Source organism: Mesocricetus auratus, unplaced genomic scaffold (assembly GCF_017639785.1).
Source record: "Mesocricetus auratus isolate SY011 unplaced genomic scaffold, BCM_Maur_2.0 Super-Scaffold_100004, whole genome shotgun sequence".
NCBI lineage: Eukaryota > Metazoa > Chordata > Mammalia > Rodentia > Cricetidae > Mesocricetus > Mesocricetus auratus.
In genome coordinates, this window is record NW_024429189.1 from 56239441 (window position 1) to 56301080 (window position 61640).

The 61640-nt window shown below is 37.2% G+C and overlaps 1 protein-coding gene and 1 pseudogene across 1 annotated transcript; one reads left to right on the plus strand and one right to left on the minus strand.

The window, feature by feature from the left end:
* Window positions 1–14016: 14016 nt before the first annotated feature.
* On the minus strand, window positions 14017–14927 carry LOC101834858 (annotated as a pseudogene).
* Window positions 14928–26830: 11903 nt separating this feature from the next.
* On the plus strand, window positions 26831–27687 carry LOC101834593 (olfactory receptor 4C13-like). The gene is given in 2 exon segments (XM_013120689.2): window positions 26831–27635; window positions 27638–27687. Coding segments are annotated over 2 exon segments (855 nt in total).
* Window positions 27688–61640: the final 33953 nt, after the last annotated feature.

The following is a 61640-nucleotide window of genomic DNA, read 5'->3' on the forward strand; positions in this document are numbered from 1 at the left end:
GTATAAATTATGTTAGCAATTTTTGTCATTATTGTGAAAGGATATTGACATCTTTAAGAAGGATCTTTAAGAAGGATAGGGTAATTTTAACTCACAGCTTCAGAAAGCCATGGCAAGGAACATATAGCAGTAGAAGCAACTCTATCTTTGGTGTCTGGAGCATGAGCCTGCATTGTCACATGGTATAAGGTAGAGGTAGAAGATTTTGAAACTGGAACCAGGAATGGCTACAAACTCAAAGTCCTTAACCTAATAACAAACTTCTATTAGGTTCCACAGAACACAGGGCTAAAGTCTTCAATGCAGCACTGAAGCCTGATCCAGAGCATTCACAACATGATCCTATAAGATACATTTAATTTTTTGCATGAGTGTTACATCTTCGACTCACTGCCAGTGGCCTCAGTGGTGCCCATTCTATACAGAGAGAAAATCTTGCTCAGCCAAGACACAGGGGTGGGGCAGGGAATAGAGAGGTTCCTTGGTCTTGCCTCAAGTAGGTGATGGAACAAACATAGTAGACTTTCTAGGGTATGCCTTACCATCTCTGAGGAGCAGATGAGAGGAGACGAGGAGTGGAGGTAGTGGGAGAAAAGGAGGGAGGGAGAAGTGGGATTGGCATGTAAAATATGAATTAATAATAAAATGAAAAATGTCTATGTATATATTTAGAAAAATACATTTCACATTCTAAGGGTGGTTGAACTGAAATGACAGTTCAGCTCTGTTATAAGCACATTGATTTTATAAAAAGCCAAGGTGTGATTCTCAGAAGTCACATGATGGTTCACAGACAGATTTCATTCATAATTAAAGCACAATATCCCATAGTAACAGTAATTTTCCACTAGAAAAAGGTGATTGTGATGATTATGATTAAAGATGAAATGTTTCACAAAAGTTCAAAAGTGTCCAATTATTATTTTAGAAATATAATGTTAGTAAACCATCAATCAGGAATCTTCCTAAATTTGAGGGACTCTGCCAATGGGAGAGTTCTATCTACTTGTGCTAACATTATTAAAGGCTACATGTAATGACTCACACATACATACATCAAAATCCTATAAAGAATAATCTCAAAACTGAATGGTAAATTGCCTAGTATACATATATAAATGCACACATCTATATGTATTTATCATTACAGATAGGTAGATATTTAGATAGAGAGAGAGCACATATATGTATTTATCATTACAAATAGATAGATAGACTAGATAGACAGGAATATTTACACATATATTCTACCCATAGCATCAATCATAACAGCAATTAGATTAAAGATCTTCCCTAGTTAGGTTTTAACAATAAGATATATTTGAAGACGAAGAGTATGATCACACAAGTGCCCTCAATAACACTTTTATACACTCACACTTTCTCACACAATACACTAACTCTGTACTTTGGAACAAAACTTCTGTAAATTTGTGAACATATTACATTCATTTTATTGAAAAAGACATTAACGAAAGCATCATGAGCATCATGAGGAAACAAAATAATATTCCAAAAGAAAAAATCAATAAGAAAATTAGTTGAGAGAAGGTAAGCATTCATTGCTCTAAATGTAAGATGTTTGATCTGAACATGGAAATAATATGGTTCAATATCTATGACAATATGACTGAGATAAATACTCACATTTCTTTTCTGTTACATATTCTTTTCCAAAAGAATAATTTGATATTTACTTTTAGAATGAATCCATTTTGCCCATTCTCTATAAGAAACCAAAACTCCATTCCCAGGATAGTCATATTCTAAACCTATAACTGAAAGCTAATATTTTTCATCATTAGTATAAACACATCTTTTGTTTTCTTTTTTTTTAATTTCAAATAAAATAGACTTTAAGTAAAATACTGTGGCACATCACAAAGAAGTACATTGTATGTCTTTTAGATAGCCAATTTATCAAGGAGCCATAATGGTTTCAAAATACATGTACCAAAGCACAGAAGATTAACAAAGATGAAGCAAAGCAGAAGAAGTGAGCTCAGTCCTGCAGTAATATTTGTAGATCAATACACCACCTTTAATGATGGGTACGACATGCAGTCTGAAGATAAAGAAAGACATAGAGGATGTTAGCCATACTACAGATCAATTATACGTGACAGGTACTTATAAAACACCGGACCTAAAAGCATTGGAAGACACATTTTCAAGTGTTCATTGAACATGCTCCAGAATAGATACACTGCGTTTGTTCTCAAACAAGATGAACTGAATTAAAAATTATTGTCACCACAACAGAATAGATAAAAGCTAGTAAGTATTGGGCAGCTTGTATTTTAAAAATCACAAATGGATGGAAATTACAACACACCCCTAAGCAAATAGTAGGTAAAAGAAGTCAATGAAAGATGATGAGAATGGCATTTTCTCCATAGCACTCTTAACACACAAATTACTGGCATTAACATGGATCTGAATAATCTTGCTGTTTTATAAATGTAAAATGAAATGTATACTTTCCTTTATTTCTTAACTTATTGTTTCATGGGCAAATATTCAGGAAGCAATGACTTATGTAATTTTTTCTCTACCTGGAAAATTTTGAGTATCCTTGGAAGTGGTCATGTAAATTTGACTAGACCACATATCCAATAAAATTATTATTCATCATTTACATTACCCATTAATAACATGCATTAATAAGAAATACAACACTCATTTAGAGGTAATGATCTTTGAAAGAAAGAAGACATTCAGGAACCTACAAATAATATGATAGTATCTCAAAACATTCATCAAGATATTTTTTAAATAGTGTTTATAGACAGAAAGGACTGTTCCTTGATAGTAACTATTAAATATCACAGTCTCTTTTTCTTCTATTACCGAAAATCATACCTTAAATTATTCATATGCTCTGAGAATACTTTAAAATGATGGGTTATATTATATTATCTAAAGGTAAATATTTGCAAACTAAATATCCTAATACATAAGATACTTTAGTGGTCATTGCAAGGAATTTGTTGTATGATAAGATCACAATTGTCGTCTCCAGGAAATTACTTTAATATTCAGGTATCTAAAATTGCACATTCTCAAACAACTGGAAAGTTTCAAAAGATGAAAGCAAGTATGGTTTAGGGAAGGGGATGGATTGTAATCTATATTTGACTGTTTTGTTCAACCTGTTTTCAGATTTGGAAATTATGATCATGTCTATGTATGGAATATCACTTCTTTAAATAAAACCTATTTTTATAGTGTAGGAAATTTTATAACAGACTTTCAAATTCATAACATTTCTAGCTTTTGCTTATCAAAATATCATTGTCTTCATACAAACTGATATGTAATGTATTTAATATATTATGGAAGACTCACTTATTCACAGTGCTCTTCCAATCCCTGCTACACACCTGCAGTACACTGTGGTGAGAACTGTGAAGTGATCTTAGGCAGAATCTGATAACTAAGACAGATACAAGATTATCTGTATACGTATGTTTCACTGCATCCTTGGAATTTGGATTAATTCACTAAATTTTAAAGATATCTTTCTGGCACTATTTTAAATGAATAAAAATTTATTTCATTTTGTGTGTATGAGCATTTAGCCTGCATATTTTTCTGAACACCATTTGTGTGCCTGGTACCTGAAAAGTATGAATGCTTTGCTTGCATGTGTGTGCTGAGTTCCAGAGAGTTTTAAATGTGGGAATTGATTCCATGGAAATAGGCTTAGTGATGGTTGTAAGACACAGTGTGAGTGCTGGGTTTCAAAATCAGGTCCTCTGCAAGAGCAATAATTGCTCATAACTTCTAAGGTAACTCTCCAGAACCGCATTCCAGTATTCAAAAGAATTACAAAACATGTTTAATTGAGTTACATTTGTATTTCAATAATAAAAGCATAGCAAATTTTAGTCGCAGTACATTACCTCTGTCAATAATTAAAACCACAAAGGAAACTGTATTTATAACTGACTTTCTAAAATACAATTAATGCCTTCCTTATTTGAAAATGTTGTTTGGAATGAATAACTAACATGAGTATCTTATGTTATTTCAAGACCAATTTAGTGAAAAATCTCACTCCCATCAAATAGTCCATGATTTTAAACATTTCATTTAATGTATAACTTTTGGTTTGTTTACCATAAATCTATAAATTGTCAGTTGATACAATAATTTTTCCACATTCAGGAAAAATTTTAAAAATAAATTAATATCATAAATTTATATTTATATTTCATTAACATAAAAATAATTGTATGTCTTCATTAAGCATTTAATGACTAATATAATCAATGTTCTCCACCTTCCTTGATCATTTTTCTATCCATGCTAAATTTATCTTAAAGCGTCAATCAAGAAACTTCCCATAAGAAGACAGAAATTATTACCTTTTGACCAATAAAAATTCCTTTGCATTTGATTGGAAAATCTTTTCCCAACCCTTAACTCTCAGATAATGTCTGTTTTGAGGGTGAGGTATGTTTCTTGTATGCAGCAGGAGGATGTGTTCGGCCTTCGAAACAACCTTGTTCTAATTTAAATTTAAATTTAAAAAGAAAAAAATATATAAAAAATTCCTTTGCAGATCTCTAAATATCTTGCTTACATGAGTTTGTGGATGATAAGTTGAGAATGTAAAATAATTCATTTGTAAGAAAAAATTAAATTTCATGTGGTATAAAGAAATATTTAAAGCAAAATATATTTCTAGCAAGAAACATTATACTTATAGTTCATTTAAAGTATTAGTCATAAGCTTTATACTTTTTCATCATTTTATTCATTTTTGGTGAAATAATGTGTGCTTTTCATGTAGCTTCCTTTGTGCAATTAAAGACTTGGAAATCTATGCATCTTCACTATTCATTGCTGTCAGTGTCTTTTGCTATGTAGAATGTTCTTGATGCTTCAAATGAAATATTGTCTCTATATTTTGAAATGCAATGATATTTATCTAGCAGTATTAATGCCATCCAGATTATACAGACATTCAGATGATTTAATGTATTGACAATTTTTATCTCCCATCTACAGTAGGTAGCAACTACATTAATAATACATAAAGTCAACAAAAAGGCCAAATTGAAGCAGAATCAAAAGTGAGAGTCATCAAAATTCTTCGTGAGCTACAAAAATGACTCAAAATGGAAGATTCCATGCTCTGTACAGCTTAACTCAGATAGAGATACTAAATTCTGTAAGAGTGGCTGTCGTAACATTACCAACTAAAACATGAATCCCTTATCTTTAAAGCATGCAAGTATAATCTTAAAAAAACACATTCTCCTTTGAATATTCTATGAATATTTTTGTTTATTTTGGTTTTGGATTTGTGGTTGTTATTGTTTTATTTTATTTTTTTAATTATTTTTAGTTTTTATTTATACTTTGGTTTTATGTCTGTAATCCATATCTGTTCCAATACCTCTCCAAAAATAGTAATAAGTTAAAAATTTAATGTTTTCACTGGGCATTCAAATGTACTGCAAAGTCCTCAAGACTAACGGTACCAAACAGAGCATAACTTCCAGAAACAACTGCACTTACCTCACCTTTACAAAGTAGATGAAGCAAATTTAGATTGACACATTGGTTGAAAATAATAGTAAACACACAGTTCATAGATGGTAGAGGTGATGTAGAAGATCTGAAATAACAGCAAACCAGAAAGGGCAGAGAATACAGTTGGAAATCAGTGTCTGTGACTCCTTCCATGGGTCTGCATTGCATGGAAGAGCCTGCAGTGGGAAGAATCTGCTTCTCCAGGATGCTATAGTAAGAATAACCTATACTGAATTCAATGACACTGGCTTTGTGTGTTTTAGAGACTCACACATTTAACCTTACTTCTATGGATAGATTATCATATTTTGGGCAGACTGACTGACTGTCCCAATTTCTTTAACCTGTAAGAGCTTGAATTGAACAGTTAAATGAGTACTGTACTCATGTCTCTCAAACTATGTTTCTTAATCACATGATTCATGTTATATCATCACTGGAAGCACTGCCTTAGCAGAGGAACAGAAACTCACACAATTCAATACATCTAAGGCACACTTTCTGTACCTGGTTTGCTCAATTGTCAATGAATTACTATGGAATTCTTTCTGAGTCTTGCTAGAGAGAAAGCACCTGCACTGTGAAGGAGTTACAGTTGACAATATGATTCCTGGCATTTGTGAAGAAGCAGCAACTTTAGTGAGGTTCACGAACACCCCTTTGCATGATTATTTTTTATTCTTCATTACATATATATTAACTGTCCTCACTGTTTTGGTTTGTCTGAACTTTATTTGAGAAATAATTATTCATCTTCCTAAATTATTTCTCAGTTGTATGTCCAATTTAAATATAAAATTGTGCTATTTTAGAAAGGTATAAAATATTCATAATACACTATAATATACTGTACTCCAATTAACTATTGCACTTGCTCATGAAAAATAGCTGCTACTTACAAAAATTCATTTAAGGTCAATATTTTGTATCTAACTTTTCTACAAATTTTACTTAGGAATACCCTCTCGGTTTTTAGTGGACATAAATAGTTCTTGTTCAATCTAGTTTTATCTGGTGATTTTTTCATTAAAACATTTGGAGATGTTTCTATAATTTAGCATCTCAAGAATCACCCATAAAATTTAATATATCAAAACCATCATTTTCTTCCCTCACATTAACTATCATCTTTCATGTACCTGTTTCTTATAAGGAAATCATTGACTTTAGAGACCTGCTTTATTCCAAATATAGTATTTCATATTTATCTTGACAGTATACTGGGCTATTAAATTTAATCATTCCTTTCCAAAGGCTAGTAGAGTACACAGATCATATATCCATAAAACATTTTTAAACATCAAAATATACAGATTTATAATATGTCTCTGAACTCACAATGTGGAAATATCTTTCTCACCTGTTAGAAGACTGGCTATGTGTGTCTCACCTGCCCAACACCTTTAATAGAAGCCTTCCCACAGGATGTCAGAAGAAAAATGTTACTTCTGCACTCCAAAGGGAATATATTAACTCATAATGGTACAAGACATTGATGTTGTTGCTGGCAGCATTATTACCTAAAATTTCGCTTCTTCAGCTAGTCAAAAGCATTGCAGAGGCTATAATGCATCTAATTTGGATAGTGAGTTCAGACTATAGCAATAGTAAATGAGTCATCCTGAGTTCTCTGGAAAACAGCAATTAGGTTACAGAGGTATTTCCATTTGCATTAAAACTTCCAGAGGAGAAAAAAGGAAATATATGAATAGGGACTAAAGTTGACAATGTCAGGAACAAAATGTGTAAATATTATTGGTACAAGAGAATTGGAATAATGAATTCCCACTCCCATGTACTGCCCTAAATTACCCTTACACCACTGGGCATCAGAGGTTGAGAAATTCTAGGTCACACAGTGAACTTTCAAGAATTTCATAAATATTATCAGGGATTGAATTGTTTAATTGTGATACCTGAAGTCTGTTTTTTGGCCTGTCAAAGACACCTTTCAAGATTCCTAAAATCTTAACAATTTCTCTGATAATTTATATGACTACAGAATACTGGAACTCACTTTAAGCAAAAAGCCTTTCCAATTGTTTTACAAACCCATGTCACTAGAAAAGGTTCTATTTTCAAGGTCTTATTCTTATAGATAAAATAAATTAAATATTACTCAGAAACTTGGAGCAAATTGTATCAGAGTATTTGAGAGGAAAGTAAATAAAACAAACATTAACAATAGAATAGGCAATCTAGAGATATCCCAGCTTTTTGAGGAAGAAGTCGAGAAAATCAGTCTTTCTGAGTTATAATTGAAGAAAGCAGGCAAACTCAGTAAAGGAATCTCTAAACAGCCTCATGGGAAATGACAGAAGTTCTAGTGAAGCATGTAGCTTAGAATTTGGGCCATTGTGCAGAAATACGAATAGGAAAGGGAAAAAAACAGTTTCTGAGTTGGTAGTCATAAAGCAGGCAGACTTAGCAGTGAGAGTCTATGAGCTGCTACTTTACTCAGAGAGGCTTCTGGGGAATGTGAGTTCCTGTCTCATCCAGGAGACATTCAGTCCTCCCATCTCCCTAGGTTTCACATGTATCCTGTTTGCTTTCTCCTGGAGTCATGCTGTTCTTATCAGGATGTAAAATAGGATTTTCTCCTACTGGCAGGCTTCTTCAAACTCAACTGTCTACTGAAGCTCCCTGGAGTACTTGTCAAAATGTATCCTCATCTGAATGATCTATTTGCATAATAAATTACTCTTAATTGACTGTGATATTTTTATTTCATGGAAAGATAATTTGATGCATTTACTTTCATTAAAATGAAGGTGTTAACAAGTAAACATGTAATTACCTCTAAAGACTTGGTAAGGCTCAAGTCTCCTATAACTTTAAAAATCTGCTGATTTTTAACTAACTAACTAGCAATATCAGTAAAAAGATATAATGAAGAACATACTTATATATATATTTTTAAATTTAAATTTAAATTAGATACAAGGTTGCTTCACATGTCAATTCCAGGTCCCTCTCCGCTTCCCTCCCATCCTCCCGTGCTTTCCCACAACCCCCCCAATATCCTCTCATTTTCCCAATGAAGGTGAGGCCCTCCATGTGGGTGTCCATAGTCTGTCATTTCATCCAGGTAAGAGCCTAGACTGTACACCAAGAGTTCAAGGTGAGAGTGCATCTCTCATTGTTGGATGGCAGTCCAAAGTCCATTTGTATTCCTGAGATAAATACTGATCTACTACCCAAGGCTCAATAGATTACCTAGGCCTCCTCACTGACACCCACATTCAGGGGGTCTTGATCAGTCCCATGCTGGATTCCCAGGCATCAGTATGGGATTCAAGAGCTAACCCTTGTCAGGTCAGCTGTTTCTGGGGGTTACGAGCCCAGTCTTAATGCCTTTGCTCATCAATCCTCCCTCTCTGTCACTGGATTTCTTGAGTTCAACTCAGTGCTTAGCCATGGGAGTCAGCCTCTGCTTCCATCAGCCACTGAATAAAAAAGGTTCTGTTTCCCAGACTCTCTGGCCATGGGAATGTAGGCTAGCACTCACCAGTTCTATGTCTAAAATCCATACATGAGAGAGTACATGCCATGTTTCTCTTTTTGTGACTGGGCTACCTCGAACAGGATGGTTTCTCCTAGTGCCATCCATTTGCTTGCAAATCTCAGGATTCCATTGTATTTTTCTGCTGAATAGTACTCCATTGTGTAAATGTACCACATTTTCTCTATCCACTCTTTGGTTGAGGGGAATCTAGGTTGCTTCCAAGTTCTGGCTATTAACAATACTGCTGTTATGAACATAGTGGAACAGACATCCTTGTTGGATGAATAGTCATCTTTTGGATATATGCCTAAGAGTGAAGTTGCTGGGTCTTGTGGTAGGTTTATTCCCATTTTTCTGGGGAATCTCCATAATGATTTCCAAAGTGGCTGTACAAGTTGACACTCCCACCAGCAGTGGAGGAGTGTTCCCCATTCACCACATCCTCTCCAGCATAAATTGTCTTTGGTGTTTTTGATTTTAGCCATTCTGACAGGAGTGAGATAGTATCTAAGATTTGTTTTGATTTGCATTTCCCTGATGGCTAACGATATTGAGCACTTTCTGAAGTGTCTCACAGACATTTTAGACTCCTCTGATGAAAATTCTCTATTTAGTTCTGTAGCCTACTTTTTAGTTGGATCCTTTGGTGTTTTGGAGACTTGCATCTTGAGTTCTTTGTAAATTTTGGAGATCAGCCCTTTGTCAGATGTGGGGTTAGTGATGCTTTCTTTTTTCCATTGTATATTTTTAGCTTCTTTGTCAAAGTTCAGATGTTCATAAGTGTGTCAGTTAATATCAGGATTTTCAATTGGATTCAATTGGTCTACCTGTCTATTTTTCTGCCAATACCAAGCTGTTTTCAGGACTATAGCTCTATAATAGAGCTTGAAGTCAGGGATGGTGATGCCTCTGGACATTGCTTTGTTGAACAGAGTAGTTTTGGCTACCCTGGGTCTTTTGTTTTTCTATACAAAATTGATTATTTTTTTTCAAAATCTGTGAAGAATTGTGCTGGTATTTTAATGGGGATTGAATTGTATCTGTAGATTTCTTGTGGCAGGATTGCCATTTTTGCTACATTGATCTTACCTATCCAAGAGCATGGGAGATCCTTCCATTTTCTGAGGACTTCTTTAATTCCTTTCTTTAAAGATTCAAAGTTCTTGCGACACAGGTCTTTCACTAGTTTGGTAAGCGTTAACCCATGGTATTTTATGTTGTTTTTGGCAATTGTAAAGGGTAATGTTCCTCTGATTTCTTTCTCAGCCTTTTTATCATCTGTATATAGCAGGGCTACTGATTTTCTTTAGTTGATCTTTAGCCTGCCACTTTTCTGAAGGTGTTAATCAGCTGCAAGCGTACCTTGGTAGAGTTCTTTGGGTCATTTATGTAAACTACGATATCATCTGTAAATATTGAAAGTTTGACCTCTTCCTTTCCAATTTGTATCCCCTTGATCTCCTTTTGTTGTCATATGGCTCTGGCTAGAACTTCAAGTACAATAATGAAAAGGTGTGGAGAGAGTGGACAGCCTTCTCTTGTTTCTGATTCTAGAACAATTGCCTTGAGTTTCTGTCCATTTATTTTGATGTTGGCTGTTGGTTTGCTGTATACAGCTTTTATTATATTTTGGTATGATCCTGTTATACAAGATCTCTCCAAGACCTTTATCATGAAGGGGTGTTGGATTTTTCAAAGGCTTTTTCAGCATCTAGTGAAATGATTATTTGATTTTTGTTTTTCAACTTGTTTATATAGTGGATTACATTGATGGATTTTCATATGTTGAACCATCCCTGCATCCCTGGGATGAAACCTACTTGATCGTGTGAATGATTGTTTTGATGTGTTCTTGGATCTGATTTGCCAGTATTTTATTGAGTATTTTTGCATCAGTATTCATGAGGGATATTGGTCTGAAGTTCACTTTCTTAGTTTTGTCTTTGTGTGGCTTGGGGATTCAAGGTTATTGAAGCCTCATAGAAAGAATTGGCAAAGACCCTTCTGCTTCTATTTCATGGAATAATTTGAGAAGAATTGGTATAAGCTGTTTTTTTAAATTTCTTGTAGAATTCTGCACTGAGGCCATCTGGACCTGGCCTTTTTTTTGGTTGGGATATGTTTGAAGGCTGTTTGTATTTCCATAAGGGTTATAGGTCTATTTAAATTGCCCCTCTGTTCTTGATTTAATTTTGGCAAGTGATAGGTATACAGGAAGTCATCCATTTCTTTAAATTTTCACATTTTGTGCAGTTACAGGTTTTCAAAGTATGACCTGATGATTCTATGAATTTCCTCAGAGTCTGTTGTTATGTCTCCCCCCTTTTCATTTCTGTATATATGCCTAATTGACGTATACAGAGGACTTCCCCATCATCTCCTATTTTCTTTCCAACAAAAAGAAATGTCTTAACTTTAACATTGCCAAATAATATATAACAGAACAGTTATCAAGTAAGAACACAGTTACAATATTCTGTCTATCAACATTTAGCAAGATTTAAAGAAAATATCATCCATCCCATCCTTGTGAGTCCAAAGTTTTGTATGGAGCTTATCTTTTATCATAACTAAGGAAAACTATAACTATAACTATCTGTCTTCAAGTCCATCAAAGACGACAGAAGGATAATATATAAATGTTAGAATTGACAGAGACATCTTGCTACCTGGACTGTCACCCGAAATTCCTCTGTAATATTGGGGCATCCATCTTCAGCCCATAGGCCACAGTGTGTCTGGAAGCCTGCTCAGCTATGCAGGAAATTTCAAACTGTCCATCTGCATCAGCAGTCTGTCAATCATTTTTCTGTGTCCTGCAGAAAGACTGGCAGACTCTTCCATGAAGCAGGAACCCTGTAGTACTGTTGATTTCAGCAGTCACTTTCCTATGTGTCCTGCATGTCCAGTTCATACAGCAACAGTCATGCAGTCCAGGTAAGAGCAGTTTCTTTCCCAAATGGCTAATCTTGCCACATTGAAAGCAAACTCCATAATGAGTTTCTTCGATGCCCATCTTCCTCTCATATGTAATTGGTGCTGCAAGGTTCAGATATTTCTCATTGTCAAGAAAAACCCTAAGCCATATTAAAATCCATTTTCTGAAGATCTTTGAAAGGGTTGAATACTGTTTGTCTATCTTAAATATATCTCTGTATATCTAGAATGCCTAATTTACCTAACTATAACTTCTGACTATTATAAGTAACTATCTATAGTCTGTATTTAATTATGCATTATGTTTTAAAAGATCAGTATATGCACAACACTTAATGAAGAGGAGAAATATACACATCACAAAATTGACCTTGAATTTGTATCAATAAATGAAAAAACATAGCAATACAAAGTACTCATTCCCATATCATAATCCCCTTTTTCCTTTAAAAAGAGATTGGCTGTGATCATTAACCAATTATAAGCAACCCCATTCAAATGAAAACTAAGATTTATAAACAAGATGGGAATTGGGACATCACTCATTCCAAACTACTTTGTGCTGGATTGGGGTGTTTTCATACCATGGGGATCATGACAAAAATCAGAAACCTGAATAAGTCCTTATTTTCAGGGTCTGAAAGGATGCATAATCTTAGCTGTCTCAACTGTTGGAACACCTGGCCCCCTGCTTCTGGGGGTCATGGATCATCAAACCTCCCAAGCCTGGAAGGAATCCACAGCTTTCCATTTTCTAAGGAAACATAACCAAAAACTCTTTTCCAAAGTAACATATCCTTATACTTAAATTTTGAAGTCAAGGTATTTTCAAAAGATATAAGTTGAATTCATTCAGCAGCATTTATAATCAAGTGTACTTTAGTAGTTGTTCCTTCCTTAGCAATCAAAAAACTGAAAAACACAATAGCATACAGTATCCAGACTCTCTGTGTACTTTCCAACTTTACATGGCTTATTTATTTATCTATTATTATGACTTCATTTCTTTTACTTTTATTTATCTATATATTTCTCTGAGACAGGCTTTCTCTGGAAATCTGCCTGCCTCTGCCTCTAGAGCAAATACTACCAGCATGTCCCACCATGGATGGCTTCTCTATTTAACACTATGCTGTTTCTTTTTCTCTCAGTCCTACATATATTTTTATGCACACTGTAAACCTTTAGAGGGTTTTCTTCATCCAAGTTTGACTTTACTGTAAATCTTTATGTTTTTCTGGCCACGTCTCTTAGCTGTTAAAACCACGGCTGTTTAAACTGCAGTTTTTCCAAGTTGGCGGGCGTGTTACTCCAGCTCACTGTATCAGTCTACGCTGACATCCAGCAAAATTTGCCAGCTTGGAGACGTGGTCACTGCCATTTCTAGCTGTGTGTACACACTTTTCAATTGTTAGTAGATCCTCTTAAAAGAACCTTGTTGTTTTTTGTTTTTATTTTGTTTTGTTTTTGCTTATGCTGAGTCAGGAAGACTCCCTTAAAAAAGCCACCTAAGTCTCTGCCTGTCGCAAGCAAAACAGAGCCAACCTGAGAAAAATGCTGCTGCTAAGAAGCCATACTTTTCTCCATTCTTTTGTTTCTAAAATTCCTTTAAAGCTTTTGTTGTTCTACATGGAAATTCAATCCCATATGCTGACACCATTATGTTGAGTAAAGGCTTTTCTTTGTCAGTCGCTTTGGTTTTTCCCCACCAGGCACCTGGGCTCTGCCACATTGTAGTCCCCAAATAACACACAAGATGCTGTATTAATTATGAAGATGTTGGCTATTTGTATGTTCCTTGCAGGCTAGCTCTGACTTAAGTGTTTACCCCATCTAATTATTTTTCTTATCGGTGAAAGGGTCCGGACCTCTTACTTCTATGGCAGCTACACAACAAATCCCTGTGTTTCTCCTTCACAGAGTCCTTCACGACTTCTAGTCCCACCTATCTTGCTTCCCTCTTGGCCAACAGTTATTTATTGACATATACACAGGACTTCCCTATCACTAAAATCACAACAATGTTCCCTTCATTTCAACTCTGAATGTGACATTCGAGACCACACCTTGTGCACAGCCCTTTTCATCTCAGTGTTCCTCAGAGTATAGAAGAGGGGATTCGTCATGGGGGCAATCACAGTGTAAAGACAGAAATCTCCTTCTCCTTATTCTCACTTCCTGCAGGTAGAACGCAGGTACAAATAAAGGGCACAAAAAATAAAACTACCACCATCACGTGAGTACTACAGGTTGAGAGAGCTTTGCGTTGCCCTGCAGATGATCTTGTCCTCAGATTGTACAGAATGAGCATGTAAGAAGCAACTAGTACAAGAAAAATTGCAACTACCACCATCCCAGAGTTGGCAATTACTTAAATACTGACAACATGAATATCTTTGCAGACCAGTTTCAAAAGAGGGTTGACATCACACAGGTAGTGATTGATGTGGTTGGGACCACAGAAAGGCAGCTGAGCACCATGAGCAGTAAAGCAATGGCGTGCCAGAACTCCATGACAATCAACATACTACATCTCTTCTTATTCATGATAGCCATGTAGTACAGGGACTTGACAATGGCAACATAGCGGTCCAGGACCATGGACACCAGGATGAAGATTTCCATACCCGCCAGTAAGTAGGCAGTGAAGAGCTGTGTCATGCATTCATTATGGGAAATGTTTTTTGTTGCTGCCGCCAAGTCCTTGATGAGTCTGGGAACCATAGTGAAGGTGTAGCAGAGGTCCATGAGAGAAAGGTGACATAGGAAGCAATACATTGTTTGCTCGATTAAGTGACTGTAGGTGACAGTGAGGAGTATGTCAGAGTTCCCCAGTAACACAGCCAGGTAACAAAGCAGTAACAAGAGAAAGCAAACAAGCTCTAATTGTCTGTTTTCCCAAAGATCCTTAAAAAAAACTGACATTTTTATGATTATCCATGAGCTCTATGTGATAAAACAATGCACATCTGAAACTTAGTTCACCTGAAATTAAGCAAAATGAATGCCACAATTTTCATAGATCTTTTAGCTTTATAGAGATTTTAAATTGAATGTAATCATCATATTAGATATTTTAATAAACATTAATTTAAAATGCATAATTATACTCCTAATGCTTAATTAAATACCATTAATAATTACTCTATGCCATTAAATTATGTATATATGTATGTATATATTACATATATTTAACTCATATAGAGCCAATTATGTTCTATTCTGCTTTTCATATTACACGGGAAAAATATATAAGTGGCAGGTGTAGGCAAATTACAGATATCCTTAAATTTGAAGAGATCTAAGTGCTGCATAGATTTCCTGGAACCATTCTATTATTTCCATAGTATTATTGTCCAATAGCATGGAGTATTCTACTCATTTTTCTTCCTTGTGAATGAAAAAGGCTTATATCACATTTTATCTAGCATTCAGGAAATATAAAATATTTGAGACTTCTTTCTTCTGAAATTTCACATATGGTTTATCTGTAAAAACCCCAAGTCACATTTAGCATTTCATACATCTTACGAAGTTGATAATCATTTTCAAAAAGGTGCAAGTTCTAAATCACAACAACAAAATAGCATGAATTAAATGAAAAGACTTTAAGTACTCCTTGGAAAATTACAAAAAAGCTGAAGACACAGAAGATCTAGGAATAAAGAATTTGAGGTAACTACATGTCCTTTAAACAGAAAGGACAATTATTTGTATTTCTGTACAAATATAACAGCATGTGTTAGAACTAAAGGCTTACATATTAGAGTCACTCCAGAGACATGTTCATTTCCTAGTGTCATGACCTTTTTATTTTTTATTTTTTTAGATTTTTGAGACACAGTTTCTCTGTATTGTTTTGGAGCCTGTCCTGGAACACACTCGGTAGACCAGGTGGTCTCCAACTCACAGTGATCCACCTGTCTCTGCCTCCCGAGTCCTGGGATTAAAGGCCTGTGCCACCAACGCCCAGCTAGGACCTTCTTTTTAAATGGAATTCTAGCAACGTGGTAGCCTTGTGATGTGGACATTTTAGAACACAAAGGAAATATGTGAATGAACCAAGTTTTAATAGCATTTCAGTGCTCTCCTTAGTAACTTTATTTCTTATAGATTATATATTTAAAATAAACTGGGCTTGCAGTAGAAGCAGTAAGGTCAGAAGCTTGCCCCAAAAGCATCAAGGTCAGAGTCTGTGAATTTATTCTTCTCCAGATGAGAAATCTATTATTTCGATGCCCCCTGCTTCAATTGGTGAGAAGATGTAATGTTCTGATATTTGTGTTTTCCTACAAGTAGATTGGGTAACCTCACATTAAACAACTATCAAGTACACTTAAATTATATCTTTGTATATGTTTTTTCCAGGTTCATATTATATGGAATGATCTCTGGAATGGAGAGCAAAAATTGTGCATAAACAAGAGAATCAAAACTGTAGAAGTCACAATTCTTATTAGTGAAAATGTTAACTAGATATTGTAATTATGAATCTCTTTTAACATGCAAATCCAGGGCTTTCTTACTTCCTATGATCAAATTGTCTAACCAAATCAAAATCTGTATAGACAAAAAAGGCTCCAAGGCTATTTCATAGAATCCTAGAAGTCCAGTGAAATCATATCATTATTTTGAAACATCCACAGGTCCTATTCTATCCCAAACTCCCTTTGTTCTCTTTTTAGTTTGACTTTTAAGAAAGCAAAGAAGGAAGGAGAAGAAATAGGCAGGGAAGACATAATGTGGTAAAGAAGAGAGGAATGAACCAATGAATGATGGTAGGGAGGGAGGGAGGTAGGAAGTCATATGCTTCTTTGGTTGGTGTCCAGCTTTGAGGATATATATACTTTATCAAGCCAGATAAATTATAGCATTAAAACAGGCTCTAACTATCGAATCAGAAGCATGAAGTGGATTAATATGTTGCATTCAAATCCAGGAAATGGGGGAAATTCTCGTGTTCCTTTATTAGCCTTTTTATATATAGACTTTTGACATCCTCCTGTTCTTTCATCCATCCTGCTACCATCCCATCCTATCTAGCTGGTCTCCTTCCTCTACTTACAACAGTCCCTTGGTGACTATCATATCACATACCTGCTTTTCTCCTGCTTATCTTTCTATTCCTATAATACTGAAGTCAGTATCTCCCTCATCGCTCTCTCACTTCTCTCCTTTTTCTGTCTCTCTTGCCTGTTCTGCTTTCTCTATCCCACTCTTCATCTCCCCTTTCTCCTCCCTTCCTATGTTATTCTGCCTTTTTCTGCTTCTCTATACCGCTCCCCTTCTCTGCCTTACCTCTTTTCAGTCTTCTCTTTCTTTTCCTTTTTGTATGTTTCTCACATGCACACACACTTACATAATCAGATTTAGAGTAATCTAATTTCACTTTATTTAGTAACAAACCTTTTATCTCAAACATATTTTCTGAAAGTTATTTTGATCTAAGCCCAAGATGTTTGGATTAAAGTTCAAATTCCATATGTTATATGTAATTACATAGACAAGAAAAAGCCTACAAAAGCAACAAAAGAGATCAGCACAAATAGCTGTTAATGTGAGCCCTTGAGGTCTCAGAAGCGACCTGGGAGCAGAGCTTTCAGGATGAAATCTCAACACCTTTGCAGACATCCAAATAAAATATACCAAATAGTGTCTCCATAGAAAATCCTTCCCTCTTTCCTCAAATACAAACATGTTTCACTGACAACATGGGACTTTGATTTAGAATGAGTTCTTTTAATATACTATGTAGAGTCTATCTTTGATTTCTAGTTCTGGTCTCCATTCTGAAAGGCAAGTGTTGGCAAGGTCACAGAAAAGCCTCCATAGGATCCGGTCTACTCATGGTGAATCTTACAAAGGAGATGTGTTGTGCAATGAGCCAACATTTGTATCCTCCATTCCAAGGGTATTTAAAGTAGTTTCTGTGAATTTCAAAGGTCTTGTTATTGTACTTTCTCTCCCAGGAATTAATTATTTCCTATGATGGAAAGTCTCTGTCTTAGAATCTGGTGTTTTGGAAACAATCCATGACTTATCCTTTCTTTCACAAACAGTAGGGTTCCACAAGCATGGAAAGACAACATTTAGTAGATCCCTTACTCCGTCTAACAGTGTAGGAAGTGGTCTCCTGTACCAACTCGGTGATAAGTATCTCCCAATTTCTCTTCTAAAAGTTTCAGTGTGGCTGAATTTATGTTGAGACCATTGATCCATTTGGACGTAAGTTTGGTTCAACATTAGTAAATCTATCAATATAATCCACAATATAAACAAACTGCAAAACAAAACCACATGATCATCTCACTAGATGCTGAAAAAGCCTTTGACAAAATCCAGCACTCCTTCATGATAAAGGTCCTAGAGAGATCAGGGATAACAGGAACATACCTGAATATAATAAAAGCAATATACAGTAAACCAACAGCTGACATCAAATTAAATGGAGAGAAACTGAAAGCAATTCCTCTAAAATCAGGAACAAGACAAGGCTGTCCACTCTCTCCATATCTCTTCAATATTGTACTTGAAGTCCTAGCTACAGCAATAAGACAACAAAAGGAGATAAAGGGGATACAAATAGGAAAAGAAGAAGTCAAGCTTTCACTATTTGCAGATGATATGATAGTTTGCATAAGTGACATGAAAAACTCTGCAAGGGAACTCCTAGAGTTGATAAACACCTTCAGCAAAGTGGCAGGATACAAGGTAAACTCAAAAAAAATCAGTGGCCCTATTATATACAATTGATGAAGTGACTGAGAAAGAAATCAGAGAAACATCACCCTTTACAATAGCCATAAACAGCATCAAATATCGGGGGATAATGTTATCCAAGGAAGTGACAGACCTGTATATCAAGAACTTTGAGTCTTTAAAGAAAGAAATCAAAGAGGATACCAGAAAATAGAAATATGTCCCATGCTCTTGGATTGGTAGGATCAACATAATAAAAATGGCAATCTTGCCAAAAGCTGTCTACAGATTCAATGCAATTCCTATCAAAATTCCATCACAATTCTTCAAGGACCTGAAAAGAACAATAATCCAACTTTATATCGAAAAACAAAAGGCCCAGGATAGCCAAAACAACCCTATACAATAAAGGAACTCCAGGAGGCATCACCACACCTGATTGCAAGCTCTATTATAGAGCTATAGTCCTGAAAACAGTTTGGTATTGGCACAAAAATAGGCAAGTAGACCAATGTAACCTAATTGAAAACCCTGATTTTAAGCCACACATATATGAACACCTGATTTTTGACAAAGGAGCTAAAACTATACAATGGAAAAAGAGAAAGCATCTTCAACAAATGGTGCTGGCATAACTGGGTACTGGTATGCAGAAGACTGCAGATCGATCCATGTTTATTGCCTTGTACAAAACTGAAGTCCAAATGGATCAAAGATCTCAACATAAATCCAGCCACACTGAAACTTTTAGAAGAGAAAGTTGGAGATACTCTTCAATGAGTTGGTACAGGAGACCACTTCCTGAACATAACACCAGTGGCACCGACACTGAGATCGACAATTAACAAATGGAACCTCATGAAGCTATAAAACTTCTGTAAGGCAAAGGACACAGTCAACAAGACAGAAATGCAGTCCTCACAATGGGAAAAGATATTTACTGACCCCACATCTGACAGAGGGCTAATCTCCAAAATTTACAAAGAACACAAGAAGCAAGTCTCCAAAACACCAAAGGACCCAATCAAAAGGTGGGGTACAGAACTAAACAGAGAATTCTCAATAGAGGAGGCTAAAATGGCCAAGAGACACTTAAGAAAGTGCTCAACATCCTTAGCCATCAGGGAAATGCAAATCAAAACAACTCTGAGATACCATCTTACTATTGTCAGAATGGCTAAAATCAAAAACACTGAAGACAGTTATGCTGGGGAGGATGTGGAGAGAGGGGAACACTCCTCCACTGCTGGTAGGAGTGCCAACTCGTACAGCCACTTTGGAAATAAGTATGGAGATTCCTCAGGAAAATGGGAATCAATCTACCACAAGACCCAGAAATTCCACTCTTAGGCATATATCCAAAGGAGGCAAATTCATACAACAAGGGCATCTGCTCCACTATGTTCATAGCAGCATTATCTGTAATAGCCAGAACCTGGAAGCAACCTAGATGCCCCTCAACTGAACAGTGGATAGAGAAAATGTGGTATATTTACACAATGGAGTATTACTCAGCATAAAAAAACAATGGAATCTTGAAATTCACAGGTAAATGGATAGCGCTGGAGGAAACCATCCTGAGTGAGGTAACCCAGTCACAAAAAGACAAACATGGTGTGTACTCACTAATATATGGATTTTAAACATGGATCAGGAGAGTGCGAGTCTGCACTACCACTGACAGAGAGTCTGGGAAACAGGAAAGAACCTAAAAGATATACATGGTAGCCAAGAGAAGAGAAATGAGGCAAGATCCTCTGAACAGATGGGGAATACGGGCAGGGGTGGGGGGGGAGAAGTGGACCTGGGAAATAGAGAGGGGGAGAAGTGGAAGAGAGTGTAGGACGTAGAGGAACAGGAGCATCGACTGGGGTGTTGGATTGAGGGAAGAGGGAATCATAGGTTAGAAGACAGATCAAGCACCATTGTGACCTCTAGTGACCTAAACAGATGACACCAATTGGCAAGCTAAACAATAGTGTAGAGACCACCTCGAATGCCCATTCCTGATAGTGAACTTGATGTCTATAACCATGCCGGAGCCTTTATCCAGTGACTGATGGAAGCAGAGGCAAACACCCACAGTTAAATACTGATCAGAACCCAAGGAACCCAGCGACAGAGAGAGAGGAGCGATGAGCAAATTGGCAAAGAATGGGCTGGCAAAACCAGCAGAGACAGCTGATCTGAACAGGGGAGAGCTCTTGGACCCCAGACCAACAGCTGAGAGGCCAGCATGGGAGTGATCCAGACCCCCTGAATGTGAGAGTCAATGTGGAGACCTGGGTTACCTATGGGGTCCTGAGCAGTGGATCAGTGTTTACCCCTCGAATACTAACAGACATGTGTGTCCATAACTAAAGAGGGTTGCTCTCTCTGCCTGGACTCTTAGGGAAGTGCCTGGACCCTTCCCTGAGAGAAATGATAGACTCTAGATATCCCCTATGTGGAAGGAATTGGCAATAGGGTAGGAGGATGGGGGGGTGGTAGGGGGTACAGGAGGTGGGGAGGGAGAGGGAACTGGGATTGACATGTAAAACAAGCTATTTAAAATAAAAAAACAAAATAAAATTAAATTAAATTATAAAAAAGAAATCAGAGAAACATCACCCTTTACAATAGCCATAAACAGCATCAAATATCTGGGGATAATGTTAAACAAGGAAGTGAAAGACTTGTATATCAAGAACTTTGAGTCTTTAAAGAAAGAAATCAAAGAGGACACCAGAAAATGGAAAGATCTCCCATGCTCTTGTATTGGTAGGATCAACATAATAAAAATGGCAATCTTGCAAAAAGCAGTCTACAGATTCATTGCAATTCCTATCAAAATTCCATCACAATCCTTCAAGGACCTGGAAAGAACATCAATCAACTTTATATGGAAAAACAAAAGGCCCAGGATAGCCAAAACAACCCTATACAATAAAGGAACTTCAGGAGGCATCACCATACCTGACTTCAAGCTCTGTTATAGAGCTATAGTCCTGAAAACAGCTTGGTATTGGCACAAAAATAGGCTGAATTGAAAATCCTGATTTTAACCCACACACCTATGAACACTTGATTTTTGACAAAGAAGCTAAAACTATACAATGGAAAAAAGAAAGCATCTTCAACAAATGGTGCTGGCATAACTGGGTACTGATATGTAGAAGACTGCAGATAGATCCATGTTTATCACCTTCTTCTTATGAACAATTGAGTTTAAGTAGGCCCATCTGTGAGACAATGAGAATGGAAATATTCACTGAGGTCTGGTAGGTTCACTGTTGGTTACAAATAAAGGGAATGATTTTGGTCCCCACCATTCATCAATAGTATACACATTGCCAGATAGGTTGGGGATACATGAGCCTGTTCCTACACCATGACTTATTTCACATAGCCTGTCTTGTTCAGAGACAGTGCAGGTAACCACAGGCATTCTGAATTTGCAATTGAGGTGAAGGTACCAAATCCTCAAATACCATTTCACAGCCATTCTCCCTTTCATATGACTCTTATAATCTATATGCTCTCTTCTTAGCAATGACACCAGAATCTAAGATTTTGTATGAATGTACTGATCTAAATTGAATTCTTAGCAGAACAATCTCAAGTGATAGTAAGTCACTTAAGGAAATGTTCAACATCCTTAGTCATCAGGAAAATGCAAATCAAAACCAGTATGAGTGTCCATCTTACACCTATCAGAATTGCTAAGATCAAATATACCAATCAGAGCTTATTCTGTGGAAGATGTGGAGAAAGGGGAACATTCCACCATTGCAGGTGAGAATGAAAATTTGTACAGCTGTTTTGGAAATAAGTATGGCAGTTTCTCAAAAAAATAGTTATCTACCTACCTCATACAGTACAGCTATTGGGCATATATGCAAAGGAGGCACATTCACACTACTCAGAAATTTGTCCAATTATGTTCATAGCAACATGATTCTTAATGGCCAGGTCTTGGAAACAACCTAGATGCCCCTCAAGTGAAGAATAGATAAAGACAATGTTGTATATTTACACAACGGATTACTACTTAGCGATAAGAAACAGTGACATCCTAAAATTTGCAGTCAAATAGACAGAATTAGAAAAATGCATCCTGAGTGGGGTAACTCAGAATGAGAAAGAAAAATATAGTATGTACTCACTCGTAACTGATACCCAGACAAAGCAAGAGATATACATCCTACAATCCACAACACCAGAAAACCTATAACTATCTTCCAGATATAATTGTAAGCATATGCACAAATCCACAGCTAACCATTTTTTCAAGCTCCTTGAGGAAGTCAAGACCATAATGGGGAAATCAACTGACCCAAGATATTGAGAGATCACTGATACTAGTCTGACAAAGGGAAACCTACATAAGACTGAACTAGATTTATTTAATATACGTGGCTCTGGTGTGGCTGGGACATTCTATGAGGCTATTGACAGTGGACCCAAGACCTACCTCTAATGTACAAACTCTCTTAGTATATGGAGAAATCCCTTGCTCAGCCTACACACAGGGTTGTGGGGGGTGGAGATGTGTGTTGGTTGTGCCTCAAGGTGAATATAGGACAGACTCAGTAGACATCTTAGTTAATTAAAAATAGTGTTTTTAATTATAACTTTACAATATAAAGACAGAGAAAATTTAGCATTCACAGTGCCTAATTATACTAATTCTCATCCTAATACATATCTATGGAAGGTTCTCCCATAGGGAATGTCAAATTGCCTTACCCAGTGCCGATATTATTTATAACAGCAGCTTGAAATGATAAGTAAGCAATTTCCTCAATTTATTTATTTATTTATTTTATTGGTTTTATGAAACGGGGTTTCTCTGTATTGTTTTGGAGGCTGTCAGTCCAGCCTGGCCTCGAACTCACAGAGATCTGCCTGCCTCTGCCTCCCGAGTGCTGGCATTAAAGGCGTGCACCACCACCGCCTGGCAAATTTCCTCAATTTATAATTTGCCATTACATGTAGGATATTTTACTAGCTGATTAAAGTGTTGATAATTTAGATAGAAGGTTTGAAGTAGTAAAGAAAAGTTTCCCTTTTGGGGGATTACAAATTCTTCCTGAAAAATACAAAGATGATATTCTATAATTATTTAAGGTATAAATGAGGTCTATAAAAATTTAGACACCAAAAGGTATGAATTAGGAGAGATCAATTGAAAAGTTTTAATGACTTTCAAAGACTGCTAGGAGACATTTCCTATCTATGGCCCACTGTTGGGGTAAATCCTGAGGAACTGGGTGAGTTTTTCAAAACCATAGACTGTGACAAGGACTTAAATAGTCCAAGAGAATTATCAGCTGAAGGTGAGAGAATGGTTTTGGTGGAAAAGAAATTACAGAATGCACTTGTGTATAGTTTGGATCCAGAGCTTGATTACATTCTGGTTATTTTGCCGTGTAAGCATTCTCTCATGGGAATATTAATACAGAGGGAAGATACTATGTTAAAATGAATTTTCTTCCTCATAAATAGATCAAATATTTAAAAAGTTATGTGGAAAAGATTTCCGATTTGAATCTAAAAGGAAAACTGATACTTTATTGATTATATGTAATATACCCAGCAGAAATTCTAGTATCTTTTACTAATGATGAAATTGAAAACTTATGAGCTGAAAGTGAACCTTGGGGAGGAGCTTGAAAAAATATCTTTGGGAAAAAGTGACAAAAAACACCCCCAAAGCAAGAGAATTCAATTCCTAAAGAGAACTAACAATATCTTTCCTTGCATTATATGGATGAATACCAATATCTGAAGCCCCTACATTCTATACAAAATGTTCAGGAAAGCCAGGTTATGAATCAAAAATTTAAGTACGGTTGTTCAAAGACATTATGATTATATCCAAAAGTCAGGATTATATGCTATTCTTATGGTCCTAATAAATTTTAAAGAAACAATTTATATAATTACTTACTTGCATTATGCAGAAAGTTGATTTGTATATTTAAACCACTGAGTTAGTACCTGATTATACAGAATTGAGCTTATTATTTATCCAGTTATAAGAACTAATCAGGAATAGAAAATATATATGCACAAAGAGGTGGTGATTGTCCACAGGATCCATTGTCATACCTCACTGCCTTGTGTTCTGGACCAAAGCAGCATCCTGTCCTATGAAGTCCCCCTCATCCTTCAGGGCACCCTGGCTTGTGACCCTGTTTCCAATCAGTCAGGAATAGAAATATATATATATATATATATATATATATATCACATACATTTTAGTGAATAGTATAAGCTTATGATTCCATGTACAGACTCAAATAATTAATTTTGGAGTTGTGTATTATGAGTATTATAAGTCTCTATAATTTCAGGAAAAGAATTTAAAAAGTAAGTTATTGTAAGGTGAAAATTTCATTATATTGCTGCTCAAGTTATCAATTATATTTATCTGATAACTGCATTCATATTTTAAAAAATGTATTGGAACCTTGTATGTATGCTTTCCCATTATAATGAATTCTCATAGCAAATTATGTAATACCATTCTTCTTCTCATTTTATAGATAGATGATGAAGAGGTGTTTGATTGCCAGGAAAGGAACCCAATGTGAGTGACAAGAGGAAGAGCCAGAACTCAAATTTGATTCCTACAACTTTTGAATTGATGTTCTTGGTGACTGTTGCAGTACATTTCTTCAGCCTTCCCTAGAGATATTCAAACTCTAATATGTAGGATATATGGGAAGGGTGAACTAAAAATGTGCTAAGATGTAAGAGTCCTTCCAAGACTAGAGCACCATCATTGAATTAATGACTAAAATAACAAATATATCATTGTGTATCACCCTATGATCTGGCTTATTTATAAATGTGCAATAAGTGCGATTATTTATGAAATGCTAGTAAACACAAAATTAAGTCCTATTTAATATAGTTTTGGACCAATGCCTGCTTAACACAATAATATGATAATATAGTTCAAAGATTTGAAGCGTATAATACTTTAAAATACGGGAGATAAAATAACTGAAAGAAGCAAATTCATGCAATTAACTTTGCCAGTTTGTCTGCTTTTCTGAGGCAGTAAATATAATTTCTCATGTTATATATAGAAGGAAACATGGAACTGTTACAAAATGATGACAACCATCTCTTTGGTGTATATGAAGAACTGAAACGGCAAGTGTTAAAAGAATGCTTAGTTGAAGACCAGGGTTTACTGATCTCATTTATGTTCTTTTTCTTGTGTATAGATAGAAGCACTTTCCTCTAACTTGATAAAGACAAACAACAGTGCTGGGTATTTGAAGTACTAAAAGCAGTCCTGTGTGCAAGGAACTTTGCAATCAGTACATGAAAACCTTTTATAGACTATTTTGGAATCATCACATGGACTTAAGTATTATAGGTTTTGTACAATAACCTATGCATGCTTTCACTATATCCTCAGTACCATCTCCACTGAAGTTTTTGCACAAATTTCTGTTATGATTTGACGCTTTCTATTGTCTATGTAATTTCATATAACATATGGAATTTAGATTTAGATCAAAGCATTTGTATTTTCACAAGGAGTTTTTGAAATGCTACTATTAATAATCTATTAATGTGACTTCTCCCGCTATTAAATTCTCTAGTTACTACTAACTGATGAATAACAGTCTGCTTCAGCCATGGCCAAGGCTCAGTTTATGATATGACCTTCCAAGATTCTTTCTTATTCAAGTTCACTAATAGCTTCATAGTCAAATCTTATTTATATTTTATGGCTGTACATTTCCTATAAATAAACTGCAAAAGTTTACCTTTACTTTAGTGGGCTCTGCACCCAAGTACTATTTATCCCATTATCGTTTGTGAGTTTAACTGCCTCTAGGAGTTTAATTTGAAATACTTCTACTCTACGAGTCATCCCAAATATTCAGGACAGTTAAGATTGCCTAGTATATTTATATACATTGCTCATATCCATAAATTTTCAGCTATCTTCAATGAGAAGGCAACTCTATAGACTTAAGTAGTCACAAGTATCTAGAAGACTCCCTGAAATGTTAAAATTTCTTTATATTTCATGAATTAACAGAATGTAAACACTAGTCATTAGAGTACAGAAATTAAATAACCATGAGTATGCATCATTTTACTTCAGGAAATATGATTAACTCTCTCATCAACTAGATGGAATACAGGAACAATGTGACAAAGTTTGTTCTTATGGGACTCACGCAGAACCCACACATGGAGAAAATCATACTTGCTGTGTTTTTGTTCATCTGCATAGTCTCTGAGTTTGGAAATTTGCTCATTCTGATCGCCATTACAAATAGCCACCTGTTGGGGTCTCCTATGTACTATTTTCTGGCATATCTCTCCTTCATTGATACCTGCTACTCCTCAGTCAGTACTCCTAAGCTGATTGTTGATTCACTCCATGAAAGGAAGTCCATTCAGTTCAATGGATGCATGACCCTAGTCTTTGGGGAGCATTTCTTTGGAGCTGTTGAGGTCATCTTGCTTACTGTCATGGCCTATGACTGCTATGTTGCCATCTGCAAACCCCTGCACTATGCAGCCATCATGAGCAGAAGACTCTGTAGTTTACTAGAAGGAGTGTCATGGGCTGGAGGCTTTTTTCATGGAGGTATACAAATTCTGTTCATTATTAGGCTACCTTTTTATGGCCCTAATGTCATAGATCACTTTATGTGTGATCTGAGCATTTTGCTTGATCTAGCCTGTGCTGATACCCACAACCTAGGTATCTTTGTTGCAGCCAACAGTGGCTTCATTTGTCTGTTAATCTTACTGCTTCTGCTCATCTCCTACACAGTCATCCTTTACTCACTAAGAACCCACAGTGCAGAAGGAAGGTGCAAATCCCTTTCTACATATGTATTTCCCATTGTTGTGGTCTTACTCTTTGCACCCTGCACATTTGAATACATGAGACCTGCAGGTCCATTCCCCATTGACAAGTCAGTTGCAATTTTATAGCAGTGATAACTCCCATAATAAATAACAAATACTGGCAATGATTGGTAGGAAGTAAGTCTCTTCCCTGCTGATTGTGGATGTATGTTGGTGAAGAATGCAAAACACCATATGGGTGTCACAAAGACTAACGCTTGATGCAGTAAGTACATCCTTGAATTTTTATGCCAAAGTCCTGGGAATCAGAATCATAATTTCATGAGTGTTCTTAATGTCATAAAATGTTACCAGCAATAAACAATGTGTGGGAGAAAATATTATGCCCCCTGCCAGATAACTGGATGAAGAAAATGTGATATATTTGTATAATGAAATATTATTAAGCCTTGGAGAAAACATCAATTTTAACATCATATATAAATCCTGTTAGTATTATCTTAGGAAAAGTAAGATGTGGAAAACCTATCATTGTCAAACTCAGGGCATTATTAACCTTTCTAACTTATGAGACAAAACTTATGTTTTGTAAGAAATGTTTCCATTGTTTCAGGTGTTGAGTATATAAAATAAGTATACAAATCAAATACCCAACAGTAAGATAAATTTATTCTTAAAAGGTATTAGTTCTTAAAACAATTCTTTGGCATACTTATGATTTCACCATTTATCAAATAGAAAAATAATTGAAAAGGTAAAATGTACTTGCCAATTTATCATATATTCAACTTTTGTTAAATATTTTGGGCAAGGCCTAACCTCCCCATCTATTTTCATAGCTGACAGAAACTGTGAATTTATAAACATCATTGTTGAAAAGATGACTTCTGACAAAAATGAAAGAAACTTTTTAAGGTCTATCTCAGAAATTGTTTAAAATTCTTTTGTAAAACCAAACCAATATCCATTTTTTTAATTTTGTAATTTGTATTTATGTGCAGAAAATATAGCATTGTTCACTTAATCTCCATCAGTGCTAAGTTCTTTGGCTAAATTCTTTTCCAGCTTGGAAGTTATGATCACAGATTAGGACCCAGCACGTTGCATTCCCAGTGGCAGCAGTTCTCATTGTATCTGTCATTTTAATAGGCCCTAAAAGCTTCACCACAATTGTCTTCAAAGTTAAACTGTGTGTAGGCAACAGTAATGAATGTCTTCCTGTGACTGTGCATGATGTGGACCTTATGGAGCAAGTCAGGCATTGGTGGCTAATGCCTGTAATCCCAGAACTCAGGAGGCAGAGGGAGAGAGATCTCTGTGAGTTCGAGGCCAGCCTGGACTACAGAGTGAGGTCCAGGACAGGCTCCAAAACCATACAGAGAAACCCTTACTCAAAAACCCCCAAAAAAGGAAAAAAGATTTTATTGACTTTGTGGTATTATTCCTCACTGCCCTGTGTTGAAAAATGGTGATCCCCTCATGCATCTTTTAAGAATCTTTTATGAAATTCAATGTGGTCCCACAACGAGAAAAATTTAAATTACCACACTAATTTAGGGAGAGATTGTAGTACATACCTGTGTTGCTGACCATGCCCATTTGGGAACAGCCACAGGTGTGTATGGGGTTTGTGGGATATAGGCCTTATGAGAGGCTGGCTCAGTCTCTCTTAGGATTCTGGTCCAGTCTCAGAGAGCAGAGTAGACTGAATTCTTAGAGGACTGATCCTGGTTTATCAGTTTCTCATGTAACTGATTTGAGGCCTAGGTAATCTATTGAGCCTTGGGCAGCAGATCAGTACCCATACCAAGTATACACACGGACTTTGGACTCCCATAGAACAATGTGAGGTGCACTCTCACCCTGAACTCTTGGGGAAGGGTCTAGGCCCTGCCCTATATGAAATGACAGATTATGGACACCCCCATGGAGGGCCTCACCCTACCTGGGGGAATGAGGGGATAACGGGGGGATGGGGGGAGGGCACGGGAGGAGGGGAGGGAAAAGGAGAGGGACCTGGAACTGACTTGTGAAGCAACCTTGTTTCTTATCTAAATTAAAAAAAAGAATAAAAAAAATCATAAAAAAATAACCTATGACAGGCCTATCCCAAGAAAGTTAATCTTCATCCCTCCATGTGGAATGGGCTCCCAGAGTCTATTTGTATGCCAGAAATGAATTTTGCTTAACTGTCCAAGGTCCCAGAGATTGCTGAGGCCTCACCTCTGACACCCAGGTTGGGCGGGGCAGTGTCTGCCATGCTGGCCTCTCAATCATCAGTCTGGGGTCCATGAAATCCCCCTTGTTCAGTTCAGCTGCCTCTATGGATTTTGCCAGTCTGATTTTGATTCCTTTGCTCATCACTCCCCTTTGCAACTGGGTTCTAGGAGTTCAATTAGGATTTTAGCTGTGGGTGTATGCCTCTGCTTCTGTAAGCCACTGGATGAGGGTTGTAGGATGGCATATAAGGTAGCCATCAATCTCATTATCATTGAAGGGCAATTAAGATAGCCTTAATGCAATTTGGTGCCATTCTTATAGATCTGTGGAGATATCACTATTTCCAGATCTCTCCTCCAGCTTATAATGGCTTCCTCTTTTATGTAATCTCTCAAATTTCTCTCCTCACTTGTTACCCTGACTCAATATTCCTGTCTCTCCCATGTGCTACTCTCCCCTCCTCTTCCCCTCTCTTACTCCCATCTCTCTCTCTCTCCTCACCTCCCCCTATGCACTCAATCCCCTCAGGAGTTCTGGTCCCATTCCCCTTTCCTGGGTTATGCATATCTCCCTTAGGGTCCTCCCTGCTTCCCAGACTCTCTGGCAATGGAATTGTAGACTGGCAACACCCTGCTTCAGGTCTAAAATCCATATATCAGTGAGAACATACCATGTTTGTGTTTTTGTGACTGGGTACCTCACTCAGGATGGTTTCTTCTAATGCCATCCATTTGCCTGCAAAATTCAAGATTCCATTGTTTTTTTTTTCTGTTGAGTAGTACTCCATTGTGTAGATATGCCACATTTTCTCTATCCACTCTTCAGTTGAGGGGCATTTAGATTTCTTCCAGGTTCTGGCTATTACAATTAATGCTGGTATGAACATAGTTTAGCAGATATCCTTATTGTATGAGTTTACATCTTTTGGGTATATGCCTAATAGTGGAATTGCTAGAACTTGTGGTAGGCTGATTTCCATTTTCCTGAGGAATCTCCATGCTGTTCTCCACAGTGGCTGCACAAGTTGGCATTCCCACCAGCAGTGGAGGACATTCTCCCTCCTTTACATCTTCAGCAGCATAAATTGTCCTTAATGATTTTGATTTTAGCCATTCTGATGGGAGTGAGATGGCATCTCAGAGTTGTTTTGATTTGCATTTCCCTGATGGCTAAAGATGTTGAACACCTTTTCAAGTGTCTCTCAGCCATGTTAAATTCCTCTATTTATAATTCTCTATTTATATCTGTACCCCACTGTTTAATTGGATCTTTTGGTGTTTTGGAGATTTGCTTCTTAAGTTCTTTGTAAATTTTGGAGATCAGCCTTCTGTAGGTTTGGTAAATATCTTTTCCCATTCTGTCTTGTTGACTGTGTACTTTGCCTTGCAGAAGCTTATCAGTTTCAGGAGGTCCCATTTATTAAATGTCAATCTCAGTGTCTGTGCTACTGGTGTTACCTTCAGGAAGCAGTATCCTGTACCAATTCGTTCATGGGTACATCCTAACTTCTCTTCCAAGAGGTTCATTGTAGCTATATTGATATTGAGATCTTTAATCCATTTGGACTTAAGTTTTGTGCATGGTGATAGATATGGATCTATCTGCTGTGCACCAAGTTTTCTTATAAGAGAGCAAAAACCAAAGCAAAGTAGTGGGATGCATTCTGCAGAGCTTCTGCCAAGGTGATGTGTGACACTGGGGGCAGGAATTCTAAGCAACACTGATGATCATAGGATTTTTTGCAGTTCTAATAATAGTGGGTTGCATACAAGGAAACTGTATGAAAAGAGTGTTATTGCCCCAAGAGACAGAACGCAAGTGGAAGAAAAGACAAAGATTTGGGAATGGAGTTTTTAAAAGCTATTGGCACAAACATCATCACAGCATATTTATACATTCTGGATGAAAGCTATCGAATTTTATGTTTATTCAGCTCCATTTTCATTTTTTAACTCAATAATTTCTTCTTACCATTCTAATCCTTCCATTTTGTAATAGAAATGTTCACTCTGTGTATTATAGATCAGACTGAGCCAGAGATGTTGGAGATGGAACAGAAATGGATATAAACTGAAAGTTCATAACCTGATACTTATTTCCAACAACGGGTTCCAGAAAACACAGTTCCTAATTGTCAGTGCAGTAATGTAGCCTGATCCAGTGAATTCAAAGCATGATTCCATAAGATACATTTCAAATCCAAATAGTGACTGGACTAGAGACAAGGCATAGCAGGTATAAACATCCATTGATCTTATAAAGAACCAATGTTTGATTCCCAACTGTCACATGGTGGTACATAGGCAACATTAACTCAAATTTGCATCATAATATCCTATAAACACGTTATTATTTGCCAAAGTTCAAAGTGTCAGATTACTAAATTTAAAAATATAATTATAGTAAAGTCAAAAAGGGAGTCTCCCAAAAGTCAGAGGGATTATTGCTGATAGGTGAGTTCTCTCTACTTGTGCTAACACTATTACCGGGTATGAGTAATGACATACACACATAAAATAAACACACTAGCGTCTCATCTCAAAACTGAATGTTAAATTATCTATCATACATACATGCACATATATTTGTATGTATATATACACACACACATGTATGTATACCCATATTTATATATATGTGTGTATTTACATGTGCCTATATATGTATATATATGCATATATGTGTATATATACAGGTATATATATAAATATATATAGACATGCAGAGATGTGGAAAATATAATCTCATATAGAGTCAGCCATAGCAACAATTGTAATAGAAATTAGTAAAGATGTTCCCTGTTTAGTTGTTAAGAATAAGGAGTAAGGGTGGGAAGAATTTCATCCAAGAGCTGCCAAGTGTTTCTAATACTGGCAGGCTCTGGAGGACAAGTGCAGCTTTGCCCCAGATCTCTAGATTGGGGTGGGAAAATTTCATCTAAGAGCCAGCTCAGCATTTATCACAGTGGGCAGTCAAGGACTTTTACGGTGAGTGAGAACAGGGTGGAGAAACGGGAATGATAAAGACAGGTAGAACAAGGCGTGTGCTGAGGAGAGAATCAGGTCTAGACAGGAGAGGCAGGTGAGGAAAAGGTTAAGTTAAATGCCCTTCTTACCACCTGGGGCCAGATTTCTGGATCTAGGCTGCTCCCCACAGTCATTATTTGGTCGGTGACCCAGATGCAGTTGTGGGGGTCTGTGTTGATGTCTGTTGCTCCCTTTTCCAGCAAGGCTCCTGGCAACAGCAGAGTATGAACCACTATCTGTGACTAAGTTGATGTCCAAGTTTGTGCCTCCACAGGGGCCATTCCAATTCAGGATGCCTGCATAATCATGGTAAGTTCTGGTCCATACTGCTGACAGGGGGCCATGCGTGTGGCTCTGCTGTGATTGGGCTTTGAGTTGATGTCCATGGCTAGTGTTGCCACTGAGCTCCAAGCAGATGCCTGTGGTCCATGCAGAACATGTTGGTCTTACAAGGTCAACCAGCCACAGGGACAATACAGACCTGCATGTCCCGTAATATTACCCATGGCCATGGTGTTGTTCAGTCTCATACTGTGGAAGTAGGCCATGTCTGAGTCTGTGGTTCTAACTTAGGCAGGCTCAGTGTGGATGTGGTGGCTCCTATTATCATCAAAGGCTGAGTGGACATGGGGACATACTGGTGTTTGGGGGTCATGCTGCTACTTTGGCCTTTCTGATTTGGCAATATGCAAGGCCAAATAAGGACACTCTGCCATCCAGCCTGGGATGCTGTCAAGGACCACGCCTACAGCAATTTGAGTTCCTGCTGATATCTATGCCCATATTGCCACTAAGTTCCACACTGTTTCCCAGGATACAGTCTTCTACCTGTGGACATTTTAGAGCCAGTGTCCTTTGCTGCTGCTGGGCCCATACACACGTGAGTAACATACAATGCCACCCAGGACCAGGGTATCAGAATGGCATGAATTGCAGATGGGGTGAAGTCTGTGTACTTTGTCCTACTATAGTCTGGGTCTGCACCAATGCCAGTGGCTCCCGTTACCAGCCGAAGCTGAGGAAAGTGCTGGACTGATTTTGGGCTGCCAGTTACTAACTACGCCACTCTGCAGAGCAGATCCTGCACCTGCCCAGGGCATCAAAGTAGAGCTCTCCCTTTAGGTGAGTATTCAGATAAGATGGTTCTGAATTTGTGAGAATGGGAGAGATAGCCCCTTGGTCTTTTGTGGTTTGGGGACGGTGAGACAAAACAATTGTTCCATGTCCTATGACATCAACAGCAGTGTAGAAAAGCTGGTTCCAGGATCATGAGAGAGGGAGAGCTGATGCTGCCCCACACTGGGTGTAGTTTTCAGAAGAATGGGTCCTGCACCTATCCTTGGCTGTATAGTAGAACTGATGCCATTAATGGAGGCACAGGGGATCCAGAGACTTGCATGCACATGGAACACCTGGCCTCATCTTTTATCTCCTCTTCTTTCATGGTAGGGGAAGCAAAAGATAGATGACCTCCCCATCTTCTACCCATTCATCACCTCTGTGGTGGGGGTCAAAAAGCTGACCCTCAAATTATGAGACCAGGAGAGTTGGCACCATTGCTCACCAGCAGGACTATTGGGTAGTGTAGTCTATGCACCTTGCCTGAGCAAGAAGAAGCTGACCATGTAGGCACAGGCACAATCGAGCAGCTGGTAGAAAAGCAGCAGGATGAAACATGACCTCTACCCCCTGTCATCTGGCATGTGATGGCAGGAATGAAGAAAAAAATGTCCTCCATCCACCTTCATGCCCCCTTTGGCAGATGTGATAGCTGGATGCTGGGGCAAGGAAGTCGGAGGCTAGCCCTGCTCCTCACAAAATGAAACATATGAGAGGTCGGGCACAACATGTAACCTGAGTAGAACACTAGAACTAACCCTGTTGACCAGGTCCCAGGAAGGTAAGGCATGAAGGCCTTAGGGCCGGAGAGCTGCTCCCACCATCTAACTGGGTCATGGGTAGGAAAGGGGAAAGCCCTTCACCTTTGTAGCAAGTATTTTTGGATTTCTAGTCCCAAAATAATGACACAGAAGCTTATTGTTAATTGTGGCAGCTTTGACATAGTTTACGCTTATTTCTAAGTATCTCTGAATAGCTTAAATTAACCCATTTCTATTAATCTATGTGCAGACACAGGGCTCACAGGTTTTGCCTCTCTCCTCAGGCATGTCCTGTTTCCCCTGTTTCCAGATGATCACTCTACCTTTCTTATTCCCCAGAGACCTCTCTGTCCCCTGAACTCAGACTTAACCTCTTCCTGACTATGTGTTGACCATTCATATCTCTTAAATCAATCACAGTGACACATTTTCACAAAATGTAAATGAAAATTCCACAACACACCTCATCCCTTGCCACCTATGACAGGCAGGAGAGACAACCTCGGGAACATGGGAATGGAAGAACTTTCTTTGCTCCTCCACAGCAGCAGTAATCCAGAGAATAGGCCGTGCACATCATCTAGGCAAACCAGTAGGGATGACTGTGTTGGTATGAATGCAGGTGACTTAGACAGTAGGTGTGAGAGCAGAAGAACTGGCCCTGCCCCTTGCTGTCTGCTACATTTGGTGAGCTGGGTAGTGCAGTGCTAGAGAGCTTACCTTGGTGAAGACAATGAGTGAAAGACGAGAGACTGGCAAACCCTGACTACACAGGCAGAGAACTAGGACTATGAGGATGCAAATCACTGTTTGGGGACTCCTTTCATGGGTCTATATTGCATAGAAGAGCCTGCAGAAGGAAGAATCTGATTCTCCAGGATACTATCGTAAAGAGTCATCTGACAAAATTGCAGTGACACTGGTTTTGTGTCTTTCAGAGGCTTTCACACTTAACTTTACTTCTATGCATGTGTTATCATATTTGAGGAATACTAACTGACTGCCCAATTTATTTAGTCTATGAGAGGTTACATTAAAGAGTCACATGATTGCCTTCCTCAAGTCTTTCAAACAATGTTATTTAATCCCATGATTCTTATTAGCTCATCACTGGGTGTGCTGGGAATTAGCCTAGGCAGAACAGAAACTCACACAGTTCAAGACATTTAAGGTACACTTGCTGTACCTAGTTGTCAGTGAAGTATTATGTAATTCTTTCTGACTCTTCATAGAGGGAAAGCAGTCACATTGCAAAGGGCTTAAGTTTGGTAAGATGGTATCTGACATTTGTGAAGAAGTAGCTACTTGGTAAAATTTCAGGAACACCCCACTACAGGATTTTATTATTATTATTATTCATTATGTATATAATAATTGTCCTCACTGTTTTGGTTGCTCTTAAGTTTATCTGTAAAGAGGTTAGACAACTTCTTAAAACAAACTTAGAAGTATGTCTATTGAAAGTTAAAGATTTATAGTATCACTTTAGAAACATATAAACAATATTCAAACTACACTATAAAACACCATACTTTGCTAAATTACTGAATTTTCTCATAAAGCTTTCATTTCTCAGAAGTATTAAGGTCATTAGTCTGTATTAAACTCTTCTGCAAATTTTAGATAGATATAGCATCTTCTAGGTTTTAAGAGCACATGAATAGTTCTTAATCAGTAGGATCTCATCTAGTCACTTCCAATGGAAATATTTGGGATATTTTCTATACTTTAGCATACCAACAAATAGTCGTAAACTTTAATAAATAAAATGCATCCTTTTCCTCCCACACAATAATGATGGACATACCTGTTACTTACATGGAATCCATGGATTTAAAAAAATTGCTTTATTCCAAAGATAGCACTTCTTATTTATCAAAGCAGTCAACATTTAATAGTATCCTGGGCTATTCAATTTAATATTTCTTTTACAAACTTTAGTATTTAATCATATATTGTCACTGTGAATTGAAACACTAAAATATGCATATTTACCAAATCTATAATAATTTGTCTCTGAACTCACAATGCAGAAATATCTCTATCACCTGATAGAAGACTAGCTACATGAGTTTAACCTGCCCAACACCTTCTTATTTTTTTGCAGAATATTATTTTTATTTAGGTTAGAAACAATCTTGTTTCACATGTCAATCACAGCTCCCTCTCCCTGCCCTCCATCCCCTCCCTCGCTACCAGGTCTTCCAGTCCCCCACCTAATCTCCAGTTCAAATCCTAAGGAGGGTGAGGCATTCCATGGTTGATCTCCAATAACTGTCATTTCATCAAGGGCAGAGCCTAGGCCCTCCGCCAAGAGTCCTGAAGGAGATAGACATCCATACTGTGACATGAACACTCCAAGTCTATTTGTACACCAGGGATAAATACTACCCAAGGCCCCATAGATTACCTAGGCATCCTCATTGACGCCCACATGTAGGGTGTCAGTGTCATTCCCATGATTTCCTCACAGCCATCAATCTGGAATCCAAGAGCTCCCCCTTGTTCAGATCAGCTATTTCTGTAGGTTAAACCAGGCCACTTTGAACACCTTCGCCCATGAGTTCACTCTTTCTGACACTGGATTCCAGGAGTTCAGTTCAGTGTTTGTCTGTGGGTATCTGCCTATGCTTTCATCATTTGCAGGATGAAGGTTCTGTTTCATAGAATATCTGGCAGTGGGATTGTATGCTGGCATACCCCTGATTCATGTCTAAAATCCATAAATGAGTGAGTACATTCATGTTTCTCTTTTTGTGACTTAGTAACCTCATTCAGTATGGTTTCTTCTAGTGCCTTCTATTTGCCTACAAATTACAAGATTAATTTTTTTCTGCTGAATAGTACTCCATTGTGTCAATGTACTACATTTTCTCTATCTACTCTTCAGTTGAGGAGCATCTAGGTTGCTTCCAGGTTCTGGCTATTACAAATAATGCTGCTATAAACATAGTGGAAGAGATAACATTGCTGTATGATTGGGCATCTTTTGGGTATATGCCTAAGAGTGGAACTGCTATGTCTTGTGGGAGACTTATTGCCATTTTCCTGAGGAATCTCCATACTGATTTCCAAAGTGGCTGTATAAGTTGGCATTTCCACCAGCAGTTTAGGAGAATTCCCCTTTCTCCACATCCTCTCCAGCATAAACTGTCTTCAATGTTTTTCATTCTAGCCATTCAGACAGGAGGAAAATGGTATCTCAGAGTTGTTTTGGTTTGCATTTCTCAGATGGCTAGAGATGTTGAGTACTTTCTCAAATGTCTCTCAGCCATTTTAGTCTCATCTATTGAGAATTCTCTATTTAGTTTCAATCCCATTTTTTTGAATGGATCCTTTGGTGTTTTGGAGACTTGCTTCTTGAGTTCTTTGTAAATTTTGGGGATTATCCCTCTGTCAGATGTGGGGTTAATGAATATCTTTTCCCAATCTGTGGGGTGCCTTTTTGTCTTGATGACTGTGTCCTTTTTTAGTTTAGTTTTGTTTTTTGTGTCTGTATTGTTTGGAGCTGTTCCTGGAACTCGCTCGGTAGACCAGGCTGGTCTCGAACTCTCAGAGATCAACCTGGCTCTGCCTCCCAAGTACTGGGATTAAAGGCATGTTCCACCAATGCCCAGCTGCTGACTGTGACCTTTGCCTTACAGAAGCTTCTCAGTTTCAGAGGTCCCATTTATTAATTGTTGATATTAGTGTCTGTGCTACTGGAGTTGTGTTCAGGAAGCTGTCTTCTGTTCCAATTCGTTCAAGGGTTCCTCCTACATTCTCTTCTAACAGATTCAGTGTGGCTAGATTTATGTTGAGGTCTTGGTCCCTTTGAGCTTAAGTTTTGTGCATGGCAATAGACATGGATCTATCTGCATTCTTCTCCATGTCAGCATTTAGTTCTGCCAGCACTAATTGTTGGAGATGCTTTCTTTTTTCCATTGTATATTTTTAGCTTCTTTGTCAAATATAAGAAGTTCTTACATGTATAGGTTAATATCAGGTTGTTCAATTCAATTTCATTGGTCTACCTGTTTATTTTTGTGCTAATACCAAGCTGTTTTCAGGACTCCAACTCTATAATAGAGCCTTAAGTCAGGGATGGCAATGCCTCCAGATGTTGCTTTGTTGAACAAGGATGTTTTGGTTATCCTGGGTCTTTTTTTCCATACAAAGTTGATAATTGTTCTTTCAAGGTCTGTGTAGAATTGTGCAGGGAATTTAATGAGGATTGCATTAAATCTGTATATTGCTTTTAGTAAGATTGCCATTTTTACTATGTTGATCCTACCTATCCAAGAGCATGAGAGACCTTTTCACCTTCTGTTGTCTTCTTTGATATCTTTTTTTAAAGACTCAAAGTTCTTGCTATACAGGTCTTTCACTAGTTTGGTTAGCATTACCCCAAGGTATTTTATGTTGTTTATGGCTATTGTAAAGATCAATGTTTCTCTGATTTCTTTCTCAGCCCTTTTATCATCTGTATATAGTAGGGGTACTGACTTTCTTGAGTTGATCTTGTAATCTGCCACTTTGCTGAAAATATTTATCAGCTGCAGGAGTTCCCTGGTGGAGTGTTTTTGGCCACTTATATAAACTATCATATCATCTACAAATAGCAAAAGTTTGACCTCTTCCTTTCCAATTTGTATCCCCTTCATCTCCTGTTGTTGTCATATTGCTCTAGCTAGATCAACAAGTACAATATTGAAGAGGTATGGACAGAGTGGACAGCCTTGTCTTATTCCTGATTTTAGAGGAATTGCATTGAGTTTCTGTCCATTTAGTTTGATGTTGACTGTTGGTTTGCTGTATGTAGCTATTATTTTGTTGAGGTAAGTTACTGTTATCCCAGATCTCTCCAAGACCTTCATCATGAAGGGGTGTTAGATTTTGTCAAAGGCTTTTTCAGCCTCCAATGAGATGATCATATGATTTTTGTTTCTTAGCATGTTTATATGGTGGATTACATTGAAGATTTTTGTATGTTGGACCAATGCTGTATGCCTGGGATGAAGCCTACTTAGTCATGGAGGGTGAGTTTTCTGATATGTACTTGGATCTGATTTGCCAGTAATTTATTGACTAGTTTTGCATCAATGTTTGATGCTGCAATTATAAATGGCACACTTATTGAAAGTATAGGTAAGTATATATTGTAGAAGTTACTCACAAGAGAAAAACAAGCAACCCAGATGAGCCGAGTATTTTTCCCACCGTCAAACTTGAAGCTGAAAATCGGTCGAGAGGTTCTGCTGCTCAGTCTTTTATTCCATCATCCATATATTCCCCTAGCCATGGCCAAAAGTGGGCCTGCCTAGTGACATAGTCTGTATATGTCTTTAGTCACGCCTAAAGTGGATGTGATTGGCAGTGTGGTAAACCCCCCTTATAGAGCCTCATCTGTATGGGCCTCTAATATGCCACATGGCTGGTGGCATAGTACTAAGTCACACCCTACAATTCGCCCTTTAGTCTAAAAAGGATATTTAAACTTAAAACAAAACTAACTTGTGTCAATGAACAAAATGTCTCAAACATCTACTCCATCTAAACCTAAACTTAACTGAAAGAAACACCCAAGTCTGAACACCTCCTTCCAGTCCCAACCATAAAATAATAGAAAACTAACACTAACAGGTGTAAACTATCCTATAATATTAATAGCACCAAGAGGGGCATAGAATTCTCATAACTACTTCCTGCTGAGATGGGATGATGACAATCTCATGCGGACCTGTGAGAAGAAAAATGTTAGTGTAACAAAATCTTCAGTAGATTAGACAGTCTCTGTTTTGCAGGAGATGCTTTATTGAAGTTCCTGACTGGATTTCTAGTGTTGATTGAAGCTCTTGTCTGAAGCTCTGGCCAGATTATAGAAGCTGCACTGTATCAGTTCCTTGGTCTAGAGTTGTGTCGAGTGATGTAGTTCCAAGACAGTTTCAGGATGGTGCTTGTCAGGTGGAGTTGATGATATGGGGCAGTTCAGATGCATCCAGTTGGATCAGGTGGAGTTGAGGAAGTGGCTCCTCATTCTCTTTCTGAAGAAATTGAAGATTGCTGTCAGGAAATCCCTTGTTCTCTGGAAAACTCAAACATAATATTAACAAAGAATTTTTGTATAACTTTCATATGTATGCATATTGGAAAAGGTGACAATAGGGAAGATGGTAAACATGAAGGAGATTAGATTTTCAGAAAGAGAAATCCACAGGTAACAGTCCATAATTTTTTCTTCTGTCTTATATCAATGGCTGATTGGTATAATATAGAAATTCTGAATTCTATTTAATAATACACTTGAATTTAGAGTAGGAGAGCCAATCCAACTCCAAAGACAGCTACAGTTAAATGAATGGGAACTAAAGCATATTAAGGAACAGAAAGAAATGGGTATTATAAAAAACTATATAGAGAGATGTAGAATTTGACACCACACAGTGAGTTATTGTTGGTTTGATGGTCCTCAGTGTAGTTATTCATTCTTCTTCAGGAATCCATACATCCAGTATTTTTTGCTGAGTTTACCTGTGAAGACAAAAAACAAAACTCTTCTCTTTCCTTTTATGAGGTCACTTTACACATGGTAGAATATGATTGTATAGATGAGCTGTTATCTTTCTTCCTCCTGGGATGTCTTCTGTTCTAATAAAATCTTAATTAATTTCGATGGTACCCAAAGTTTTTCTTCTCCTGTGGAAACAAAAGCAAAAGCCCTTGCTGAACGTAACACATATCCTGGTTTCCAGACTGAGGTCATAACATCCTTAAAGTACACTGGTTGGTTCAGTTCAGAAGTCTTCTCTGTAGTCAAGTGTCTTTCTTCTGTAGTTTGTCCTTCTTCATTAGCATTAAGAAAATTCAACTTTAGTAAAGCATTATGTAACCTGTGTTTGGGGGTCTTTGTTCCCCCTGGCTGTTTATGAAGCATCTCTGTTAAGTTTCGGTTAGATCTTTCAACCACTGCTTTTCCTGTGGGATTGTAGGGTATACCAGTTACATTTTTTATATTATACTATCTTTAAATTTGTTCCAATTTACTGGAGACATATGCTGGATTAGTGTCAGTTTTTATTTTTGCAGGTATACACATAACTGCCATCACTTTTAAGAGGTGTGTAATAACAGAATCAGACTTTTCAGAGATGAGGGCAGTAGCCCATTGGAAGTCTGAGAATGTGTCTAAGGTATTGTGTACATATTTCAAACTGCCAAATACTGGGAATCAAAAAACATCTATTTGCCAAAGTTAATTTCTGTGAATAACTTTAGGATTACAACCTTCTGGTAACAGATTTTGATTGAGCTAGTGGGGTAATTTCATACTATCTCTTTGGCTTGTTGCCAGGAGATAGAAAAATCCTTCTTTAAACCTTTGCTGTTAACATGGCATTTCTTAGGAAATTCCGAAGCTTCCAACACATTACCTATTAATAAACAATCAATTTCTTCATTGTCTTGTGCCAGAGGGTCTGGCAAACCTGGATGGGATCTGATATGTGTTTTATATGTAGGATGAGTCCTGTTTCTGATGGTTTCCTGTAATTGTAAAAATAATGAGGTTAATTCTGTGCCATCAGGAACAAATTCTGCAGTTTCAAAGTGCAAGAGAACTCTCTCTGCATACTGATAATCCATGACTATATTGAGAGGCTCTGTAAATTCTTTAAGTACCATGAGAATGGCATATAACTCTGCCATTTGTACAGAGTTGAAAGGGCTTTGAACTACTTTACATTTATTTCCTGATTTATATCCTGCTTTACCCAATTTGTTCACATCCGTGTAGAAGGTTAGAACTCCAGAAATAGGTGTTTGTCTCACAATACATGGAAGGATCCAAATTGTTTTCTTTATGAAGTTGATTCTGTTTTGGGATAGTTGTTACTAATAGTTTCCAAAAAGTCACTGTAAGCTATTTGCCAATACTCATTATCCTTCCATGAGGAGTAAATTTCCTCATTAGTTAAAGGTACAATAATTTCAGCTTGGTCTTTCCAAGTCAGTTCACAAAGTCTTAACTTACCTTTTAATATCAAATTGGAGACCTTTTCTGTATATGTTTTCAATTTTTTATTCTGTTTATGTGGCAGAAGTACCCATTCTAGTATGATGTCTTCCCTCTGCATTAATATACCTGATGGGTATTCTCTAGATGCTAAAATAACAAGAATACACTCCAGCTTTAGATCCACACAGTCCACATGAACTTCTAATATTCTCTTTGTAACCATTCTAATTCCTTTCCAGCCTCAGCTGATAGTACTCCTGGGCTATTTAGGTTTTTATCTCCTTTTAAAGCCATTTTCATGTGTTTTAAATCATGCCCTTCTAAACCCATAATTGTCTGTAATTGTGAGATTTCTCCTAAGAGTTTTTGAAGATCATTAAGAGTCTGGTAACGATCTCTTCTGTTCTGTACTTTTTGCGGTCTAATTTTCTTGGAGTCTGTTTTATAACCTAAACATTTCATAGAATCTCCTCTTTGCATTTTTTCGGGGGCAATTTGTAATCACCAGAGAGGCAAAGTTTCCTTTATTGCTTCAAACATCTTTTCCAATGTATCCTTATTTGAATCAGACAGTAGTATGTCATCCATGTAATTATATATTAATGAATGTGGAAATTGTTTACAGATTATTTCTACAGGTTTATGCACAAAGTATTGACACAAAGTCGGGCTATTTAGCATACCTTGAGGCAGCACCTTCTACCGGAATCTTTGTACTGGTCGGGAATTATTATAGGTAGGTACTATGAAGGCGAACTTTTCTCTGTCAGTTTCTTGTAACGGAATAGCGAAGAAGCAATCTGTTAAATCTGTAACTATAATTGGCCAATCCTTAGGTATTAGAGAAGGTAGTGGCATACCAGGTTGTAAAGACTCCATAAGCTGAATTATCTTGATAATGGCTCTAAGATCAGTAACCATTCTTCTTTTCCCAGACTTATTCTTGATAATAAAAATAGGTGAATTCCATTTACTAGTTGATTCCTCAATATGTCTAGCACCTATCTGTTCCTGAACTAACTTCTTCAAAGCCTCTAACTTCTCAGATGTCATAGGCCATTGACCTACCCAGACAGGTTCATCTGTTAGCCATTTTAAGGGTAGAGCTTTTGGTTGCTCTGTAGGTTTGGCACTAGCATCCTGTTTCTGTAAAGCCTGTATGTTTGTATCTGTTTTATGCACTGCCTTACTATATTCTTTTTACCACCAAGAGCTTGTCTATAATTCCTATCTGATACAGAAGGAATGTTAATCTGTGTATTCCATTGCTGTAATAGATCACAACCCCAGAGATTTATAGAAGCATCTGCAACATATGGCTTTAACCTTCCTTTCTGTCCTTGTGGTCCAATAAAGTCAATCTACATAATGCTCTGTTTACTTTAAGATAGGGTTCCAATCCCTAAAAATTGAATGTTTACCTATTTTAAAGGCCAAATGGGAGGCCACGACTTCTGATTTATTATTGTGACTTTTCTGCATTGTCTAAAATGCCATTAATCATTGTATTATTTACTTTAACTGGTAACTTGTGTCTATGATATTGTATAGAAGTTGCCAAAACATACATTTTGTATATCCTCCTGATATAACTGATTCATCCTCTGTAGCTAATTGTATTATCCAGTGCTGTATTATTTACAATCGGCACTGGATCTTCCAATTGTCCTGGGAGAGGCTGTCCTCCACTGTTACTGGGAATGACCAGACTACCTTGGATTTTGGAACTTTCATGAAGACCCTGGATCAGATTCCCAGCTCTAAATGTATACATTGTCTGTAGTCGACAAGCATTCCTTGGTCCAATGTTTGTCCTTGCCACACTTCCTGCAGAGACCAGACGGCTGAGGCCTTCTGTCTGAAGCATTCCTGGTAGAAGCATTATTTCTAGGAATGCTTTATCTATAGTTCCTATTCAGATGCCCTATTTTACCACAGTTAAAGCATGTGGCATCTTTATGTCTGTTGAAATTTTTAGAAATTGCCTCCCTTACGCAGGCCTCTATAACATCATGGGTAGGGCATTTGGCATCGTGGTGCCTCATCAAACCTGTAGAAATCACTTTATCGACCCAAGCTCCCATATCCTAACTTTTACATTCAAGTTTATCTTATATAGGACCCATTTCTCCAATGGCGCTGAATCTATTAGTAATGGCCAAAGTACCTGCTAGCTTTGTGGATTTGCATTCTCATATGCTAAAAATTCTATAAGGAGTCACCTAGATTCTGGATTAGTTACTTGTACTTCTATTGCTCTGGACAAGCTTTCTAAAAATTCAGAGAACCTTTCTCTTGGACCCTTGTCTACTTTGGTATAGGGTTGCATTATCCCTCCTGTTTCACAAACCTTATGCAAAGCATTCAAAGCTGCTGTACAACAAAAAGACAATATGTGCTCGTCATACGCAGACTGAACTGCTGGTCAGTGTAAGCACCCTCCCCAAGAATCTTGTCTTGGGGCCCTTCATAACCGTTCTTTAATCCCTGAATCTCTAGGGCTTTTGCCTCTTGCCACCATAAAGCTCTCCATTAAATTTTACATGAATTTTTGAGCACTGCCAAGGCCAATTGGCCCAGTCTCTTGGGATTACTCTACATGCGGTGGCTCATGAGTTTATGAGCTCTCTGACATATGGAGAATGAAGACCATATGAAACATTGGGCTCTTAGATTCCCTTTAGGTCCTTCATCTCTATAGGTTACCAATGATAAGTATTGAAATCATTTGGGTGCTTTTACATTGCTGGTTTTGCAGTTACTTGGAAAACCATAGGAGAGGGTATGGAAACCTTAGGGATATCTTTCTGGCATTTGAGAGATGTAGGGAAAGCTCTGTCCTGACATGTTGCCAGTATGTCTGATATTGAAGTATCAGATTGGACATCTTCTGAGACCTGCAATCTATTTATCATTGTTTCTCTGTGCTCTTGAATTCTTGGGTCAAATACATTTCCAAGAACATCATGGAATCATTCATTTTTTTGTATTCATTATTTATACATGATTCCAAATATTTAATATTCTCATCCTTAGGAAGTATCTCAATAGCATGTAAACTGCCTTCCAGAAATAACGTTCCATCAGCTAGTTTGTCATTGCTCTCAGACATGGAACAAATCTTTTCTGCTTCCATTTTAATCTTATGTTCCAGGCTTTGTAGTTTGCTAGTGGAATCATCAAACACAGAATAGTTTTGTTAGTTAAACATTTCACCATTATGTTCCACTTTTTCTATTCTGTCTGTTGAATTGATAGATATGGAATACATTTTTTCTGAATGTAATTCAATTTTATGTTCTGTCTCTTTAAACCTGTTTGTCAGATCTACATTATCATTTTTAATATCCTGAATAGTTTTTACCATTCATTCCTTACTATCCTGAAAGGAATTTTCTGAATTCTTTGTACTGGGATTTCATAATCATCCTTCAATGACTGTATGATCTGTATAAATTTTTCCTTTCTCACCCTATTCTCCAACCACTTCTTTAGTAAGATTATATGTATTATGAAACTAATAATCACCATCGTGTGTAGAAAGAACCTTCCAGGTAGGTCCTCAACCCTTTCTAACATCTCATCCACACACACACAAAAAAAAAACAAGAAAAATTTTAACATCCTGCATTGCAATGTTAGTTGCCATTGTATAAAACAGTTAAGTTTATTACAAGTGGAGTTTAATTTACGGCAAATTCAACAGGCTGCCAGTGAAAGAGCAAGTGACAGCAAGAAAAATCTTGGAAGATCACTTAACCTTACCAGGAGGTAGAAAATGCTGGTTCCTAGTGGCAGAAATCTTGCCTAGCTGAGCGAAGTGGTGGGGTACTTAGCAAAAGTAGAATTCACATGGCCGAGGAGCAACCGTTTTCAGGGTGGATCCTGGTTCGGGAACTTCTGACACCTAAATGATTCTGCAATGATAAATGGCATACTTATTTAAAGATAAATGGCATACTTATTTAAAGTATAGGTAAGTATTTATTGTAGAAATTACCTACAATAGAAAAACAAACAACCCAGATGAGCCAAGTATTTTTCAGCTGCCAAACTGGAAGCCAAAAAGTGGGCAAGAGGTTCTGCTGCTTAATCAGTCTTTTGTTACTTCCTCTGTACACACCCCTAGCCATGCCCAAAAGTGGACCTGCCTAGGGATGTAGTTCACCGCACCGTCCATGTAAGTATTTAGTCACACCTAAAGTGGGTGTGGGTAGTGGTTTGATAAAAAAGGTTCTGAGTTGGAAAAGTTAAAGCATAAAGGAGGCAGACTTACACTGAGTGTGTGTAAGCAACTGCATCAGTCATGGGAACTTTCAGAGCATATACAAGTGCCTGTCTCATCCAGGACAAAGTCAGTCCCTCCATCTTATTAGGTTTCACATGCATCATGATTAATTTCTCCTGAAGTCATACTGTTCTCATCATGATTTAAAACACGATTTTTGCCTACTCACAGGCTTCTTAAAATTCAACTAACCTACTGATGTTCCCTATAGTACTTGTCAAAATGTATTTTCAGATGAATGATCCATTTATAGATGTAATGTTTTAAAATCCATAGCATAATAACTTAATGCTTTTTTCATTAAAATTACTGTGTTAAGAAGAACATATGGAAATACAAGACATTGTTAAGTAGGGGTCTAATCTAAATCTTTCTAACTTTGTAATTTTTACCAAGATATGTGGCCAATGTAGTGAAAGTCATTGAAACTAGCTATCCAGGAATTTTAGTAAAAAGACATATTGAAAAATACAATTTTCTTTAAAAATATCCAAATTGTTGAATCATTCATGCAATAATTTCCCATGTGTCACATTTATCTTCTCATTCATGTTGTTAGTCCATGATGTACAACAGTGATGTTATTTTCAAGAGAGACTGAAAATATAAAAGTTAGGAATCTTTCTGTTGAGTTGGAACTAGTTTATTGCCATGAGTGAGATAACACCCAGATTGCCGGCCATTAAGATAAAAGTTGCTGTAATAAGCATCAGTTTGTTTGGCCTGTAACCAGGAAAAAGACTTAAGCATAGTCATATAGTGATATGCTGTTCTTGGTGATCCTAATTTTATTGTTTAATATTGTCTAGGGGATGGTACAGGGAGTTGGTTAAGGTCAGGGGAGGATGTGAGGAAGAGAGAACTAGGATTGATATGCAAAATAAGACAGTTTCTAATTTAAATTAATAAAAGAAAAATACAGGGCAATGCCCAGGCCTCAGATGGAAGAAGGATGGCTGGAAATTAGGAAGATTATGTATGAAATGATTAGACAATTAATAAGTATTTAAGTCTACCTGTTTGTCTCAGAATTGTAATAGTCATCAATAAATTATTACATGTGAAAAAGTCTAAAGACCTTTGTTTAGAAGTCTTTATTCAAATTGTTCATTATTAGTGCAAAACTGAATGTTTAGGCACGGCTGCTGTGGGAAAAATTATTTTCTTGGTTCTGCACAAATTAGAAATGACGATGGATTACATACACAATTTTCTGATGAATTAATAACTACCCTTTGACCACAGTAATGTAAAAATATTTTTGCTCTGTAGTTTGCATATCATATCTTAAATGTACACACATGCCTAATAAAAATGACACACATAGTATTAAACCATATTAAAGCAAAAATAAAGGCCTCCATTGGACTGGCACCAGTGTAAATTTAGAAAGGGAATGCCAAAGTCCATTACAGAATATAATACTATAGAGTCTAAGGCACTGGGTAATATAACACAGTAGCATCAAAAGTTTTGTTCTAGCATCTTTTGTCTCAATGTTCTTTTGTCTGTATATTATGGTTTTCAAGTTTTTGTGTGTATGTGTGTGTAAGAGAGAAAGAGAAGGGGCATGGAGTGAGGGACATGTGTCGTTTTGGTGCCCTTTAAATTTTGTTGTTTGTGTGGCATTTTGCTTTCTAAAAAGAGGAAAAATGGCATGCAGTTGGGTGGGTGTGGGTGGAAATGATCTGGGTGGATATGGCGGCATCATTAGAACTTGGACAAGGAGGTACAAGACCATGATCGGGAAAAACACAGAGACAGCTGACCTGAGCTAGGGAGAGCTCATGGACTATGAACTGACAGCTCGGAAACATTCATGGGACTGAACAAGACCCTCTGAATGTGGATGATATTTATGTTACTTGATCTGTTGGGGGAACCCCAGGCAGTGGCACCAGGACTTATTACAATGGGTTGAACTGGCTTTTTGGAGCCTGTTCCAAAAGGTTGGCTAGCTTGCTCAGTTTTGACACAGTGGGGAGGGTCTTATTTATGCCTTAACATGTTGTGCCAGACATTATTGACTCCCCAAGGAAGGCATTACCCCCATGAGAAGTAGATGAGTGGGTGGGAATTTGGGTGATAGGAAGTGGGAGAAGGGGAAGGAGAGGTAACTGGGTTTGTATATAAAATGAAAAAAAATTTAATTAAGAAAAGGAAAAAATTGCTTACAGTAAGTTTTTAATTAATTTTATTTAAATTTAAAACAACCTCATTTTACATACCAATCCCAGTTTCCTGTCACTTCTATCTTCCCCCTTTTCTCCCAGCCTCCATCCCATCCCTCATGTATTCCTCAGGGAGGGTGAGGCCTTCATTGAGTGATCATCAAAGTCTGTTTGGGACAGGACCTAGGCACTCCCCCATGTATCTTGGCTGAGAGAGTATCCCTACACACGGAATGGACTTTCAAAGCCCATTCATGAACCACAGATAAATACTGCTTCCACTGTCAGATGCCACGTAGGTTGTCCAAACCCCCAACTGACACCCTAGTTTAATGGGCCTGCTTCAGTCTTATGCTGGTTCCCCAGGTGTCAGTCTTGGTCCAAGAGCTCCCACTTTCTTAAGTCAGGTATTTTGTTGGGTTTTCCTACCATTGTCTTGACCCATTTGTTCATCATTTCTCCTTCTCTAGAACTGGACTCAAGGAGTTCTGCTCAGTGCTTAGCTGCAAATCTGTGCTTCTGCTTCTATCACCTATTAGATAAAGGTTCTATGGTGGCATTTAATGTAGTCATCAATCCCTTTATAGGGGAAGGGTATTTCAGGCAGCCTCTCCACTATTGCTTAGATTCTTAGGTGAGATCATCCTGGACATTTCCCTAGTGCCAGAGTTCCTGGTACACCCATAATGGCTTACTCTATTAAGGTAGTATGTATTTCTTTGCTGTCATCCTCTATTTTTCCTCTCCTAGACCTTCCTGATCCCTCATATTCTCCTCCTCCATGCCCTTCTCTCCTCATCTGTCTCCTACCCACCCCACCATGCTCCCAATTTACTTAAGAATATTTGTCCCTTTCCCTTTCTCTGGGAGGACCATATATATCTCACTTAGGTTACTGCTTGTTTGCTAGCTTCTCTGTAGTTGTGAACTGTAGGATGGTTATCCTTTGCTCTATGTATAATATCCAATTATGTGAGAGTACATCCCACATTTTTCTTCCTGTGTCTGTGTTACCTCACTCAGGATGGTTTCTTCTAGTTCCATCAATTTACCAATTTGCCTGTGAACTTCAAGGTTCCATGTTTTCTTTTATCCACTGAATAGTAGTCCATTGTGTAAATGTACCACATTTTCTTTATCCATTCTTCAGTTGAGGGTAATCTTGGTTGCTTCCAGCTTCTGGCTATTACAAATAATGCTGCTATGAGCATAGATGAACAAATGCCCTTATGATATGAATATGCATCCTTTGGATATATGCCTGAGAGTGGAATTCCTGGATCTTGAGGTAGACCGACTTTCATTTTCTTGAGTAACTGCCATACTGATTCCCAAAGTGGCTGTACAAGTTTGCACTCTAGTTACCAAGGGAGAAATGTTCCCCTTTCTCCATGTGTTATCCAGCATAAACTGTAACTGGTATTTATGATTTTAGCCATTCTGACAGTGTAAGGTGGTATCTCACAGTTGTTTTGATTTGCATATCCCTGATGGCTAAAAGATGTTGAGCAATTTATTTATTAAGTGCTTCTCAGCCATTTGAGATTGCTCTATTGAGAATTGTGTGTTCAGATCAATACCCCATTTTTAATTGGGTTACTTTTCTTTTTGTTGACTAGTTTCATGAGTTTTATGGATGTTTTGGAAATCAGGTCTCTGTCAAATGTGAGGTTGGTTAGTATCCTTCTCCATTCTGTCCACTGCCATTTTGTATTGTTGACTGTGTCCTTTGCTTTACGGAAGCTTCTCATTTTCAGCGGGTCTCATTTATTAATTGTTGATCTCAGTGTCTTTCCTACTGGTGTTATGTTCAGGAAGTGGTCTCCTGTACCAATTCATTCAAGGGTACTTCCCACTTTCTCTTCTAAGAGGTTCATTGTGGCTGAATTTATGTAGAGGTAAGTGATCCACTTGAACTTAAGTTTTGTGCATGGTGATAGATATGAATCTATCTGCAATCTTCTACTTGTCAGCATCCTGTTATGCCAACACCAATTTTAAAGATGCTTTCTTGTTTCCATTGTGTAATTTAGATTCTTTGTCAACAATCAGGTTCATAGGTGTGTGGATTAATATCAGTGTCTTCAATTTAATTTATTGGTTTACCTATTTGATTTTGTGCCAGAACAAAGCTGTCTTCATCTATATAGCTCTGTAGTAGAAATTGTAGTCAGGGATGGTGATATCCCTGATAGTTGCTTTATTGTATAGAACTGTTTTGGAAATCCAGGGTTTTCTCTTTTTCCATATAAAGTTGAGTATTGTTCTTTCAAGGTCTGTGAAGAATTGTGGTTGGATTTTGGTGGGGACTGCATTGTACCTGTAGACATCTTTTGATTTGATTGCCATTTTTATTGTGTTAACCCTACCTATACAAGAGCATGGCAGATCTTTCATATTGTGGTATCTTCTTTAATTTTTTCTTTAAAAACTTAAAGTTCTTGTTATACAGGTCTTTCACTTGTTTGGTGTTTAAAAATATACATAAGATTGAGAGAGAAAAAGAAACCATATAGTGGTAAATAAATAGAGAAGCCGGCTGTTGTAGAGAACTGCGAAGTGCCGCACCCTTAAGATGGTGTTGGCTTCCGCCTTCTGCTAGCCTGGCAGCAAGTACTCTCTGTGATAAACAACTCCTTGAGAGCCCCACCTGTATTTGTTTAAGGCTGGATATCAGGCTTGCTTCTGTGTACGTGGACATATATGCATGTTCCACGTGGCATACTGGGGTTGGCCGCCCAAGGGCTTTTAAGGTGTGGGCTGGCACTCCCCGGGGTCAGAAGATTGTTCAATGTCCCTGAATAAACTGCTTAAAGAAGAGTCCAAACATTGCGTCTTCCTTGCTGGTCTAGGTGGGCGCAACAGGCTGTGGTGGTGCATGCTGGTAGGATTTGCTCCAGAGGCAGAGGCAGGTGGATTTCCAAAGAGAAACCCTGCCTCAGAGAAAATTAAAATAAAAGTAAAAGAAATAGCCTAATAATAGATAAATAAATAAACCTCGTAAAGATGGAAAATACACAGGGTCTGGATACTGTATGCTATTGTGTTTTTCAGTTTTTTGATTGCTAAGGAAGGAACAACTACTAAAGTACAATTGATTATAAATGCTGCTGAAGTAATTCAAATTATATCTTTTAAAATGCCTTGACTTCAAAATTTCAGTATAAGGTTATGTTACTTTGGAAAAGAGTTTTTGTTTATGTTTCTATAGAAAATGGAAAGCCATGGATTCCTTCCAGGCTTCTGTGGTTTGATGAACCAAGCCCCCCGGAAGCAATGGCCCAAGTGATTCAACATCTAAAGCAGCTAAGTTGATACAGCTTTACAGACCCTGAAAATAAGGACTTATACCGGTTTCTGAGTTTTGTCATGATCCCAATGGTATGAACAGCGCCCCCTTCCAGCACGAAGCAGTTTGGAATGAGCATGTCCAAATCCTCATATCATTTATAAATCTTTGTTTTCATTTAAATGGGGTTGTTTATAATTGGTTAATGATCACAACCAGTCTCTTTTTAAAGGAAAATGGGGATTATGGTATGGAAAGGAATACTTTGTATTGGTATGATTTTTCATTTATTGATACAAATTCAGGGTCAATTTTGTGATGTGTATATTTCTCCTTTTGATTAAGTATTGTGCATATACTGACATTTTAAAACATAATGCATAATTAAATACAGTTTACAGATAGTTATTTATAATAGTCAGAATTTATAGTTAGGTTAGTTAGGTTTTCTAGATATACAGAGATATATTTGAGATAAATAGACAGTCTTCATACCTTTCAAAGATCTTCAGAAAATGCCATTTAAAATGGTTTAGGGTTTTTATTGACAATGAGAAACGTCTGCTCCTGGAAGCACCAATTACGTCTGAGAGGAAGATGGGCACCAAAGAAACTCGTTATGGAGTTTACTTTCAACATGGCAAGATTAGGCATTTGGGCAAGAAAATGCTCTTTCTAGACTACTTTACTGTTGCTGTATAATCTGGACATGCATGACCCATAAGAAAGTGACTGCTTTCCTACATTTCCTACATTCCTACACGATTCCTGTTTCATGAAAGTGTCTATGAGACTTTCTGCAGGATACAGAAAAATGACCTACAGACTGCTGATGCAGATGGACAATTTGAAATTTCCTGCATTGCTGAGCAGGCTTCCAGACACACTGTGGCCTATGGGCTGAAGATGGATGCCCCAACATTACAGAGGAATTTCGGGTGACAGTCCAGGTAGCAAGATGTCTCTGTCCATTCTAATGTCTATATATTATCCTTCTGTGTTCTTTGATGGAGTTGAAGACAGAAAGTTATAGTTTTCCTTAGTTATGATAAAAGATAAGCTCCATATAGAACTTTGGACTCACAAGGATGGGATGGATGATATTTTCTTTAAATCTTGCTAAATGTTGATAGACAAAATACTGTAATTGTGTTCTTACATGATAATTGTTCTGTTATATATAATTTGGCGATGTTAAAGTTAAGACATTTCTTTTTGTTTAGACCAAAAAGAATACATGATTGAGAATTCCTGTGTATATGTCCATAAAGCACTGTTGGCCAATAGGGAAGCAAGATACATGGGAGTAGGAGTCCAGGAGGACTCTGGTTAGGAGAAACACAGAGAGTCATCATGTAGTCCACCAGAGAATTAAGATGTTCCTCCAGTAAGAGAAATACTTAGATGGGTTAAATACTTAAGTCAGAGCTATCCAGTAAGAAACAAATAAGGCCAACAGCTTTATAATTAATTCCACGCCTTGTGTGTTATTTGGGGACTACAACACAGCAGAGCCCAGGCGACTGGTGGAGAAAAACCAAAGGGGCTGGCAAGGAAAAACCTTTCACTCTACATTACCCCAAGATATTTTCTGTTGTTTGTAGCTATTGTGAAGGGTGATATTTCCCCGATTTTTTATACCCAATTATGCTGTATGTAAACTAGGGCTGCTGATTTATTTTTGAGTTAATCTTGTATCTTGACACATTACTGAAGGTGTTTATAGGCTTTAGGAGTCCTTTGTATTGTTTTTTTCTATATTGATTTCAGCCCTCATGTTGATTATTTTATGGTGACTACTTCTCATGGTAAGTTTCCTTCTTATTGTTCTAGATCTTTCAGGTGTGCTGTTAAGTCTCTAGTGTGACTATTCCCCAGTTTCATTATGCAGGCATTTAATGTTGTGAACTTTACCCTTGACACAGCTTTCCAACTGTCCCATAAGTTTGGGTATGTTGTGCCTTCATTTTCATTGAAGTCTAGGAAGTCTTTAATTTCTTTATTTCTCTCTTGAGTATTGTTCTATTTCCATGACTTTGTAGACAATCTGCAATTTGTGCTGTTATTGAATTCTAACTTTATATCATAGTGATCTTATAAGATACTGGTGGTTATTACAAATTTTTTTTATTTGTTGAGGTTTGCTTTTTTGATAAGTATGTGTTTGATTTTTAGAGAAGATTCCATGTGGTGCTGAAAATGTATATTCTTTTGTGTTTGGATAGAATGTTATGTAGATGTCTGTTAAAACTGATTGAGTCATAACTTCTGTTAGTGCCTTTATTTCTTTGTTAAGATTCTGCCTGGTAATCCTGTCCAATGGTGAGAATAGAAGACTTAAACACCCTACTCATAAGTATGGGGACTTATGTGTTATTTAATTTTAGTAGGGTTTATTTTATGAGTATGCGTGTCTTTATATTTGGGATACCTTAAATGCTCTTGCCCTATAATAAAGCACTAGCTAGGAAGAAATGCATGAGGGCTGAGATAACTGCTGTGAGGAAGATAGATGGTTCATTTGGAGTCCACTCCAAAACTTACTCAGCCCAAGTCTTTATGTTAAGCATCTTCATAACAAACAAGAAATTGTTGTATATGCTGGTGTAGTGAGCTCTAATTTTTCTCTGGGACTATTATTGAGCCGCTACAATTGAGAAGACTCTTCATTATTGTCTTCTTTAATTTAACCACACTTTGGAGAGGTTTACACTCATCAGTCAGCAAGTGTAAAAATAGCTCCTGTTTCATTGTCCTGGAAATTGCCCAAGATGATTGAAGCCTTAGAGAAGGAGCAAAATGAGAAACAGACATCAAGAAAATATTGCAAAATCTAAATGATTAAAAGAAGTACTAAAGGAGTGAACAGACTCTTCAGGTAGACATAAACTGTCTGGAAAATTCTGCCGCTTTGGACTTATTAAGGATCCATTCACTTTCATGATAGTATTATTTAAAAAATTCAATATGACCTTAACACTGTAGCAACTTTTCAGTTTGGAATTAGAAGTTTGTTGATCATTACTGACAAGTGTTTAGTTAACATTTATGATGCACATGTGGATCATATGAAATGTGGAAATTCAAATTCAAAGAACTTTAAAATCTAACACCTCACTTCAGACATGATTCCAAGAATGAAAGTTCCACATGTCATTTTGTGGTAGGTTGTAGTAAAAACACAGATATGTTAAAATGCATAAAATTGTCTTCAAGTCATGAAAAATATTAATGACCCTTGCATTTAAATTTGGATCCCATCTGAAAGTATTATGGTATCCTCCAAAATATGAAGAAATTAAAAGATTACTGGTCCCTTTGAGGTGGTTTTCTTCACTTTCTTCTATACCTATTATTCTTAGGTTTGGTCTTTTCATGGTGTCCCATATTTCCTGGATGCTTTGTGTTAAGGATTTGTTGGACCTAGCTGAAAACCAACTTAAAGGGGCAGAAAACATATTCAAAAAATTATAGAAGAAAACTTTCTCAACCTAAAGAAATACATACCAATGAATGTACAAGAAGGTTACAGAACACAAAATAGAGTGGATCACAAAAAAGTTCCCTTGCCACATAATAATCAAGACCCCAAATATACAGAATAAAGAAAGAATATTAAGAGCAGCTAAGGAAAAAGGCCGAGTAACATATGAAGGCAAACCTAAGAAAATTACACCTGACTTCTCCGTCTGAAATTCTGAAAGCTAGAATTTCCTGGATAGATATTCTACCAACACTAAGAGACCATGTATATCAGGCCAGACTACTAAACCCGGCAAAGCTCTCAGTCACTATATATGGAGAAAACAAGATATTCCGTGACAAATCTAGATTCAAGCAATATGTATCCACTAACCCAGCCATATAGTAAGTTCTAGAACAAAAACTCCAACCCAAGGAAGTTAACTACAACCAGAAAAACATAGGAATTAGATAGTCCTACTTTACCAACAGCCAAAAGAGCAAAGGGATGGAATTCCACCACCACCAACCATTCCAAATCAAAGAAGAATGAGCAATCAATGGTCATATGTATCCTTCAATATTAATGGCCTTAACTCACCCATATAAAGACACAGGCTAAAAGAATGGATTTGAAGACAGAACCCATCCTTCTGCTGCATAAAAGAAACACATCTCACCCTCAAATACAGACATTACCTGAGAGTTAAAGGTTGGGAAAAGATTTTCAAATCAAATGGACCCAAGAAACAAGTGCGGGGTAGCAATCCTATCATCTAACAAAATAGAATTTAAAATGAAATCTATCAAAAGAGATAAAGGAGGTCATTGCATACTCATCACAGGCAAAATCCACCAACATGAAATTTCAATTCTGAACCTGTATGCCCCAAATACATAGGCATCCACATTTGTAAATGAAACATTACTAAACTTAAATAACATATAAAGCTCCACACACTAATCATGGGAGGTTTCAACACCCCACTCTTACCACTAGAGAGGAATACCAGAAAGAACCTCAACAAAGAAGCAAAAGGTTTTATAGAATAAATGAGCCAATTGGGATTAACAGACATCTATAGAACATTCCATCCACATAAAAAAGAATAAAACGTCTTCTCACCACCACATGGAACCTTCTCAAAAATCGACCACATACTTGGCAACATATCAAACCTCAGCAGCTACAAAAAATTGGAATAACTCCATGCATCTTATCAGACCACAATGCATTAAAGTTAGAATTCAACAACACAAATTGCAAATACCCTACAAAATCACAGAAATTGAATAATGCACAATTGCACCATTCCTGCGTCAAAGAAGAAATAAAAAAACAAATAAAAGACTTCCTAGAATTCGAAGAGAACGAAGACAAAACATACCCAAACCTATGGGACACTTTAAAAGCAGTACTATGGGGGAAGTTCATAGCACTAAGTGCCCACATGAAGAAACTGGGAATACTTATACTAGAGAATTAACAGCACAGCTGAAAGTTCTAGAACACAAAGAAGCAAACAATCCCAGGAGAAGTAGACACCAGGAAATATTCACATTGAGGGCTGAAATCAATAAAGTAGAAACTAGGAAAACAATACAAAGAATCAATGCAACGAAGAGTTGGTACTTTGAGAGAGTCAACAAGATAGAAAAACCTCTGTCCAAACTTACCAAACAGCAGAGTGTGAACATGCAAATTAACAAAATCAGAAATGTAAAGGGGGACATAATAACGGACTCTGAGGATATTCAGAGAAGCACCAGGTCATACTTTGAAAACTTGTACTCAACAAAATTAGAAAATTTAAAGGAAATGGATGACTTCCTGGATAGCTATCACTTGCCAAATTTAAACCAAGAACAGATAAGCAATTTAAATAGACCTAAAGCCCCTATTGAAATAGAAGCAGTCGTCAAACGTCCCCAACCAAAAAAAGCCCAGGTCCAGATGGCCTCAGTGCAGAATTCTACCAGAAATTCAAAGAACAGCTTAAACCAATTCTTCTCAAAGTATTCCATGCAATAGAAGGAGAAGGGTCTTTGCCAAACTCTTTCTATGAGGCTTCAATAACCGTGATCCCCAAACCACTCAAAGACACAACTAAGAAAGAGAACTTCAGACCAATATACCTCATGAACATTGAGGCAAAAATACCCAATAAAATACAGGCAAATCAGATCCAAGAACACATCAATACAATCATTCACTACGATCAAGATGGTTTCATCCCCGGAATGCAGGGATGGTTTAACATATGAAAATCCATCAATGTAATCCACCATATAAACAAGCTGAAAAACAAAAATCACATGATCATTTCACTAGATGCAGAAAATGCCTTTGACAAAAGGCAACACATCTTCATGATAAAGGTCTTGAAGAAATCTGGGATAACAGAAACATGCCTAAACATAATAAAAGCTATATACAGCAAAAAAGCAGCCAACATTAAACTAAATGGACAGAAACTCAAGGCAATTGTTCTGAAATATGAAACAAGACAAGGCTGTCCACTCTTTTCATTCCTGTTCAATATTGTACTTGAATTTCTAGCAAGAGCCATACAACAGCAAAAGGAGATTAAGGTGATACAAATTGGAAAGGAAGAGGTCAAACTTTCACTATTTGCAGATGATGATATGATAATTTACATAAATGACCCAAAGAACTCTACCAGGGAACACTTACAGCTGACTAATACCTTCAGCAAAATGGCAGGCTACAAGATCAACTCAAAAAAATCATTACCCATACTATATACAGATGATAAAAGGGCTGAGAATGAAATCAGAGAAACATCACCCTTTACAATTGCCACAAAAAACATATAAAACCTTGGAATAATGCTAACCAAGTGAAAGACCTGTATCACAAGAACTTTGAGTCCTTAAAGAAAGAAATTAAAGAATCCCTCAGAAAATGGAGTGATCTCCCATGCTCTTGGATAGGTAGGATTAATGTAGTAAAACTGGCAATCCTGCCAAAAGCAATCTGCAGATTCAATGCAATCCCCATCAAAATACCAGCAAAATTCTTCACAGACCTTGAAAGAACAGTAATCAATGTTCTATGGATAAACAAAAGACCCAGGATAGCCAAAACAACCCTGTTCAACAAGGCAACTTCCAGAGGCATCACCATCCATGACTTCAAGCTCTATTATAGAGCTATAGTCCTGAAAACATCTTGGTATTGGCACAAAAATAGACAGGTACTCCAATGATATCAAATTGAAAACCCTGATATTAACCCACATATGTATGAACATCTTTGACAAAGAAGCGAAAACTATACAATTGAAAAATGAAAGCATCTTCAACATAACTGGATGCTGACATGTAGAAGAATGCAGATCGATCCATGTCTATAGCCATGCACAAAACTTAAGTCCAAATGGATCAAAGACCTAAACATAAATCCAGCCACACTGAAACTCTTAGAATAGAAATTGGGTGGTACCCTTGAATAAGTTGGTGCAGAAGACAGCTTCCTGAACATAACACGAGTAGCACAGACAGTGAGATCAACAATTAATAAATGGGACCTCCTCACACTGAGAAGCTTCTATAAAGGCAAAGGACACAGTCCGCAATGCAAAAGGGCAGCCCACAGAATGGGAAAATATATTCACTCACCCCACATCTGACAGAGGGTTGATCTCAAAAATTTACAAAGAACTCAAGAAATAAGTCACGAAAACATCAAAGGATCCAATTAAAAAGTGTTCTACAGAAATACATAGAGAATTATCAATAGAGGAACCTAAAATGGCTGAGAGGCACTTGAGAAAGTGCTCAACATCCTTAGCCATCTGGGAAATGCAAATCAAAACAACTCTGAGATACCATCTCACTCCTGTCAGAATGGCTAAAATCAAAAACACAAAGACAATTTATGTTGGAGAGGTTGTGGTGAACAAGTAACACTCCTCCACTGCAGGTGGGAGTGACAACTTGTACAGCCACTTTATTTTGGAGATTCCTCAGAAAAATGGAAATAAACCTATCACAAGACCCAGCAACTCCACTCTGAGGCATGTATCTAAAAGATGCCAATTCATACAACATGGTTGTCTGTTCCACTATGTTCATAGCTGCATTATTTGTAATAGCCAGAACTTGGAAGCAACCTAGATGCCCCTCTACTGAAGAATGGATAAAGAAAATGTGGTACATTTACACAATGGAGTACTATTCAGCAGAAAAACCAATGGAATCCTGAAATTTCCAGGCAAATGGATGACACTAGAAGAAACCATCCTGATTGAGGTAACCCAGTCACAAAAGGAGAAACATGGCATGTACTCTCTCATATATGGATTTTAGACTTAGATCTGGGGATTGCCAGCCTACAATCCCATTGCCAGAGAGTCTGGAAAACAGAAACCTAATTCAGTGGCTGATGGAAGCAGAGGCAGACTCTCAAGGATAAGCACCGAGCTGCACTCAAGAAATCTAGTGACAGTGAAGGAGGACAGATGGCCAAAGGAGTTAAGATTGGGCCGATTTAATCCCCTGAAACAGCTGACCTGAAAAGGGTTGGCTCTTGAATCCCATTCTGATTCCTGAGAATCCAGCATAGGACTGATCAAGACCCCCTGAATGTGGGTGTCAGTGAGGAGGCCTTGGCAAACTATTGAGCCTTGTGTAGTAGACCAGTATTTATCCCAGGCATACAAATGGACGTTGGACTCTCATCCAACAATGAGAGATGCACTCTCACCTTGAACTCTTGGGGGGAGAGTCTATGCCCTGTCCTGTATGTAATGACATTCTATGGACACCCTGATGGAGCGCATCACCCTCCCTGGAGAAATGAGGGGATATTCGGGATTTGGGGGGGGCAAGGGAGGAGGGAAGGGAAATGGAGAGAAACCTGGAATTGACATGTAAAGCAACCATGTCTCTAAGTTAAATTTAAATTAAAAAAAATATATATATACATATGGTCCCAAGCATTTTTTCTCTGCTAAATTATTGTTAAAATCCTTTAAAATAACATCAATTTGTCACTTTTTAATTAAATTTATTAAAGTGAAAAACACCATGCAGGGAAAAATGACTTTAGATTATGAATCCTGCTTAAATGGTAGTTTAATGTAGGGTTGAGTTCCAGACATTGGATATTAGGTCACAGGATATTAGGATTAAAGAATTACATTCTGAGGTGAAAAGTTTACTTTGGCTTAAAAGAGATACTATATAGTAATCACCATTTTAAAATCATTATTTTTGTTTTTTGGGAATAGAAACATTACTGATATTTTATTAATATATATGACTATCTTCAGTCTTCTGATTTAGCCTTTACCCAGCTGGTAATTATTAAGAAATTTCTGCATTTTAAACGTTAATTTTAGGTAGAATTCTCGTTATCTTGACCATGTAGAATAACATCTACTGTACTGAATCATTTTTGTACGTTGAACACTGCCATTACCTTAAAATGAGTTACTAAGTGATGTGACTTAAATCCAACTGTGAAAAAGACACGTGCCACTGATGACTTGGGTTCAATTTTTCCTAGACTCACTAGAATTGTCAAATAGACCAATGTCAGCAGAAAACTTGCTGATTGCATAGATACTACTATTGTTTGTAACTAACACAGGAGTGATGTTCTGATAAGTTTTACTCAAACATGCTTAAAGTGAAAACTAAAATTACAAATTTGTATGAAGTCATACTACATACTACATAATTTAATTTAACCAAAGAAGGTTTAAAATTTGGAAATTTCGAGGGTCTAGTAGCTATAGCAAGAATTTTAAAAATGGCAAAAATA